A 71,388-nucleotide genomic window follows, 5' to 3' on the forward strand; every position below is an offset into this window, starting at 1 on the left:
TCAGGTATAAAACTGGCAAAAGAAAATGCTAATTAATGTGCTTTTTCATCCACTACAAATATGCAAATATTTGGAGTTGATTCTTCGAGATAAATATCAGATGCTGTACCAGTCAAACCTCAAATTATGATAATGTAGAATGGAAATACCGCTCCACACAGATCTGATGTTTTCCCCTCATCAGTGGAATACTGGTTATACGCTTCACATACATCTGTTGCACTTTGTCATATTTCGTTTTTAATCGATACACCGCCAAGGATACATTTTAGTACACAATACAAAATTAGGACACTGGTTGTTTGAAAAAATATTTTTCTCCTTTTAATCTGTGGGTCTGTAATCTTCCTGATTAGCAAACTTCCACTCTCTTGCTTTTCATCACGATTACTCGTTACTCCAGCCAGCGGCATGAAAACAATCAACTAGTCAAATGTTATCACCGGTCTGTGTTGACTTTTGAGTTCTTATGTAGAACAAAAGGTGTTTAAGGAGCCAGAAAATAAATGTGTGTGTGCCCCAGTGCATGTAGTACATGGAAAGTGTAGAGCACGGAAAGTGGAAACAGCCAATGTGTGTGTTTGTGTGTGTGTGTGTGTGTGGGTGTGTGTGTGTGTGTGTGTGTACTTACAACCACTTTACAAGGGTCCTGGGTATTTGTTCTTCCCCCCTCCTCGGGGGGAGGGGGGCGGGGCGGTCTTTTTTACTGACGAAGTAAAGAGAACAGACGATGTTCCTGTCCACCCGTCCATGCATCCATCTGTCACCGGTCAGTAGCGTTCCAGGTGGGACTGGGAAGAGCGAGGAGGAAAGCTGAAGGGAAACGCTGGTGTTTATGGGCTTTGTAAAGACTCACAAGGGAGGCTGAGTTTGTTTGGATTTTCCTAGCTATCAATCTGTCAAGATCAACATTTTTGGGAATCAATACAAGTAACACACAGCTGCTGTCTTGTTGTTGTTTTTTGCAGAAATTTCTGCAAAAAGAAACAAAATTTTAAAGTGGCATCCAAGTTTCGGTGGTGTATTGTTTCTTAGCCTAATTTATTGGAAAATTGGATCATCCAAAACCCTAACCAGAATAACTTACATCAGTATTAAAGGAAGAGTATGTAACTCTTGTAACTGGCACATTTCCCTTCATTTCCCAAGATGCTCTTCAGTCATCTGGTTCAAAGCTGCATTATGGGATTTTTTTTCGTTTGTTTTGTTTCGGTCAGTTGGGGTCAGCGGAACATGCTGAAAAAAACACAACATTGACATTTTACTCTAAAGCTGTCGTAGTGAATGTGTTAGCTAACAGTTTGCAGTTGGAGACAAGTCTGTAAGCCAGAGAACCAAAAGAATGAGGTTAAAAGGCGATGAAAAGCATTACAGTGCTAAATAATGACTGTGAAACTTGGCTAAATCCTGGAATAATGGTCAGCAGAGTAGCCAGGCGTTAGGCTGTGTCGTCACTGCCGAGATGGCGACGGGCGGAGCCACCCACTTTGAGCTTTATTTTGGCTGTTCAGAAACCTATGAGTGACACGGAGACTAGATGTTTTACACAGCCTATGGTCTGACAGGCCCCTCACACACGAAGAGACAACGGTTGCAAGACTCCATGAACCAGAGGACAGCAGAGCATCTCTGTGCTGTGTGTGTGTGATGAACTAAGAATCTAACATTCTCAAATATATATATAATAATATGATCAAATATAATCATGTATGCAGATCAGAATCGGCACGTGTATTTACTGCAGGTCAATCATGCATTCAATTTCCCCACTGAAAAAATGATAGCTCAGCAGAACAGTATAAAACAATATATTAAGAATTTCTTGATCGGAACAGCTTTTAAGCTGGTGTCCATATACTTAATTTACATTTGCATAAACATGAACAGCCTAGTTAGCTACTTCTTAACCACACATAAGGCAGATGATTATATAGCGATGGAGCAAATAAACACCAATTAAGTATTGATTGATTGATTCACACATATCTGAACCACAGTGGCAACCACCTCAATGAGTGAAAATGCAGCCTTAACGAGTCCACAAAGTGCTTTACTGGGGGAATAATTAACCATAATCTGTGTTTTACGGGTACTAGAAGTCCAAGAACAAACATAGTCCTTTTGCTTCTCCACCTGAAAGATGGTTAGTCTGCGCTCAGGACACGGGGGTGTGCATTACGTCAACACTGCGTGTGTCTCTTAACTGTCCTGTCCAACGTGGTCTCACAGAAATACATGGAAAGACCACTATCTCAAGCGCTTTACGTGGTAGTGGCACTCAATGTGTTAAAATTACATGAAAACAATGTTACGTTTTAGGCAACAAAATGAACGTTTAGGTTTAGGAAAGACATCACAAAAGCAACAACACTTTGGGACACAAACATTGGTCTCCTGGTTGAATGTCCTCCACAGCAGTCAGTATTCATACATGAGCAGTAGAACATAGACAGCATGGCCTGCACCAACTCAGTTCTCTCTCTTGAAGATGGAGTAGTAGAGGCAACAACTCTCAATACATCACAACAAAAGAAGGCACTACCTTGCAATGCGATTTGGCACTGCTATAATACCACAACGCAAGACTTGGAGTTGAGAGACAAGGTCTATGACTGGATTGTCGTTACCGGTTTATTTTTTAGGTAATAAAAAGCTAAATCGTCTTCAGACTATAGCCGATGGGTTCCCAGATTACATTGGTTTCAATGCGCTCCGCCTCTTTTGCTCTTTTCACTATTTACCGGCATTCAACAAAAGCCTGCTTTAACGTGATTGTCCAACACCACTCTGACTACAAAAAACAGAACAAATGGAAACCAGAACGCTTCTGATACCAAAATCTTGCCCCCTTGTCTACAGATTCTGCATCCATACTCAAATATCTGTTTATAGAGATTAAGGTTAGGGAGATATTGCAGTCAGTGGAGAGCATGGTCGTCCTTCAATCAGAGGATCGACGGTTCAATCCCTGGCTCCGCTAGTCCATGTCGATGTGTAAGACACTTAACCCCAAATTGCTCCTGTAGCTGTGCCTACGGTGTGTGAATGTTAGTTAGTCCTGATGGGCAGGTGGCATGGTAGCCCCTTCCATCAGTGTGTGATGGGTGAATGATGACATGTAGTGTTAAAGCGCTTAGAGTGGTCGGAAAGACTAAAAAAGCGCCATACAGGTACAGTCCATTTACCATTTATAGACAATCGTAAAGGTTTACTCACACACTCTTTTAACACACAATAACTTATTACAAATTGTAAGCGGGTTAAAAAACCTTCAACTTGATTTATACAAGAAAATCCAAGCCAGATATGTTCATGCAATCATTTCCTGTGTTCAGCTGAAAATGTCTTTCATAACCTCTGGTAGAGCTCCTGTTCCACAGCCAATAAACTCTATCAGTGTCAGTCAGACATAAACCAAGAATTGCATCCTGATAAGTTTCTGTGCCTTGTTTTACCATTTGGATGAGTAGTATGTTATTGAGGATTTCTTGACATACATAGTTTGAAACAGGTTTTCCCTTGTTTTCTATTTTGTTTTATTGTGGTTCATGAGCCACAATGTCAAGCAGGAATGAAAACAAAGAGGATGAAGTTGTAATATACTGTTGCTTGTTTAACCTGACGGCTTGTGATATCAGCCAGGAGTCCACGAGGGGGCATTTCCTGCCATTGAGGCGGTGGATCTACCTTTCCCCCCTCTGCGCCCCAACGCAGGACATGATTTACACTTCCAATATTTATCTGTGCGTCTCAGATGGTGAAACACAATATCCTCACAGCAAGTTCCTCGCAGGTCAGCGAGGCTCGAGGAGGGAAAGCAAGACACATCCCTGCCAGAGTTTCAAAACCATGACAGCTGAGATAGGTATTTTTGACAGGACTGTGAACATATTACTTTATGAACATCACGTTGTGGGTGTTGTTGAGATTACATCAGGTTTCAGTTACCTAAAATGAAGAACATTTTGTGATTTTAAGGCTTAAAAGAATTCTTCACCTACAAATTGACCTTTACATCAATAACTCACCCCTGTTCTTTGGAAGATTACTTCAAAATCAAAAAACAGAGAAAAGTCTTAATGAATTGAAGTGAATGTGGATGGCATTTAACAACAGCAAAACTAAATCAAATGATCATTATGAACGTAAACAACCAACATGGCTATTGCTAGTACTCACAGAAGTTAAGCTAGCAGCTTGTGGACAACTCCGGTGACGGACAATAAGTGCACGGTCAGAATATGTACACGCAGGCAAGCAGGTAACCCGTCCAATCATGACATTCGGGCCGAATGAGATGATTGATTACAGTCCTGTGACAGCCACAGAGCATTTTATGCATTGATTGCTGTCAGGATGTAATGAGAGTTATATCTAGAATATCAAAAATGTTTCTGAAAAAGATCACCAACCCTGGCTATCAAGGAAAGTTGCAAGGAAACTCATAAGTTGTACTTTTACTGATAAGGGTCCGCATATCCTTTCCATGTGTGTGTGTGTGTGTGTGCGTGTGTGTGTGTGTGTGTGTGTGTGTGTGTGTGTGTGTGTGTGTGTGTGTTTACATAATGACCAACCACTCCCTCCCTGGAGGGGATGTCCGCCATCGGAAAGGTCATGGTTGGGCATGTGCTCTGTCTGTCCACTGGTGCCACCCATGACATAGCAGCTGAGCTTAGTCAATTCGTCAGGGTGTGGGTGGCACAGGGCGAGTGATAAACTGAAGTGTCACTCACAGTTATGTGTGTGCGTGGGCGAGAGTGTGTATGTGTGTTTGAGAGAGTTCATCCACATGCACACACATGGAGCCTCCGTGCGCCTCTGCGTCTGTATGTGCAGATAGGATTATGTGCATGTAGGTGTGTGAGAGAAAGAGAGAGAGGCCACGGGTAAATTAACCTCAGCTCTCCTTCCCTTCATCCTCATCCAGGACATGGAAAACACCTCCCTTTTCCTCCTCGCCTGGTGACAGCTCTTGTACTTTAACGACAATAAAACTTTACGTTCGGTTAACTCCTTTGTGGAGCAGCCAATACTAAAGGTGGATGGTGCAACACGGCTAATAACCCAGTGTATCGAGTAAGCACAAATGACAACTTTCAGACTCATCATTCTCTGTAGCACACAGATGAAAGGAACTCTTTATGGTCTAGAACAGGGCTCTTCAAAATTTTTCAGGCCAAGGACCTGATATCAAATAGCTTTTGCGGCTCCAGACAAATTTTATTAGGTGAAAAATAGGGTAAAATGGCTCTTTGGATAGTAAAGGTTGCCGACCCCTGGTGTAGAAGAACTACGGTGTCAGAATTGAAAACGTGAAAACGTGAATGGCCCCAATCTAGAGCCTGTTGTAAGAGTAGCATTTGCGTGAGCGAACGAGTTGGCAGCGGGGCTGAAGAGAGTTAGCTTAGCTTTGAGGATTTCAAGTGAATGTACAGTGGAAGTCGCAGTTTGTGCAGAAATAAATGCTGCTGCTCGTCAAGACCAACAGAGGTTTCCCGTGTTTTGTTTTCCGGTCCAGGAGAGTAAAACAACAGTGCCCACTCTGTGTTTTCCGACCACAGTTGAGAAACGGGTTGGTTTGTCTGTTCTTTGCTACTGTAGAAACATGGCGGTGAAGAGGGCCCGCTCTGTATGTAGATATAAACGGCTCATTCTAAACTAATGAAAACACATCTCTGCCAATCCATCCCCCTAAATGTTCCACACTGTTACTTTAAATCTAGTACACGATGCAGTAACTACCTTGCCTCAGATATCCCTCATGTACGCACTTATTTTGGCACCACCAATTTCAGGTACTATGCACCTTTTAAAATGGAATGAACTGCAAACGGCCCTCGAGCTAGGGTGTTGCATTGACTTAGAGATTTCAAAGATTTACAACACACTTTCATTCCACCTTGTCACATCGTCAGACCCCTTGGCAACACTTTCTTATGCACTGGGTGGCCCAGCGCACAGTCGCAGAAAACACGGGGTTAACGTTGTGAAGTCAAACAAAAAAACCTAAACCTAAAAAAGTTTAGGCGACAAAACATCATAGGCTTAAAATAAGTGCGTAAACCGAGTAAAACGTAAACAACGAAACGTAAGTACAGGAAACACGTCCCAAACATCACTAACGTAACTTCAAAATAACTCCGGTCTCCTGGATGAAGTGTTTGTTAGACCCTTCAGCCCTGTGTGTTTTTTTCTTTGTTTTTTTTTACTACGTCATCACGCTCCCTGAGCGTTTTCTCTGAGCCTCTAATAATGACGTCGATGAGTTTACATTGTAGTTATTTGGAAGCCCGATGCGTCTCATACAGACGTTAAAGGGTGCCTTGTGTGTCGGTATCAGATGGGGAGGGGCTTGATAAAGCGTCAGTGGGAATGACAACGGGCTGAGCTTTATTTACTGGTGTTTTTTACGAGTCTTGTAACAATTTGTAATTCCATGTTACTGTCTGATTGTGTCCTTGTGAATGTTTCTTGTTCTTAACCTCAATGAGAATGAATGAATAACATTTTAAAAAGCTGCGATAGCTTCCCCTGTTTTGTATTCTCTGGCGCTCCAAATATCGATTTGAAACCAAGACTGTGCTGAGGATGTTGTCAGTGGCGCTGACACCAGACCTCGTCAAAGTAACTGCGCCCCGTGAAAACACCGTGAAAACACTGTGAACGTGATGAATGGAAAGAGCGAGGAGAATCTAAACAGACTTCAGGGCACATCTTGAACGCCCCCCCCCCCCCCCCCGGGTAAACTCAGCATGGGCACTGAAGCTAGATATCAGAGAAAATATTTACGGAGACCGACCGGTCTGGTTTTTGTCGCCAAGCTGACTTTGTGTTATGGTTAAACAGAAGCATGTGTCACTGTATTGGATCGTAACCGTGGCGCCCGCTGCTAGGCGTCCTAGCCAAGATCGGAATCTTAAAGTTGAACATTCAAGACTCAAATAAAAACACTGATTATTTTGTTTCTATAACGTGAACAAAGGGTTCCTATCCATGTATGCCTCTGTCACATCCCCTCCACCCCATTCCATCCCACACCACCACACCCCTTTAACGAGGGGACTGAAATAACATTGAGCCTCCCTACCTCTTTGAATTGTGGGTAGTTCTTCACTGTGGCATAAATGTCTTTAATCACAGTAATAAGTCCGTTTTTTACATCTCCGAATACAAATTTTGTTACAGCTGACAATCATTTACATAACAATGTTCTTATGGTTCTACACTCTACTGCACTGAAACATATGTTTCATCTCCCATTACAATCACTGAGTCACTCTGTGTCAATTTGGGAGGGAATCAGTCTGTCACATTCCTTCAAATCTACTCGACCAAAACTCCAGTTTACATAATGCACCTTTAGTCACGTTTTGTTTCTGCACCAAGGGGCTGTGGGAAGTATGTCCAGCCCTCTTGTTCCCACTTCCTCTTCCTGTCCAGTCACTTTCCCCCCTGGGGAAAGTGGAAGGCAGCTCTCTTTCTCCTTCGCCAGCCCCGCCAATCTGAGGGAAGATGTTGAATAGTTTCAGGGTGATGATTGATGAAGATTGAACATAAGTCAGACAATTGTGTCTCTGCCTCAACAGTTATTATTGTACCTTCAGGAAGTTTGAATCCATGCGTCAGTGTCTCTTCGGGAAGGAGTGCTTTTCTTAGTTAATGTTTCTATTATTAAGTTCATTGTAAATTGTGCTGTTACTGGTGACATGGTAATCAAGAGAAATGACATAGTTTTGGAGTACCCCTTTACCTACAGCAAGTGAGGCAAATGTTCTTTAAGGTTGCGTTAATTGGTTATTTTTTGGAGACTTTGGGGCAACGGTACTACCTCAAAACACAACATTGACACATTATCACCCTATAAAGTTGATATGGCTAATGTGCCAGCAATGTGTTACTTATTTACATGTTTAGCAGACACAGCAGTCTCTAGTCTTAGTTGCTAATCTGACTTTAAACAACAGCAGGGGATCTCCAGAAATATATCTCCTTGCCCCCAGAGTCGATGGGTTCTGAGATTGAGTCTCTATCTGTTATGAGTGCTGCAAAATCAATGACTTTATATTGTAGAGGCTATTGGTATAGTTTAAATTAAGACATAAATTAATTTTGTAATTCGATCAGCAGTTATTGTATGTGTAATCTTTATCTGTAAAGTAGGTAGAAAATACAAGTAGTGGATTAAAGAGTGCAACATTTCCCTCTGAAGAGAAGATCTAAAGCTGCACCGATCTGAAATATGTAGAGCCGTACACTCCCTCAAAGTCGGCCGACTCTTTTGTTACTTTGTGTGCAGAATGACATTTAAATCATCTTTTCCCCCAAAATTTCTATGAGATGTTGACTTTAATAACCAACATTATTTGACCACTCAACAGAAAAACTCCCTGTTCCCATCAACTTATTTTAATCGTCTCCCTTTTCTCTTGAAGCCCACTTAACCAGCCTTCCACTAGCCCAATAAAGAAATACAAGGGTCACGGTATGAAGTGATACTGATGATAAACTGGATTCTGCCTCTCAACACTGATTCATCTACAGCCGGAGTTTCTAAATATGAAATATGTCATGTCAAATTGTGACATTATGGAGCATATCACGATTAGTTCTTTGCTTAGCATATTTTTGACAGAGTATTAACTTAAATAAGGAATAGGTACAAAAAAAAACAATAGGAAAGATTCTACATGTGTGAGTGGAGAGATGTGTGTCTCTTCCCTGGAGGCTTTACTGGAATATCATCTAAATCTAGAAAACTCATGGGAGAGGATTATGGGATATTGTCGTCGTCCCCCCCCCTCTCTTATTAAAAGTTCACGTGCGTGCATGTGTGTGCGCTCTGTCGTTGAATGTGTGTGTGTGTGTGTGTGTGTGTGTGTGTGTGTGTGTGTGTGTGTGTGTGTGTGTGTGTGTGTGTGTGTGTGTGTGTGTGTGTGTGTGTGTGTGTGTGTGTGTGTTTTGATGGGACAGTCTCTTTGAGATAAGGCTTTTGGACAGCGGGGGAGGGAGGGTTGAGCAATCAGACCGGGGCTTAACTGTTGGCGGAACTTCCTTCCTCTCCTGGTCCGACATAAAAAAAATACAGTGTGAGGCTTTTATAAATGGGGGCTATGCTCAGCCTCCAGTCGCTGAATCCGCTTCAGATCGTCGAACACGGAGCTCTACACCACCGCAGGCCACCACTTTTCTAACATCGCCACCATGATTGATTCAACAAACGCGCTGCTCATTTGTGTGGTTGTCCTCTGCGCGCTGGAGGAAACGGTCCTGTCCCAACGCGGATATTGCGCCGCGAATCAGTGTTTCGCATTTTTCCTGGAGCCCAAGGACTTTACAGGCGCACGGAAAAGCTGCGACGACTCTGGCGGACAGTTGTACGCGTTAGGCTTGGACCACGTAGAGAAGATATTGACTGTCAGCGGTAGTTACTGGGTGGAGCTGCCCAGCACAGACACGGCAGCAGAGGAAGCTGCAGCAGGTCTACAAAGCTGCCCGTTCATCTCCGTGACGACCGGACGCACAAACGAGCTGCAGCGGGAGCCGTGCCGCGGCACCCGGAACGGATTCCTGTGCCAGTACAAGTTCCAGGAGCCGTGCAGTGTCTTACAGACAGACAGAGACGCGCAGGTGAACTACACCACGCCCATGCACTTTAGGGCGGACGAATCGGAAACGTTTCCACCAGGAACCACCGCGGTAACGGTTAAGGTTGGCGGTAATTATCCGGAATCGAAGCACTTGTGTTTCTCCAAGGGTTGGATTCAAGCTCCCTGGAGGTGTGAGGTGATGTTGGGGGGCTGTGAGCACAACTGCGGCGCCACGACACACACCTGCATCTGTCCCGCGGGGAAGGTCCTCCATCACAACAACATCTCTTGCACCACGGGTCCCTGCGAGAACAACCCGTGCACAGGCGAGGGTGAGGAGTGCGAGAACACCCGGGAAGGGTTCAAGTGCACGTGCAGTGATGGCTTCATCGAGGAGGATGGGGGGTGCGTAAATGTCACGATCTGCGAGACGTGCGAGCAGATGTGTGACAAGTTCGATGGGGTTTACCAGTGCATGTGCAAAAAGGGGTTCAGGGTGGCGGCCCACGACCCCACCAAGTGCGATATGATCTGCAACGAGAAGGACTGTCCGGCCAGGTGCGACAGGAACGACCGAGACTCGTGTTACTGCCCCGACGGTTACATCCGAGACTTCCAAGACGGGAAAAGCAGCGCACCCTTCTGCACCGACATCAACGAATGCGAGATGGGGCATTGCGACCACAAGTGTGAGAATTTGTTCGGGGGTTACCGATGTTTGTGCGACGAGGGGTTCAGGCTGGACCAGGACAGGAACACGTGCGTGCCCATCAAGGAGGACGACGATGGATCGGGCTCCACTCCTCCTCCGTACCCCACCCCAGCCGGCACACACCCGGCCCCGGTGCCCTCTTACGTCAAGACCGGCAGCGTCCTGGGCATCGGCATGTTCATGGTGCTGTGCGCGGGCCTGCTGTACTTCCTCATCCGAAACGCGGTCAAGCGTTGCGGCAGATTCAAGCTCTCCTCTATCAAACACTCGGACATCGATATTTTCTATCTGCAGCAGGTGACCTCGGAGGCGTACAAGAGGTTGTCTATGGACAAACACTTCAAAAGTGACTCTTAAATACTTTTAATCTCACCCGTAAATTAGTATGCCGCTTTTCAACCTTTTTTCTTTTTTTATTTCCTCAAGAGACGTCTTGAGAAGTTTTGAACTTTTTCACATTTTTTCACAGGAAGCTGGTTATTTATCTGTAAAGCTGCCCTCAACCACACTCTGTGAAGCAGTGATCTGTCCCGTGATAAGGTGACGGGTGGCCCGCCAACCATTGTCTAATTCACTATGAAAATAAATTGGTTCACAATGGGAAAATTCTTTCTTCAACTTTTAATGTAAATGCGGTGCCAGAGTTCACAAAAAAGCATAAAGATATACAATACTCATACAACAATGATATAATTATGAAAAATATCCAAAAAATAAAATTTATGTTTAATAAGTTATTAAGTCAGAGTAATTTTATCTGATAAAGTCCTAGATATTGGACTTGATTTCTGAATGTTTAGTAGATTTTTGTATTGCATTGTTGTTAATTTGTCTTATAAAAACAAACGAGAGGCTGTTACATGGTACTAATAAGTTAGTATGGTTGCTTTTTCTAATTACAAAGCAGTTTCCTCAAAAGCTCTACAAATCCAGCAATGTCAACCTTTAATTTTCAATGTATTTGAAAGACAAGGTTCTCTCACCAGAACCAGCTCTATGTCTGATGTCACTTTGTTGTTGTCTTATTACACTGTACTGAGCTGTAGTTAAGTTCTTTAAAAAAGGAAAACAAAACCTTTGCCCGACATCCTCGTTTTGCACACTTTTGCGAATCTCTTTGTCTGTAAAGTGACACTCTAAACCTTTAGTGTAAATAAAAGCAGCTTTTTTTGTCAAATGCACATTATTTTTCTAGTGTGTAATGCGTGTGACTGATGTTTTCTCATTTAATATGTTTTATATTTAGATTTATTACATTTGAGATGTCTGATGTCCTTGGCCACTATTTGTTTTGGGATGCATCGGTTGCTATGGAAACCGTGTCTGATAACTCACAGCAGTGTGTAGTCAGGTGTTACGGGCCATTTTTCACATGCGCTTCCCTGACGGAGATCATCCGAAATGACAAATCCACATTGTGGAATGTCCAAATGTGTATTGACTTAAATAGACGTGTATTTCTGGGGGCATCTCTGGGTTCTCTCTCCAGGTCCTGATTTGGTCACATGATTCCTTCTGTATAACACTGAGAACACTATAACTGTAACTGAATGACATGTTACCGTATTCTCTAATAATGCTGCGCTACCACTGACAGTCACATGAGGTTGAATGTTGTTGCCTTTACTGTATAACTGACGGCTCATGGAGCTTTTATCGGTCGGGGAACATTTCACAATTGAATGATAAATAAAGTTCTGAACACTAAATGTTGGTGTGTGATTCACAAAAGGTTCATTTTCATTAATATTTGTAGTACTTTAATCATTTAGCAAGGGGGACTTGGTGTCATTTAGCAATATTCATAACAGAATAATCATAATTATATTAATACGTGAGGTGAGAGGAAGAAATACTGGGGGAGAAAAACCCTTAAATAATAGACGTTCCTTTGCATTTTAGCTGTGTTAATCTTTTTCTCTTATTTTATTCAGTTTTACATTTCACTGCTGACCTCATGTCTCAGATGAAAATCAACACATTGCAAGATTTTTCATTGTCTCAACCTCTTCCAGAGTAACTGCCTCGTTATGAGCTATGATGACGTTCATGTTCACGTTAATGTCCCAAACAAGTCAAAATGTGTTGGAACTAAGTTCAAAACTGTCAAAGTTTTAACCTCAAGCTAAACTGTATTTAAAGTCTGACCACGAGACTAAATAAACGACTCGTTCACACTTAGTGAAGAGTGGTGTGGGGAGGGGCTATTGGACATTGGGGGCGTTGGGTAGATGCCCCTACCTCCACTTGCGTGCGCGCGGCTTCGCCGCGTACGTGCGTAAAAGCCGTGCGTAATTTGGGGATGTGGTCCGCCTTGCAGAGGAGAAAGTTTCTGAAGGAAGGGGGATGGGGAGGGGGGGGAGAGACAGTGAGCAGCGGAGAGGGCTGATTAAGAGCCACTTCCTTCCTCCGCCAGAGCACTAAACATGGAGTCGGAGGGCTATAAATACCAGCTTGACGTTTTCTCAAACAAACAAGCCTATACACTGCCGGGACGCGCGAGAACATAAACGGACAGCAGCGAGGTTCAAACATGAGGGACGTTACGGGACTATTTGTTTTCTTGTTGACTTTCCTGATGGGAAGAGCCGGCGGGATAGAGCCGAGTAACGGGTACTGCATCGGGACCCAGTGCTTCACTGTGTTCCATCACGCCAGCGATTTCACAGCCGCGCAGGACCGATGCAGAGACCGGGGAGGACATTTGATGACAGTGCAGTCGACTGTCTCCCACGATATTCTCTTCATCTTGTTGGGGAACTTGACGGGGCGGTACTGGATCGGCTTACATCTGACGACCGGCTGCCCGGACTCTGCTGCTGAGCTGAGGGGCTTCCAGTGGGCGACCGAGGACAGCGAAAGCGACTTCTTCAACTGGGCGCCGGGTTTGGACGACAGCTGTTCCTCTCAGCGCTGCGTCTCGGTTTCCCAAGAGGACGAGTTTCAATGGATCCCGGAACCGTGCGGGGAACACTTGGCCGGGTTCCTCTGCGAGTACAGCTTCAGTGACCCGTGCAAAGGTCTTACGGTCGCGCAGGGCGAGTCCGTCACCTACAGGACCCCCATGGGGTTTGTGGGCGAGGATGTGCTGTCTTTGCCCCCCGGGAGCACCGCCATCCGGATGCCGGCCGAGACCAAATACGTCTGCTTCACCGAGCAGTGGCTGCAGGCACCCTGGAGCTGCGAGATACACGAGGGCGGGTGTGAGTACAGGTGCGCGGTGAACCCCAAAGACAGGCCCGTCTGCTTCTGCCCGTCGGGCCAGACCGTCAACCCCACGAACAACGTCACCTGCGAGGTGATGGGCGCGGACCACCCGTGCGTGGCCCTGCACTGCGCGCAAGCCTGCTACAAAGACAGAGACTCCTACGCGTGCATGTGCGACCACGGCTTTAAGCTGGCGCAGGATGGCATGTCGTGCGTGGACTTTAACGACTGCCGGGACGAGCGGCAGTGTCCCGGGGAGAACTTCATGTGCGTCAACGTCATTGGCGGGTTCCAGTGCGTCTGCGAGGATGGATACGAGACGCGCGGAGGCCTGTGCGTCGACGTGGACGAGTGCGCGTCCGCTCCGTGTGAAAACATTTGCGGAAACACTCCCGGCAGCTACAAGTGTTCATGTTATGATGGATACAAAGAGGACCCGAAGGCACCGAATAAGTGTGTGCTCCACTGCGGGGAGGAGGAGTGCGCCGCGGTGTGCGACCCGAACGACCGGTTCCAGTGCTACTGCCCGGACGGGTACTTGGCGGAGGAGAGGGAGGCGAACACGTTCTGCATAGACATAGACGAGTGCTCTTTCTTGTATTGCGATCAGGATTGCGAAAACACGTTCGGCAGCTACGTGTGCACGTGCTCTCCGGGATACACGCTTGTTGGAGAATTCAAGTGCGTCAAAAACGAGGGTGGCACGGACACAGACGGAGGGTCGGAGGGCTCCGGAGAGGGCACGACCCCGGGCGTCCCCACGACATCCCCCGTGCCGCGTCCAGATCCGACGAGGCGGCCCTCGGCGGTGTCGGCGGGGGGCCTCGTGGGGATCATAGTGTGCACCGTGTTCTTTATCTTGCTGGTGGTGTTTCTGGCTCATCGCATCCTCAACGGCAGAGGGAAGATGGAGAGCGGCGGCGCGCTCAAAGCCGCGGAGAACGAAGCGCACGGTTTACATCGCGTGACGAGTGACGCTTAAAAATAAAAAGAACATATATATATATATAGACAGATAAAGCACGACATGTGAATGTACAGGTGAAGCCTCAAAAACAACCACAGCGACAATGAGGTGACTCAGCAAAAAACAATTAGGGAGACAGGAGTGATGCAACAGGAGACAATGCCACCATGAACTCACGAGACAACAGAAGTATTATACAAAACAAATATGTTTCACTGCCCTTGGAGTACTGGTCTTGTCTGACATTCAACTCAAATACACCAGACGCAATGTAATAAAATATGCCAAAGAACTTTGTTTCGTTATTTTTAAGTTTGTGCATTATTAGGTTATTAAAACAAATGTGAATTAATGCAGCGCTCTGTGCCAGTCTTGCCTCAGACACGGGCCGACTGCCCCCCCTTGTGGAGAAAGAGGAGACCTACAGGTCAACCATATGAATACGTGCACACAGCTCCCTGTTATAAGGAACCCCATTAATGTCCTACTCACACACGCACACTCATTAGGCACACTTTAGCCTGGATAACATGTTCAATTGATATACGTTGATGGACTGGAGAATAACTTCTAAAATGTTACACCTCCCCTGAAAATAATTATTGTGTTTGTACGGTAATAGTTGTTGCAGCAGTAGTAGTAGCAGTAATAGCAGTAGTTTAGCACCAGTAACAGTATAGAAGTGGTTGTAAAGTACATTTACATTTGAGTTACTTGTACTTTTCTCGAGCCTTTTCTTTTCATGCCACGTTGTACTTGTACTCCACCATATTTTAGAGAGAAATCTACCTAAATGCCGCTTTATTTACAGATTTTTACATCCAAAAGATAAATGTGATGTTTTGTGATGAATGAAACCCTGAAGTATACAAGTACAGCTGAAAGGGTGAGTTGATAAATCAGTTAGTTGATTGTCAGAGAAGTAATTGGCAACTATTTTGATTGTTTAAATTGTCTTTTGTGCAGAAATCATTTCATGGTTCCAGCTTGCTGCTTTTCCTTTGAACAATTCTTATGTTTTTTGTTTTTTTAAATGACGTTCTGGTTTGGACTATTGGTGGGACAAAACAAACAACGTCAAGGTTTAACTTTGGGCTTTGGGCAATCGTGACACCATTCTCACAAACCAAATAATCAATCAATTCATTCATGGAGAATCAGCAATTAATCCATAATGAAAGTTCAAAATGAGCTCCACCTCAACAAACAGTAAATATCCTGCTATTACATTTATGCATGAGGAATAATAGTCCGATATAATTTAGAATAGTACAAGAGTTGCAGGGGACATTTTTCTGCATTTAGTAGCCAACTTGTAATTAGTTAAGTATCCTACATTTTCCTACAACATTTTCATTGCATTACTTGTTACACAGTATTTTTAAAGTGGCATTAGTAACGTTACTTTTACTTAGGCCTAAGTAAAGAATTTGAACAGCCTATTCCTCTATCATTGGAAGTAGTATTAGCAGTAGCAGCCTAGTATTGTAGCAGTATTAGGATAGTAGTAGTAGTAGTGGTAGCCTTGTATTGTAGTAGTAGTAGGGCTAGTAGTAGTGGTAGCTTAGTATTGTAGCAGTAGTAGGTTGGTAGTAGTAGTAGTGGTAGCCTTGTATTGTAGCAGTAGTAGTGGTAGTAGTAGTGGTAGCTTAGTATTGTAGTAGTAGTAGCCTAGTAGTAGTAGTGGTAGCTTAGTATTGTAGCAGTAGTAGCCTAGTAGTAGTAGTGGTAGCTTAGTATTGTAGCAGTATGTAGCCTAGTAGTAGTAGTAGTAGTAGTAGTAGTAGTGGTAGCTTAGTATTGCAGCAGGAGTAGCCTAGTAGTAGTAGTAGTAGTAGTGGTAGCTTAGTATTGTACCAGTAGTCGCATAGTAGTAGTAGTAGTAGTAGTAGTGGTAGCTTAGTATTGTAGCAGTAGTAGCCTAGTAGTAGTAGTGGTAGCTTAGTATTGTAGCAGTAGTAGCCTAGTAGTAGTACTGGTAGCTTAGTATTGTAGCAGTAGTAGGCTAGTAGTAGTAGTAGTGGTAGCCTTGTATTATAGCAGTAGTTGTCTACTGCTGCTACAATACTAGGTTACTACTAGTATTGTAGCAGTAGTAGCCTAGTAGTAGTAGTAGTAGTAGTAGTAGTGGTAGTAGTGGTAGCCTTACTGCTACAATAATAGGTTACGACTAGTATTGTAGCAGTAGTAACCTAGTATTGTAGCAGTAGTATCCTAGTATTGTAGCAGCAGTAACCTAGTATTGTAGCAGTAGTATCCTAGTATTGTAGCAGCAGTAACCTAGTATTCTAGCAGCAGTAACCTAGTATTATAGCAGTAGTAGGCTAGTATTGTAGCAGTAGTAACCTAGTATTGTAGCAGTAGTAGACTAGTATTGTAGCAGTAGTAGAATAGTATTGCAGCAGTAGTAACCTAGCATTGTAGCAGTAGAAGGCTAGTATTGTAGCAGTAGAAGGCTAGTATTGTAGCAGTAGTAGACTAGTATTGCAGCAGTAGTAGACTAGTATTGTAGCAGTAGTAGACTAGTATTGCAGCAGAAGTAGCCTAGTATTGTACCAGTAGTAGACTAGTATTGTAGCAGTAGTAGACTAGTATTGCAGCAGTAGTAACCTAGTATTGTAGCAGTAGTAGACTAGTATTGTAGCAGTAGTAGACTAGTATTGTAGCAGTAGTAGACTAGTATTGCAGCAGTAGTAACCTAGTATTGTAGCAGTAGTAGGCTAGTAGTAGGCTAACAGCATTGGTGGTGAAGAGTTGTGAGTTAGATAGTTTAAAGATGTTACATGTTTCCAAAGACATTTTCTTTATCTTGCCCATGCTTGTTTCTTTTCCTGTTCAGTTGTTTTGATTTATGTATTGATTTTAAAGACAAGTCTTTTAAGACATGCATTGTCAATTAAATGTATATTTTCTGTATATCAGTCTCTATTTCCAGTTTATTGTGGGTCTATTATGGGTTTATTTGGCGATTTACACGTTTGCAATGTCATCCTCAGAGCTTTAACCTCGCTGAAAGGACGTAACAGACACGTCAATGCTGTCAATCCGTGATCCCTAGGTGCTCATGTTATGATGGATACAAAGAGGACCCGAAGGTACCGAATAAGTGTGTGCTCCACTGCGGGGAGGAGTGCGTCCCCGAGTGCGACCCGAACGACCGGTTCCAGTGGTACTGCCCGGATGAGTACTTGTTGGAGCTGAGAGAGGCGAACACGGTGTGCATAGGCATGGACGAGTGCTCTTTCTTGTATTGCATCATGATTGCGAAAACATGTTCGGCAATTACGTATGCACGTGCTCTCCGGGATACGCGCTTGTTGGAGAATTCAAGTGCGTCAAAAACGGGGGTGGCACGGACACAGACGGAGGGTCGGAGGGCTACTGTAACTCACTCTTCACTGGGATCACTGGCAAGAACATCCAGAAGCTGCAATACATCCAAAACAGCGCTGCCAGGATCCTGATGAGACTCCGGAAGTATGAGCACATAAACGGACAGCAGCGAGGTTCAAACATGAGGGACGTTACGGGACTATTCGTTTTCTTGTTGACTTTCCTGATGGGAAGAGCCGGCGGGATAGAGCCGAGTAACGGGTACTGCATCGGGACCCAGTGCTTCACTGTGTTCCATCACGCCAGCGATTTCACAGCCGCGCAGGACCGATGCAGAGACCGGGGAGGACATTTGATGACAGTGCAGTCGACTGTCTCCCACGATATTCTCTTCATCTTGTTGGGGAACTTGACGGGGCGGTACTGGATCGGCTTACATCTGACGACCGGCTGCCCGGACTCTGCTGCTGAGCTGAGGGGCTTCCAGTGGGCGACCGAGGACAGCGAAAGCGGCTTCTTCAACTGGGCGCCGGGTTTGGACGACAGCTGTTCCTCTCAGCGCTGCGTCTCGGTTTCCCAAGAGGACGAGTTTCAATGGATCCCGGAACCGTGCGGGGAACACTTGGCCGGGTTCCTCTGCGAGTACAGCTTCAGTGACCCGTGCAAAGGTCTTACGGTCGCGCAGGGCGAGTCCGTCACCTACAGGACCCCCATGGGGTTTGTGGGCGAGGATGTGCTGTCTTTGCCCCCCGGGAGCACCGCCATCCGTATGCCGGCCGAGACCAAATACGTCTGCTTCACCGAGCAGTGGCTGCAGGCACCCTGGAGCTGCGAGATACACGAGGGCGGGTGTGAGTACAGGTGCGCGGTGAACTCCAAAGACAGGCCCGTCTGCTTCTGCCCGTCGGGCCAGACCGTCAACCCCACGAACAACGTCACCTGCGAGGTGATGGGCGCGGACCACCCGTGCGTGGCCCTGCACTGCGCGCAAGCCTGCTACAAAGACAGAGACTCCTACGCGTGCATGTGCGACCACGGCTTTAAGCTGGCGCAGGATGGCATGTCGTGCGTGGACTTTAACGACTGCCGGGACGAGCGGCAGTGTCCCGGGGAGAACTTCATGTGCGTCAACGTCGTTGGCGGGTTCCAGTGCGTCTGCGAGGATGGATACGAGGCGCGCGGAGGCCTGTGCGTCGACATGGATGAGTGCGCGTCCGCTCCGTGCGAGCACATTTGCGGAAACACTCCCGGCAGCTACAAGTGCTCATGTTATGATGGATACAAAGTGGACCCGAAGGCACCGAATCAGTGTGTGCTCCACTGCGGGGAGGAGTGCGTCCCCGAGTGCGACCTGAATGACCGGCTCCAGTGCTACTGCCCGGACGGGTACATTTTTGACCTGAGGGAGGCGAACACGGTGTGCATAGACATAGACGAGTGCTCTTTATTGTATTGCGATCAGGATTGCGAAAACACGTTCGGCAGCTACGTGTGCACGTGCTCTCCGGGATACACGCTTGTTGGAGAATTCAAGTGCGTCAAAAACGGGGATGGGGACACAGACGGAGGGTCGGAGGGCTCCGGAGAGGGCACGACCCCCAGGCGTCCCCACGACATCCCCCGCGCCGCGTCCAGATCCGACGAGGCGGCCCTCGGCGGTGTCGGCGGGGGGCCTCGTGGGGATCATAGTGTGCACCGTGTTCTTTATCTTGCTGGTGGTGTTTCTGGCTCATCGCATCCTCAACGGCAGAGGGAAGATGGAGAGCGGTGGCGCGCTCAAAGCCACGGAGAACGAAGCGCACGGTTTACAGCGCATGACGAGTGACGCTTAAAAATAAAAACAACATATATATATATATAGACAGATAAAGCACGACATGTGAATGTACAGGTGAAGCCTCAAAAACAACCACAGCGACAATGAGGTGACTCAGCAAAAAACAATTAGGGAGACAGGAGTGATGCAACAGGAGACAATGCCACCATGAACTCACGAGACAACAGAAGTATTATACAAAACAAATATGTTTCACTGCCCTTGGAGTACTGGTCTTGTCTGACATTCAACTCAAATACACCAGACGCAATGTAATAAAATATGCCAAAGAACTTTGTTTCGTTATTTTTAAGTTTGTGCATTATTAGGTTATTAAAACAAATGTGAATTAATGCAGCGCTCTGTGCCAGTCTTGCCTCAGACACGGGCCGACTGCCCCCCCTTGTGGAGAAAGAGGAGACCTACAGGTCAACCATATGAATACGTGCACACAGCTCCCTGTTATAAGGAACCCCATTAATGTCCTACTCACACACGCACACTCATTAGGCACACTTTAGCCTGGATAACATGTTCAATTGATATACGTTGATGGACTGGAGAATAACTTCTAAAATGTTACACCTCCCCTGAAAATAATTATTGTGTTTGTACGGTAATAGTTGTTGCAGCAGTAGTAGTAGCAGTAATAGCAGTAGTTTAGCACCAGTAACAGTATAGAAGTGGTTGTAAAGTACATTTACATTTGAGTTACTTGTACTTTTCTCGAGCCTTTTCTTTTCATGCCACGTTGTACTTGTACTCCACCATATTTTAGAGAGAAATCTACCTAAATGCCGCTTTATTTACAGATTTTTACATCCAAAAGATAAATGTGATGTTTTGTGATGAATGAAACCCTGAAGTATACAAGTACAGCTGAAAGGGTGAGTTGATAAATCAGTTAGTTGATTGTCAGAGAAGTAATTGGCAACTATTTTGATTGTTTAAATTGTCTTTTGTGCAGAAATCATTTCATGGTTCCAGCTTGCTGCTTTTCCTTTGAACAATTCTTATGTTTTTTGTTTTTTTAAATGACGTTCTGGTTTGGACTATTGGTGGGACAAAACAAACAACGTCAAGGTTTAACTTTGGGCTTTGGGCAATCGTGACACCATTCTCACAAACCAAATAATCAATCAATTCATTCATGGAGAATCAGCAATTAATCCATAATGAAAGTTCAAAATGAGCTCCACCTCAACAAACAGTAAATATCCTGCTATTACATTTATGCATGAGGAATAATAGTCCGATATAATTTAGAATAGTACAAGAGTTGCAGGGGACATTTTTCTGCATTTAGTAGCCAACTTGTAATTAGTTAAGTATCCTACATTTTCCTACAACATTTTCATTGCATTACTTGTTACACAGTATTTTTAAAGTGGCATTAGTAACGTTACTTTTACTTAGGCCTAAGTAAAGAATTTGAACAGCCTATTCCTCTATCATTGGAAGTAGTATTAGCAGTAGCAGCCTAGTATTGTAGCAGTATTAGGATAGTAGTAGTAGTAGTGGTAGCCTTGTATTGTAGTAGTAGTAGGGCTAGTAGTAGTGGTAGCTTAGTATTGTAGCAGTAGTAGGTTGGTAGTAGTAGTAGTGGTAGCCTTGTATTGTAGCAGTAGTAGTGGTAGTAGTAGTGGTAGCTTAGTATTGTAGTAGTAGTAGCCTAGTAGTAGTAGTGGTAGCTTAGTATTGTAGCAGTAGTAGCCTAGTAGTAGTAGTGGTAGCTTAGTATTGTAGCAGTATGTAGCCTAGTAGTAGTAGTAGTAGTAGTAGTAGTAGTGGTAGCTTAGTATTGCAGCAGGAGTAGCCTAGTAGTAGTAGTAGTAGTAGTGGTAGCTTAGTATTGTACCAGTAGTCGCCTAGTAGTAGTAGTAGTAGTAGTAGTAGTGGTAGCTTAGTATTGTAGCAGTAGTAGCCTAGTAGTAGTAGTGGTAGCTTAGTATTGTAGCAGTAGTAGCCTAGTAGTAGTACTGGTAGCTTAGTATTGTAGCAGTAGTAGGCTAGTAGTAGTAGTAGTGGTAGCCTTGTATTATAGCAGTAGTTGTCTACTGCTGCTACAATACTAGGTTACTACTAGTATTGTAGCAGTAGTAGCCTAGTAGTAGTAGTAGTAGTAGTAGTAGTGGTAGTAGTGGTAGCCTTACTGCTACAATAATAGGTTACGACTAGTATTGTAGCAGTAGTAACCTAGTATTGTAGCAGTAGTATCCTAGTATTGTAGCAGCAGTAACCTAGTATTGTAGCAGTAGTATCCTAGTATTGTAGCAGCAGTAACCTAGTATTCTAGCAGCAGTAACCTAGTATTATAGCAGTAGTAGGCTAGTATTGTAGCAGTAGTAACCTAGTATTGTAGCAGTAGTAGACTAGTATTGTAGCAGTAGTAACCTAGTATTGTAGCAGTAGTAGACTAGTATTGTAGCAGTAGTAGAATAGTATTGCAGCAGTAGTAACCTAGCATTGTAGCAGTAGAAGGCTAGTATTGTAGCAGTAGAAGGCTAGTATTGTAGCAGTAGTAGACTAGTATTGCAGCAGTAGTAGACTAGTATTGTAGCAGTAGTAGACTAGTATTGCAGCAGAAGTAGCCTAGTATTGTACCAGTAGTAGACTAGTATTGTAGCAGTAGTAGACTAGTATTGCAGCAGTAGTAACCTAGTATTGTAGCAGTAGTAGACTAGTATTGTAGCAGTAGTAGACTAGTATTGCAGCAGTAGTAACCTAGTATTGTAGCAGTAGTAGGCTAGTAGTAGGCTAACAGCATTGGTGGTGAAGAGTTGTGAGTTAGATAGTTTAAAGATGTTACATGTTTCCAAAGACATTTTCTTTATCTTGCCCATGCTTGTTTCTTTTCCTGTTCAGTTGTTTTGATTTATGTATTGATTTTAAAGACAAGTCTTTTAAGACATGCATTGTCAATTAAATGTATATTTTCTGTATATCAGTCTCTATTTCCAGTTTATTGTGGGTCTATTATGGGTTTATTTGGCGATTTACACGTTTGCAATGTCATCCTCAGAGCTTTAACCTCGCTGAAAGGACGTAACAGACACGTCAATGCTGTCAATCCGTGATCCCTAGGTGCTCATGTTATGATGGATACAAAGAGGACCCGAAGGTACCGAATAAGTGTGTGCTCCACTGCGGGGAGGAGTGCGTCCCCGAGTGCGACCCGAACGACCGGTTCCAGTGGTACTGCCCGGATGAGTACTTGTTGGAGCTGAGAGAGGCGAACACGGTGTGCATAGGCATGGACGAGTGCTCTTTCTTGTATTGCATCATGATTGCGAAAACATGTTCGGCAATTACGTATGCACGTGCTCTCCGGGATACATGCTTGTTGGAGAATTCAAGTGCGTCAAAAACGGGGGTGGCACGGACACAGACGGAGGGTCGGAGGGCTACTGTAACTCACTCTTCACTGGGATCACTGGCAAGAACATCCAGAAGCTGCAATACATCCAAAACAGCGCTGCCAGGATCCTGATGAGAGTCCGGAAGTATGAGAACATAAACGGACAGCAGCGAGGTTCAAACATGAGGGACGTTACGGGACTATTCGTTTTCTTGTTGACTTTCCTGATGGGAAGAGCCGGCGGGATAGAGCCGAGTAACGGGTACTGCATCGGGACCCAGTGTTTCACTGTGTTCCATCACGCCAGCGATTTCACAGCCGCGCAGGACCGATGCAGAGACCGGGGAGGACATTTGATGACAGTGCAGTCGACTGTCTCCCACGATATTCTCTTCATCTTGTTGGGGAACTTGACGGGGCGGTACTGGATCGGCTTACATCTGGCGACCGGCTGCCCGGACTCTGCTGCTGAGCTGAGGGGCTTCCAGTGGGCGACCGAGGACAGCGAAAGCGACTTCTTCAACTGGGCGCCGGGTTTGGACGACAGCTGTTCCTCTCAGCGCTGCGTCTCGGTTTCCCAAGAGGACGAGTTTCAATGGATCCCGGAACCGTGCGGGGAACACTTGGCCGGGTTCCTCTGCGAGTACAGCTTCAGTGACCCGTGCAAAGGTCTTACGGCCGCGCAGGGCGAGTCCGTCACATACAGGACCCCCATGGGGTTTGTGGGCGAGGATGTGCTGTCTTTGCCCCCCGGGAGCACCGCCATCCGGATGCCGGCCGAGACCAAATACGTCTGCTTCACCGAGCAGTGGCTGCAGGCACCCTGGAGCTGCGAGGTATACGAGCTCAAAGCCGCGGAGAACGAAGCGCACGGTTTACAGCGCATGACAAGTGACGCTTAAAAATAAAAAGAACATATATATATATATATTAGTGCTGGGCAAGTTAACGCGTTATTATCGTGTTAACGCATTAATTAATTAACGCCGACAATTATTTTATAGCGCGTTAACGCATTTTTTTATTTTGAAAGTCCGTTGCTCACTGGCAGCTGTGGAGGAATGGAGACTACTGGACATTGCTGCGGTCAACTCAGCAGACACTTACATGTTAGTGCACCTATATGTTGAAATTCACCGTAAACGCATTCAAACGGCACAGATCGGGAGTGAGCAAAGGACTTTGAAAGTTAGCAGAAAGATTAACGTGAGACAACATCCGGTTTCTTCAGACGAACATCCGGTTTTCAGAATAAATGCCAACAAAGTATGAATTATATTCACATTAATAATGCACAAACTTAAAAAGAATGAAACAAAGTTCTTTGGCATATTTTATTACATTGCGTCTGGTGTATTTGAGTTGAATGGCAGACAAGACCAGTACTCCAAGGGCAGTGAAACATATTTGTTTTGTATAATACTTCTGTTGTCTCGTGAGTTCATGGTGGCATTGTCTCCTGTTGCATCACTCCTGTCTCCCTAATTGTTTTTGCTGACTCACCTAATTGTCTCTGTGGTTGTTTTTGAGGCTTCACCTGTGTCGTGCTTTATCTGTCTATATATATATATATTAGTGCTGGGCAACGATTCAAATTTTTAATCGTGATTAATCGCATTGTTATGGCAAAGTCCAATAATGAATTCAAAAGTAGTGTATTGTGCACTTTTATTTTAAAAGTACTGCTATATGAACAAAAGTGCAATAACATTTGGTTTGCAAACACTTTAAACACATGAGGTTCTTTTTAACAGCAGTATTCCCTTTACACAGTAGCAGTTCTATCTCTTCACTATCTGTGCTCAGTGTGCTGACTGTATGTGAAACGTTCCACTGCTGTGCAACAGGAATAAAATGTTTCAGCACGTTTCATCTAAATGTGTGTCTTGTGTCTTCATGACAGTCAGAGCATGTGAATGCAGCTCTACTGTTCTTCAATATAATGCTGTAACTCCGAGGTAATGATGGTTACCCAGCGATCAAAGAATAAAGACACTTTACGCACAATTTAAGTGTATTTTCCCTTTAACTCACGAGATGCAGGTAGCATGTTTTATACTTAAGTTATTAAAACAAATGGGAATTAATGCAGCGCTCTGTGCCAGTCTTGCCTCAGACACGGGCCGACTGCCCCCCCCCCCCCCCCCCCCCCTGTGGAGAAAGAGGAGACCTACAGGTCAACCATATGAATACGTGCACACAGCTCCCTGTTATAAGGAACCCCATTAATGTCCTACTCACACACGCACACTCATTAGGCACACTTTAGCCTGGATAACATGTTCAATTGATATACGTGGATGGACTGGAGAATAACTTCTAAAATGTCACACCTCCCCTGAAAATAATGGAATAAAAAAAGAATATTTAGAATGAAAAGGTCCAAATTATTAATCCATCATTTCATTCTTGTGTTTGTACGGTAATAGTTGTTGCAGCAGCAGTAGCAGTAATAACAGTAGTTTAGCACTAAGCCCCTCTGCAGCCATGTCATGTCTCACCGCCTGTCTTGGGGAGATAAAGGCGTGGACGAGAAACAACTTTCTCCAGTTAAACAGTAGCAAAACCGAAGCCCTCCTTGTTGGCACTCCACACCAGGTTCAGTCATCCTCCATAACTCATCTCACCTTTGATGGTCAGGTCATCCCCCTCTCCTCCACAGTCACTAATCTGGGATTTAGGTTTGACCCTTACCTGACTGTTAAAGAAGCCCAGTCGTGTGTCTGTAAGCTCCTGAGGTGCTCCTCCCTCGGAGTAGCCTGGTTGACGCGCTTGCGGTAGGCTATGCTAAACTATCTGTGAGGTGTGGTGCTTTTGACACATCACAGAGACCTTTGTTTGCTGATCGATAGCACATTTATTTTTGTCGTGGAACAATGTACAGAAAGCCACTCTTTCTCACGATGTGGTAAAATGTGTATAGTATCGCGGTCAAAACCTTTTGCCCTTCCGGGGTCAAACACCTGACAAACACAGTGATTTCAGGACCTATATACCCGAGCCCCGGACAGGAATACAGCGCCACCCAATGTACACACAAAGAAGTACAGTTGTATTTATAATACCATTTTTGGCTCTAACACTGACCTTTAATGACCATATAAAACACCTGTGCAAAACCTCCTTTTATCATCTCAAAAACATCTCCAAACTCCGCCCCACTTTAACGTCAGATGCAGAGAAGCTCGTCCACGCCTTTATCTCCTCAAGACTGGACTACTGTAACTCACTCTTCACTGGGATCACTGGCAAGAACATCCAGAAGCTGCAATACATCCAAAACAGCGCTGCCAGGATCCTGATGAGACTCCGGAAGTATGAGCACATAAACGGACAGCAGCGAGGTTCAAACATGAGGGACGTTACGGGACTATTCGTTTTCTTGTTGACTTTCCTGATGGGAAGAGCCGGCGGGATAGAGCCGAGTAACGGGTACTCCATCGGGACCCAGTGCTTCACTGTGTTCCATCACGCCAGCGATTTCACAGCCGCGCAGGACCGATGCAGAGACCGGGGAGGACATTTGATGACAGTGCAGTCGACTGTCTCCCACGATATTCTCTTCATCTTGTTGGGGAACTTGACGGGGCGGTACTGGATCGGCTTACATCTGACGACCGGCTGCCCGGACTCTGCTGCTGAGCTGAGGGGCTTCCAGTGGGCGACCGAGGACAGCGAAAGCGACTTCTTCAACTGGGCGCCGGGTTTGGACGACAGCTGTTCCTCTCAGCGCTGCGTCTCGGTTTCCCAAGAGGACGAGTTTCAATGGATCCCGGAACCGTGCGGGGAACACTTGGCCGGGTTCCTCTGCGAGTACAGCTTCAGTGACCCGTGCAAAGGTCTTACGGCCGCGCAGGGCGAGTCCGTCACCTACAGGACCCCCATGGGGTTTGTGGGCGAGGATGTGCTGTCTTTGCCCCCCGGGAGCACCGCCATCCGGATGCCGGCCGAGACCAAATACGTCTGCTTCACCGAGCAGTGGCTGCAGGCACCCTGGAGCTGCGAGATACACGAGGGCGGGTGTGAGTACAGGTGCGCGGTGAACTCCAAAGACAGGCCCGTCTGCTTCTGCCCGTCGGGCCAGACCGTCAACCCCACGAACAACGTCACCTGCGAGGTGATGGGCGCGGACCACCCGTGCGTGGCCCTGCACTGCGCGCAAGCCTGCTACAAAGACAGAGACTCCTACGCGTGCATGTGCGACCACGGCTTTAAGCTGGCGCAGGATGGCATGTCGTGCGTGGACTTTAACGACTGCCGGGACGAGCGGCAGTGTCCCGGGGAGAACTTCATGTGCGTCAACGTCGTTGGCGGGTTCCAGTGCGTCTGCGAGGATGGATACGAGGCGCGCGGAGGCCTGTGCGTCGACATGGACGAGTGCGCGTCCGCTCCGTGCGAGCACATTTGCGGAAACACTCCCGGCAGCTACAAGTGCTCATGTTATGATGGATACAAAGTGGACCCGAAGGCACCGAATCAGTGTGTGCTCCACTGCGGGGAGGAGTGCGTCCCCGAGTGCGACCTGAATGACCGGCTCCAGTGCTACTGCCCGGACGGGTACATTTTTGACCTGAGGGAGGCGAACACGGTGTGCATAGACATAGACGAGTGCTCTTTATTGTATTGCGATCAGGATTGCGAAAACACGTTCGGCAGCTACGTGTGCACGTGCTCTCCGGGATACACGCTTGTTGGAGAATTCAAGTGCGTCAAAAACGGGGATGGGGACACAGACGGAGGGTCGGAGGGCTCCGGAGAGGGCACGACCCCAGGCGTCCCCACGACATCCCCCACGCCGCGTCCAGATCCGACGAGGCGGCCCTCGGCGGTGTCGGCGGGGGGCCTCGTGGGGATCATAGTGTGCACCGTGTTCTTTATCTTGCTGGTGGTGTTTCTGGCTCATCGCATCCTCAACGGCAGAGGGAAGATGGAGAGCGGCGGCGCGCTCAAAGCCGCGGAGAACGAAGCGCACGGTTTACAGCGCGTGACGAGTGACGCTTAAAAATAAAAAGAACATATATATATATATATAGACAGATAAAGCACGACATGTGAATGTACAGGTGAAGCCTCAAAAACAACCACAGCGACAATGAGGTGACTCAGCAAAAAACAATTAGGGAGACAGGAGTGATGCAACAGGAGACAATGCCACCATGAACTCACGAGACAACAGAAGTATTATACAAAACAAATATGTTTCACTGCCCTTGGAGTACTGGTCTTGTCTGACATTCAACTCAAATACACCAGACGCAATGTAATAAAATATGCCAAAGAACTTTGTTTCGTTATTTTTAAGTTTGTGCATTATTAGGTTATTAAAACAAATGTGAATTAATGCAGCGCTCTGTGCCAGTCTTGCCTCAGACACGGGCCGACTGCCCCCCCTTGTGGAGAAAGAGGAGACCTACAGGTCAACCATATGAATACGTGCACACAGCTCCCTGTTATAAGGAACCCCATTAATGTCCTACTCACACACGCACACTCATTAGGCACACTTTAGCCTGGATAACATGTTCAATTGATATACGTTGATGGACTGGAGAATAACTTCTAAAATGTTACACCTCCCCTGAAAATAATTATTGTGTTTGTACGGTAATAGTTGTTGCAGCAGTAGTAGTAGCAGTAATAGCAGTAGTTTAGCACTAGTAACAGTATAGAAGTGGTTGTAAAGTACATTTACATTTGAGTTACTTGTACTTTTCTCGAGCCTTTTCTTTTCATGCCACGTTGTACTTGTACTCCACCATATTTTAGAGAGAAATCTACCTAAATGCCGCTTTATTTACAGATTTTTACATCCAAAAGATAAATGTGATGTTTTGTGATGAATGAAACCCTGAAGTATACAAGTACAGCTGAAAGGGTGAGTTGATAAATCAGTTAGTTGATTGTCAGAGAAGTAATTGGCAACTATTTTGATTGTTTAAATTGTCTTTTGTGCAGAAATCATTTCGTGGTTCCAGCTTGCTGCTTTTCCTTTGAACAATTCTTATGGTTTTTGTTTTTTTAAATGACGTTCTGGTTTGGACTATTGGTGGGACAAAACAAACAACGTCAAGGTTTAACTTTGGGCTTTGGGCAATCGTGACACCATTCTCACAAACCAAATAATCAATCAATTCATTCATGGAGAATCAGCAATTAATCCATAATGAAAGTTCAAAATGAGCTCCACCTCAACAAACAGTAAATATCCTGCTATTACATTTATGCATGAGGAATAATAGTCCGATATAATTTAGAATAGTACAAGAGTTGCAGGGGACATTTTTCTGCATTTAGTAGCCAACTTGTAATTAGTTAAGTATCCTACATTTTCCTACAACATTTTCATTGCATTACTTGTTACACAGTATTTTTACAGTGGCATTAGTAACGTTACTTTTACTTAGGCCTAAGTAAAGAATTTGAACAGCCTATTCCTCCATCATTGGAAGTAGTATTAGCAGTAGCAGCCTAGTATTGTAGCAGTAGTAGGATAGTAGTAGTAGTAGTAGTAGCTTAGTATTGTAGCAGTAGTAGCCTAGTAGTAGTAGTAGTAGTAGTAGTAGTAGCCTTACTGCTACAATAATAGGTTACGACTAGTATTGTAGCAGTAGTAACCTAGTATTGTAGCAGTAGTATCCTAGTATTGTAGCAGCAGTAACCTAGTATTGTAGCAGTAGTATCCTAGTATTGTAGCAGCAGTAACCCAGTATTGTAGCAGCATTAACCTAGTATTGTAGCAGTAGTAGGCTAGTAGTAGGCTAACAGCATTGGTGGTGAAGAGTTGTGAGTTAGATAGTTTAAAGATGTTACATGTTTCCAAAGACATTTTCTTTATCTTGCCCATGTTTGTTTCTTTTCCTGTTCGGTTGTTTTGATTTATGCATTGATTTTAAAGACAAGTCTTTTAAGACATGCATTGTCAATTAAATGTATATTTTCTGTATGTAGATTTTAAGTCTTGAATAAATTCAACATTTTATTATTAATAGAGTATTCACACTTTTATAGAGCATCTAGATGTTGGTCAGCTTGATTTGAGATATTTCTGTAGTTTTGAGTAATGGATCCGCTTTGGATCCGGGCCAAATGAGCCGCTTTATGAATGAGTCCAAATCGGATATGGGCGGATACCGGCCGGGTCTGGTCTGGATCTTTGACGGGTATCCGTTCCAGATCCGACCCGCTGTGCAAGTGGACCCCGATCCGGACCCGTTTTGCGGATGTGTTCCGGAGCCATGATATCCCCAGTGCGGATCCGGAGCCGAGTCAGTTTGCTGGGTTTGCCTCACTGACAGTTAATCACAACCACGCATGATAACGAGCCTCAGAGCAGATCGGGAAAAGGAGCAGTGTTGTGGTGGGCAGGTCTGCAGGGAGGAGGTTCCCACTGTACACAGGAGAGGCACTGAGAGGTTTGTCCCAGTTCACACAACACCGACACAGGTAAGATTCCCACTTCATTATCGCTGTAAACTATCATAAATACGATTTGTGGCCTGAAACGTGTGCGACAGACTCGCTTCATTTTCGTCGGTTTCTCCAACACATTCTCGAGAGTTGGTAAAACATTTGGGTTGTTTGAACGTGTCTCTGTTTTCGACTAACACCCGCTGTTAAAAACAGCCTACATTGTGCAATAAACGTCAGCTGCCTGTTCAGTAACGTTAATAAACCGAAAACTTTAAAAGTTACGTTTTAAAAGCTCTTAGCCTACAGATATTAAGGTGAAGCTGCTAACACCGTTCATAGCTGTAACATGATTGTGTATTGGTGTTGATGCGCAGGAGAAGCGCCGTTATGATACAAGTTATCAACTTATGTGTTCGTATTTATAAATACGGAACACATTCCGCAGTACAGCCCCGCCCCCTTATTCACTAAAAAGTATTATTTTGTGAAGTATTATTATTAGGGGTACACACCGTTTATTTTAACACTACTACACATAATAGTATTATGTCTGCTTTTTGTAACATATTTTAAAGTTAGTCGGAATTAGTAGTATTATCCAGTTGTAATTATTAAAGAGGTATTTAACCAATGTTTGCAGTTCCATAAAGTTGGAGGGTTAAAAAAGAGAATGGTCATAATTGAGCATATAGAGTCTGCCATCAATGATGTAGCAGAGGAGATATAGTGACTACAATGAGTCAACCTTGAATTACACCTGCAAAGCCTATATTTCCCATAGTGCAACTATCTAGGGTTTTTTCCCCAGACTTTTTAGAATTTTACAATAGGACACAGTTATTTGCTCAATGCAAACATGTCAGCTATTCGAATAGAGCTTTGTTATTAAAGCTCATATCAGGCATGAATGGTTGTGTCCTGAGCAGTGTGACGCTGAAGCTCCACCAGCGAACTATGAACCTGCTAAAGCAAATAATATTTGTTCTACAGACCTTACTAAATGCTCAAATATCTACCTGACCTCTGTTATATGTTCCCTGCTGAGCCAATGCAACAACATGGCGTTCTTTAAGCTTTTCACTTCCTCTTTGGACATCTTGTTAGGGCGAGGACAGAATGTGGACACTGGCTCTTCAGTCGCTTTTCATCGGATTTTACCTGCAGGTATGTGTGTCACATTTAGATTGTTTCATGATCATTGAAGTTGTATTTTGTCTGTTTTCTCAAACTGAACAGTAAGAAGATAGCAATCAGAAATATTATTTTTTTTATCCTAAGGCAATCTAATTCAGATTCATAAGTAAATAAAGAAAAAAGTTGGATATTTTGGGAAATATGCTTTTTCAAATTCAATACATGCTTATTCACTTTCTTGCTGAGAATCAGATGAGAGGATTGATACCACTCTCGTATCTGTATGATAAATATGAAGCTACTGCCACCTGTCGGTTAGCTTAGCTTAGCACGAAGACTTCAAACTGGGGAAACAGCTAGTCTGTCTCTGCCCGACAGAAATCAATTCTGCTAACCTAAAGCTCACTCAATATCATGTTTTGTATGGATTTTTAAAAATGCTTAATCAACGTCTATTTCAAGTCTTTATGCTAAACTGAGCGAACCGTTTACTGGTTCCAGCTCCATATTTACCGTTGATGAGACAGTGGTATCAATCTTCTCATTTAATTCTAAGCCAGAAAGCAAAAGGGAAAATTTCCCTAAAATGTTTCCTTTAACTTATAACGTTCGGTCCTTTTTCAATTTACAGAACTAATGCAACCCTCCTACCTGCAGGTACCCACATGCTACCCATCATGCACTTTGAACGGACTTGTGGCTGATTGTGCCTCACGGCGGCACTACAGTGTTCCTGCTCTGCCTCCCAACATCACCCACCTCTACCTGGAGATGAACTACATCAGTGAGATCAACAGCAGCTCGCTCAGAAGCTATGACCAGCTGCAGGAGTTAGATCTCGGAAAGCAGAGTGTGCAGCTCGTCATCAGGAACAACTCTTTCCTCAGGCAGAGGAGATTGAAAAAGCTGGTGCTAGGCTTCAATATTGGCCTTCAGATGGAGCCGAGGGCTTTCGAAGGACTGTCCAATTTACAACACCTCTTCTTGGATTACTGCAATTTGGCAGACTCCATACTAGCAGACAGCTATCTGCAGCCACTTTTGTCCCTGGAAACGCTCGACCTCTTTGCTAATAAAATAGTGAGAGTTCGACCGGGACTGTTCTTTTCAAGACTTTCAAAGTTCACACAGCTAAACCTCAAATTGAATCAGATTGAACGATTGTGTGAAGATGATCTTGTTGGTTTCCGGGGGAAATACTTCAAACTCCTGAACTTGCAATCCAATAAGTTCTATACCAGCTACAGTGAAGGCTTTGACTGGGAGAGCTGCGGTAACCCTTTCAGAGGGATGAGTTTTATAACCCTTGACTTATCCAGCAATGGGTTTAGCATGAACACGGCAAGGCGATTTTTCAAAGCAATAGAGGGTACTCCGATTGGTCACCTTTTATTCTCTGGATACGTAGGCAAAGGCTTCTCATATGACAACCTTCCCGACCCAGATAAAAGCACATTCCAAGGCCTCGTGAACAGTTCAGTTACCATTTTGGATCTGTCTAAAAACCGTATATTTGCTTTGCAGGAGGCTTTTTTAAGTCCTCTAAAGGATGCGATCATTATTGACATTTCCATGAACAAAATCAATCAGATTAACAGAAATGCCTTCGACGGTCTTCAAGGACATTTACGATTGCTCAACCTGTCATCCAACCTCCTGGGGGAAATATACTCTCACACGTTCACCAATCTGATGGACCTTCGGGTGTTGGATTTATCCAACAACCACATTGGTGCATTAGGAGACAAAGCATTCAGCGGTCTTCCAAAATTACGAGCGTTATATCTGACTGGAAATTCACTGCGAGACCTGGGTTCTCCGGCGCCATTACCAAATTTAGAGTATCTATTTTTGAGCGACAATAAACTGAAATCTTTAAGGAAAATCGTTGCATTGGGCAAAAACAGTATCCACGTAGATGTTGCAGACAACAGATTAACTAACTTGGAGGACGTTTATGATATTTTTACTAATTTCAATCATCTCAAGAATTTCTTCTATGGGGGCAACTCCATCAAGTGGTGCACACTGAGTCCCAAAGTTACTGTACCTCGTAGTAATAGTTTGCAAGTGCTGGATCTTCACGACAGTTCCCTGCATACCATTTGGGCGCAGGGGAAGTGCCTCGACCTTTTTGATAATCTAGAGAATCTGTTCGGTCTTAATTTAAGCCTGAACTCACTTGCGACTCTCCCACAAGGGATTTTCCGCGGCCTAGGCTCGATCATAGAGATCGACCTCTCGTCCAATGCTTTAACCTATCTGCAGCCGGACATCTTTCCGATCGGCCTGAAGAGACTCGACCTCTCAAACAACTTTTTAGCTTCCCCGGACCCGGCGATTTTAAGGTCTCTGAGCTTCCTCAGCCTGGCTGCGAATCGGTTCCACTGCGGTTGCAGTCTGGAGAGCTTCACGAAGTGGCTGAACACGACGAATGTAACCTTCCCGAGCCCAATTGAGGAGTACAGGTGTGAGTTCCCAGCCGCTCTCCAGAATCTTCCTCTGCTGGAATACTCCACGATCGTCAAACCGTGTGAGGAAGACGATGAAAAGGCCGTCCAAGATCTTAAATTTGCTCTCTTCATCTTGTCTGCTCTCCTCATACTCGCCGTGGTCCTCAGCGGGATCGTCTACGCCCGTCTCCGAGGGCGCATATTCATCATCTACAAAAAGATCGTGGGTAGGGTTCTCGAGGGCCCGAAGCCTCCCATGGACGAAGTGCAGCACGATGCCTTCCTCTGTTTTAGCGACAACGACTATGGCTGGGTGGAGGCTGCTCTGCTGAAGAAGCTGGATAACCAGTTTTCGGAGGAGAACCTCTTCCGCTGCTGTTTCGAGGCCAGAGACTTTCTGCCAGGCGAGGATCACCTTTCCAACATCAGAGATGCCATCTGGGGCAGCAGGAAGACCGTGTGCGTTGTCTCCAAAGAGTTTCTTAAGGGTACGGTTTGTCTGACTTTCATTTGTAGTAACAGGCACAAAGTTACATAAGTCTGCTTCATTTTCGACCATGAAATATTTTTTTTCCTTTCTTTCAAGGAACAGTTTGACATTTTAAAAGATGCACTAATTTCCTTTCTAGCCGAGAGTTGGATGAGAAGATCCATATTTTTCTCCTATATGTTTGTGTTTGCTGACCTCCAGTGGTTGTCACACTTTTTCACCTGGCTGCGTGACGGAACAAGAGATTTTCTTCGTCATGCATTCACTTGGAATCAATGGGCCATTGAGTGACACTCCCACACCATTGTTGTTGTGAATGTTTAATTATTTCACACGTTATTACTCCTCTATTACTCCTTTCAACCCTGACAAAGACGGAGGTTAAAGAAACTAACTGGGTGGCATCTCTCTCTAGATGGTTGGTGCCTGGAGGCGTTCACTTTGGCCCAGGGCCGGATGCTGGAGGAGCTGACCAACGTACTGATCATGTTGGTGGTGGGGAAGGTGTGTACAAGGCCGCCGAGTTACTGTCTTTACACCCAGGCCGTAACGTACAAGTAGTCATGTGATCCATTGTCACAAAAATATTGATCATGGATGATTTAAAAAAATAATCAAACATTAAATTTACATTTTTACACAAAGGGCAGAAAACTGGTGCTGTGCAATTTTTACTGAAAATAAAAAATAGACAGTTCTTGACTTTCACTAACGGCCTTTTTCTCCATTCTCATACAATACAACTGAAGGTGGCTCACTACCAGCTGATGAAGTACAAGGCAGTCAGAGTTTTTGTCCAGAGAAGAGAGTACCTCACCTGGCCGGAGGACCCTCAGGACCTGGAGTGGTTTTATGAGTGCCTCGTCTCACAGATACTCAGAGACACCAAGGTGAAAGAGTTGGCAGAGGAGAAACCTGAGCCCGACAACCGACCTCACAATGAGGACGCTATCCAGCTTGAGGACATCAGAGCGAACGCCGTGTGAACTCCTGACTGTGTGTGGAAGAAAAGCTTTAACCAAGATCACCTGTTGAATCAGCACCAACATCCAGCTCGCCGGAGTGTCCCCAGTGAGACGGCACTACGGGTATCACCAACCTTCAGAGGAAGTAAAGGCAAAGACTGAGTCGTGCAGAACTTGTTCGGTCCTGAACAGTTTTGCCTTTTAATTTTGATGTATTTAGGCGATCTGTGGTAAGATATTAAATATATATATATACAGCGGGGTAAAATAAGTATTGAACACGTCACCATTTTTCTCAGTAAATATATTTCTAAAGGTGCTATTGACATGAAATGTTCACCAGATGTCGGTACCAACCCAAGTAATTCATACATACAAAAAAATCCAAACGAATAAGTTCAGAAATTAAGTTATGTGGAATAAAATGGAATGACACAGGGAAAAAGTATTGAACACGCTTACTGAAATGTATTTAATACTTCGTACAAAAGCCTTTGCTGGTAATGACGGCTTCAAGACGCCTCCTGTATGGAGAAACTAGGCGCATGCATTGCTCAGGTGTGATTTTGGCCCATTCTTCCACACAAACAGATTTCAAATCTTGAAGGTTCCGTGGGCCTCTTCTATGAACTCTGATCTTTAGTTCTTTTCATAGATTTTCTGTTGGATTCAAGTCAGCTGATCGTCTGGGCCATTCTAGCAGCTTTATTTTATTTCTCTGAAACCAGTTGAGAGTTTCCTTGGCTGTGTGTTTGGGTTCATTGTCTTGCTGAAATGTCCACCCTCGTTTCATCTTCATCATCCTGGTAGATGGCAGCAGGTTTTTATCAAGAATGTCTTGGTACATTTTTCCATTCATCCTTCCTTCAATTATATGAAGTTTGCCAGTGCTGTTTGCTGACAAACCACACCCACGCCATGATGTTCCCACATCCAAACCTCACTGTTGGTATGGTGTTTTTGGGGTGATGTGCAGTGCCATTTCACCTCCAAACATGGTGTGTATTATGGCATCCGAAGAGTTCAATTTTGCTCTCATCTGACCAGACTCTATTCTCCCAGTATTTCACAGGCTTGTCTAAATGTTGTGCAGCAAACTTTAAACAAGCTTCAACATGCTTTTTCTTCAGCAGTGGAGTCTTGCGTGGTGAGCCTTGGCTCTTGCACAACTCTTCTGATGATTAATTTCACTCCTCTGTCGGAAATCTTTCGAGGAGAACCTGATTGTGGCCAGTTTGTGGTGAAATGATGTTCCTTCCACTTCCGGATTATGGCCCCAACAGTGCTCGCTGGAACATTCAGAAGTTTTGAAATCTTTCTGTATTGCCATCAGTATGTTTTGCAACAATAAGGTTGCGAAGGTCTTGAGACAGCTCTTTGCTTTTACCCATCATGAGGTGTTTCTTGTCAATACTTATTTTACCCGCTGTGTATATATATATATATTTTATATATATTTTATCATTGTCCACATTTACAGCCCTCCATGGCAATGAGAATAAATGATTAAGTTATTATGTTGTTGGAATTAATAACGTGTTAACTGAATGAAATGTTTCCGATGAATGAAGTGTAATAACAGTAAGCATCTGCTAGTCAGCTGTTCTCGCTAATATCTCTTTTTCTTTCTTTTTGTAATTACATTTTTTTTTGAATAGGCAATATGTTTACAAACACGCTTCAACAACTTTACAAAAATCCCTCTTACAGATTTTTATATGCATGTAAATATGCTTATGCACAGAAAACCAAACATATAAACGCGTCAGTATTTTGTGTGTCGTAACTCAGGAGAAGTCTCATTCCTTCACTTCCAGTAGTACACGTCCGTGTCAACTTATTCATTTTAAATATTGCCAAAATTGCTTTAATTAATGCTTCATTGCATTGCTCTTCCAGTGTAGGTGGTCTGTTCTCACTAATATCGAATGCGTTGTTCTCTCCAGCAGCCTGCAGGATGAAGCAGATCCCCAGAGACTGGCTGTGGTTGTTAATCACTGCAGCTCAATGCAGACCTGAACATGGCCGTGTTGAAAAAGTTATTGGCCAGTTTGGCTTGTCGACATGTGGAGAGCTGCTGTTGATCTTATGATCCCTATAGTGCATTTATTTTAAGTGTATTTGTCAAAAAATCCGAACTAGCACGCTACTTCTCTGAATTATGTGCAAAGTTCCCTTTTTTGTGTGCGTATAAAACAGCATGTTTTCCGGGAATGCCGCCTGACTTCAAGTGTATAACACTACAAATATACAAACATTGCAATACTTTCATCAGCGGGCCGTCGGACAAATCTCCATCGTGTTACGTCGTTCGGCGACAAACTGTGACTCAACAGACATGTATTTAAATGGAAAGCTCCACCATAGCAACTTAAACTGAAGACGCCTTTTGAAATTCATCTTCCAGCTGGTCCACGAGATTCCTGAGGCTTTAAGTGAAACCGTCCAATAACAGAATGCTTGAGTCGTGAAAAGAGTCTCTCAAAGTATAAGATTTGTTTTCATGGTTGCATCAGAACTCCTATAAAACTCTCTTTAAATCCATTCAATGGGATTTTCTTTTTTTGCTCCTAATCTCTGCCTTGGGTTTGGTTCACCCAACCTAAACCTCCATTTAAATGATTACATCATCATTACAATTGTCCCATTTTTTTTTGAAAATCCAATCGTCCCATTTTTCTTTTTTTATATCTCAGAAATAGAATCCCCAAAAATAAATCCAGAAAAAGGGAATGTGGTAACTGTTCAGGTGCCTGATTGGTTGAAAGGACCCCTTTTGTATTTGTATGTACTACTTTCACCACTAGATGGCGCGTGTCGTCTTTACTGGCTCTTCACGTCAAGTCTGGAGGGATCAGTGAAAACTAGTGCTAATTAGTGAGGGACCCCATGAAGACTGTTTCTAGTGACACCCATCCAACAAAGACTCCTTCTAATTGTTTCATTATAACATCGGCAGCAAAGGATTCCACCTCTCTGTCAGCACTGTGTTGGGTGTGTTGGACTCTGCGATGAGAGGGAATCTGGGGGTCAGCAGGTTCTTCTTTCATTTCAGCGGCGTGTCTGAAAACAGGAAGCCGCTGGGCAGAGGGAGCGCTTCCGTCCTGTTGGCCCCGGCCGCCTCCGTCCTCCCAGCCTTTATGAGGCAGCTGTTGGGAACATTACAGCCCCGTCCGCAGGCTGCTGCAGCTTATACACTGTGGACAGTCCATTAGTCTGAGCACGGCGCAACATTCACATCTGTCTGACCTCAGCTCATCATGCAGTTCTTTACATTTTCTGGGATTTGTACCAGTTTTAGACCTGGATGTCAGTATGCAAAATGTGGGGATCTAATAGCTATAAAGGCCCAGAAAGCCTTCTGTGAATGCAACGATAATAAATCATTTGGGATCAATTATTAAAATGAAAAAAAAAGAAAAGAAAACATTTTCTTTACTGCCACAGTTAAGTTATTTTCATCTTTCACAAGCTTATGCTATTTTTCACAGTCATCCCATTTTGTGTCTCAGCACTCCTAATCAGGTTAATATTCCTTTTTTTCCTCACGTCTCAGTGCAAAGCTAACCACTGGGGCACGCTCACATGCACTAAAAGCGTGCACTGCCGGCCCGGCTATTAGAACAACACACACTTTATTCTCTGCTCAGGTAGACATCCCTCCTCTACGTCTTTACACAGACAATAGCTGTTTGTGGCTTTATTAATGCTCTGAATATCGTACAGAGAACCTTTACAATCCCTTTAGGGTCTTATGCAGCTTTCTGAGACCAGGATCCCACCAAACATGCTCCTTTGGGGTCCGCGGTGGAAGCCCACCGTCGGGCTCCTTTAGCGCTGTGAAATGCGAGGCACGTGTTGGCCCCACACTAAGCAGTGGGGGCAAACTGTGGGCATTAAGGATTGATGGTGAGGAGAGTAGGCAGTAGATAAATGATTAAATATGTGCCAAGACCAAAGAACTAGTTCATTAGTAGGTAAGTAAAAGAAAAATTGAAGACATTTTTTATTTATTTATTTTAAATTTGAAAAAGCTTTTCCCTTACAATTTTTTAATTAAGAACCATATTCTTGTAACTTTCATTTAAATTGTTTTTGACAGTTTCAAGACTCCTTGGACAAAAAGATCAATGAAAATGAATAATTACAAAATCTGCTCCTCTGCTGATCAAACGAGAAAGAGAAACCACTGTTCCACTTCCGTATCTCTGGCTCCACCAACATCTCATTTGAAAAGTGGAAGCAAATGTTGACCTTGTAAACGAGCTCTCCAGCTCGCCGTCCTCTTCAGTTATTCCAGGTCGGCAGAATGTACTGAGAACAGACACGCAGGCCTCTGAGCTTCTCCCTGGCTGGGGGAAATGTAATAAACCCTGCCCCCATGGACGCAGCTAATATTTGACCTGTTTGAGCAAATATAATTACAGGGATGCTCAAGCACAAGCCTGAGGAGGGATCCTCTGAGGGAAGGGGACTCATCTTCACTGCAGTGAGGAGGAGGAGGGGGTCTGAGGCTGAAGGGGAACACAAACTGATCTCTGTGAGCCAAGAATAAAGTCTTTCCTTCGACTCGGGAGCATCAAGCGAGCCCCAGTGTGGGCGGTTTACTTACGTAATGTGTTTTATGGGGCTTGTTTGTGGAAGTTTGTTCTGGGGTTGAGGGGGATGAGAGGGAAAAGAACCAGCAGAAGCACAGCTGTACTTTTCCTCTGAGACACCGTCACATGCTGGAGCTCAATCTGAGACTCATCCCTCAATTCTTCCAGCTGCTGCTTGGAGCCAAGGTTGTGGTTGAAAGTAGTTGAAGCTAATGCTGATGATGAGTTAACACCCCGTAGCCACAACAAGTGAAAAGTGTCTGGGAAGCAGAAATAATAAAGCACTAAATTAGAGATGTCAGAGCAGCTCAGTGAGGAGAAGAAGAGAGGTGGGATCTCTGGAGTGAACCGCTTCCTGTGAACAGGACGATCAAAAAGAGATGACGAGCTTGAGTTTGGTGCTTCAGTCGCCTGTCCCTAAAACAGTCTTTGTGAATGACTGGGTCAGGACCCACAGGTGGGTCGCAGGACTATTTATTAAAATAAATTTGCAGAATTTCTTCCATAGACTTCCATTTAACATTTCTATCTGCAGTTCACTTTTGAGCCACATGAGGGAGCCTGAATGTTCGTATTGTTCTGATAATTGTAGCTACTAATAACACCGCTTCTAATGTAAAAGCCTAGCGTACATTCGGTTTAAAGAATGAGGTCATCCGTTATGTTTAGGTGGCTACATTTGGTCTCATTGAAGTATTTAACATGCATTTATGTTTTCAATAGTGTGTGTGCATGAAACAATGTGATTCATCAAACGTACATCTCTTCTAAATGTCTGGCACTAATTCCCTCTTCACACGATGTGCAGAGATCAGGCCTGCTGTGAACTGCACTCAGCCGGGATGGATTCAGTAGCGGAGGGAGGGAGAGAGAGAGAGATATATATATTAAGTTCTGTCCTGTTTAGATGGACTGCTCAATAAGGGACAGTTCAAGTCTGAGAGGAATCGGTCTCTTTTACAGTGTGTTTACCAGAGCTCTTCACTTTGATTCGGATGAATGTCTGCGTTCATCCCTACGAGACTCGTCTCTCTCTCTCGTTATTGTAAACATATCGATTGCAGCTGTTTTAAACGCTGAATGTGAACAATATTGGAGAAGGCTAATAAACGAACCGCAGTCATAAAACGGCTCCCGTTTCAAAGACGAAACGGGCGGAACAGTCAGCAGATTCTGTTCCAATGTTGCCCTGGAAATATTACATAAACAGTAATAATATACATTTGTTGAACTGCGGCTGGGTCGCTTCCTTGGTGCTTTCCATGCCAGAGCGTTGTCTCCCTGTAATGAAAGCAGTCTGCCTCAGCAGGTCCAACAGTTCAGAGAAGTCCTCGCTGCTGATGTGTAATGAATCTACACATCTATTGACTCCTAAAATCATTACGGTTATTTATTTTTATGCCATTCCCAAACTGAAAAAGTTGCTGCTCAGAAATGCTGCAGATGGACTCTGAGAAGAAGAGATCTGTGTCACCAGCAGCAATAGTCTGGTGTAAATCAAGTCTACATGAGCGTAAAGAGCAGGCCGGTTTAAATCCAGTCGCTGACCTCAGGTCAGGTGTAACCAATAGCACTGAAGCCGCCGGCGGTTACGAGACAATGAAACAGGTGTAGGCTGCTGTGATTAAAGATGCAGCTTCTTCTGTGAACGGGGCCTCCTCCCATTTTATGGTCCGTGCGTGCGTGCGTGTGTGTACAACAGACAGGAAGAGCGGACAATGGGGACATAGAGTGATAAAATAAAAAGACATTTTAATCATACAGTACATCTTTTATCTGAGGCGTGTGGAGACACAGGATTGAACACTCGGCTCCCACCAAGACTAAAAAAAAGTGTCTTTTTTTCACTGACTTGTAAAAATGTGGCACATTTTCGTTCCGGCTGATGTGATCATATCTGACGACAAGTACCGACAATTAATCACAATATCACAATATATACGATACCATTTTATGTCAGTGCAAACGGCGGCTGTATGAGTATATTAAACACTGTAGTTAGCAAAATTCCATGACGGTACTTTTGGGAAAAGACCGGTAATTTCCCATAATTATATAGCTTTAGCAACAGTGTAAAATGGAAGACATAATGTGGCACGTGAAGACCTGGTGAGTAGAAAAAAGACATGTAAACAGATTATAGTTAGTAGGGCTGTGCTGTTTGGTGGAACACATTGAGGCACTTGGTAAGCAAACGCGTCACAAACCTTGTTCGATTGCACAGACAGACATTATATGTGTCAGTCCTTTTTTTTTTTTTTTTGCTACTTGTTCTGGATATCGAGTGTTTATTAAAATATGAATTTGTCATCAACATAAGCTTTCAGAAGAGGGGTTGGTGGTGATCGCAATAGGAGGCACGCTGGTTTCAGTTCTTGGCACGCTGAACTCTGAAGCTGAATTGCACTTCACTTTCAACGTCCTGTTAAAACAGTAGAGCTTCTTTGGAGAGGCGGAGGACGCCCGCTGTCTTTTGGAGTTCCGCTTGCACTTTTTGACGCTTTCCTCCCGTGTGACGGGAATACTTTTGAGCTTCTCCTGGTTGCCAGGGATTCTACAACAAGCGTCAGTTTGTGGGGTTGGATCTGTAGTTGTGGACACGTGGTTATCGCTGCAACAAAGGTCGCTGTCCCTTCCCGTCTGTCTTTCATGTCTGCTTGTGTGTGGTGAGCACGGTGAGGGGGAGGAGGGGCACTGAGTCTGAGCTTGCGTCAGGGCTGGGGTGCTGATATTTTGGCTACTGTCGAGGCTTGAGGGCCCCGTTTCATTTCTGTGGTCGTCCTCGTGTCCCGCAGGCTCTGAGCCAGGAGCCGGGTCCGTGTCCTGGTTCAAAGCCGCGGTTGTGGGTCTCTGCTCTCTAGCTGAACCAGCCTGCAGGGTTGCCGTGTGGACGCAATACTTCCTGAAATGGCAGCTGTGGGCAGGTCCTTGCCTGGGGGCCACTACTCTTCCCTGGGAGCAGTGGTGGAAATGGGAGGGGGGGCAGTGGACATAGTGCATACGGCACTCTGTGTGTGTGTAGACCGGGTCCAGGTTTGTAGGGAACAGAGGTGGGTTTTGTGTGCCCGGGGTGTTTCCTGAGAGCGGGAGGAGCTGTGGGGTGGGGAGGCAGGAAGGAGAGTCCTGGGGAGGCTGAGCACAGGAGTGGGGGGTCCACTGCTGAGACGGGTGGTGAGCAGGGGAGGGGTCCCCGCAGGTGCAGTTAGCGTTTTGAGAGTACTGGCACCTGGATTTTGTGCTCTGTGCGGCCACGAGGCCGTTCTCAGGGCCGGTTCTGCCGGTCTCGGTTTTGCTCTTGTAATAGATGTGGGAGTAAGGGGCATTGTGGTGCTGAGGAGGGATTCCATTGTAGAGCTGACCACACACCTCCTGCTCCTCTCTGGGTATATCTTCAGTCTTCTGACCGGAGGCCAGGGGCTCCAACTCGTAATGCTCCACCTCCCCACCCCTGCTGTCCAGCTGGTACTTCCCCAGTCCGGAGCCTTTCCCTTGAGGTGAGGGGCTCATGGATGTGACCTCGGAGAACACCTGGCACTGCATCTTTTTGGGTAGGGGGATCTGGCCGCAGGTCCCCTGGGGTCCCAGACAGCGACACATGCACTGAAAGAAGAAGGTGGCAAAGGCCCAGCTGATGCACATGATCAGCATCATGAACGTGCCCAGCTGGGTGTAGGCCAAGACGGTCGAGGGCATCATCATGGCACCGGCAACAAAGGTGGTCAGTGCCGCCATGGCGATGGCGGAGCCCATGCGGCTGAGGGAAAAAATCACCTTTCCCTCGCGGTCGGGCTCAGGGGCGAGCCGGTAGGCCACGCCGTAGTGTACGGCGAAATCCACGGAGAGCCCAACCGCAACGGATATGGTGACGGACTCCAGCACGTTCAGTTCCCAGCCCAGGAGCACCAGGGAGCCGACCGTGACGAAGATGGTGCCGGCGATGGACAGGATGGCGTACAGACTGATGATGACATTCCAGGTGGTCAGCAGCATAACGCTGAAGGCCACAGCCACCGACAGCGCCATGGCAACCAGAGTGCCGTCCGACAGGCTGTCCTGGAGGTCGTAGAATTCCAGGTTGCTGATGAACCAGCCGTGGCTGAGGCCTGTTGGGGCATTCCGGAGCTCCTCAGCGATCCAGGCATCCACCTGGAACAGAACAACGGTCGTTAATGTCAGAAGAACCAAAGCAGATACAAAACGTATCCTTTACATAAAGTTACACCAAATAAACACCTAGGTACTACAACCTCAAGGTAGAACTGGTACATCTTCTCATAGGCCAGGGTGAAGAGGTAGGTGCTCTTGAACTCCAACACTATGGCTCTGATGGTGTCGTTGATGTCGAATCGAGGTCCGGGGGTCTTGCTGTCTAAATGGTAGTTCGTACTCCGATCCAGCTCCATGATGGCCCTCTTGATGCACAACTCAAAGACTTCCTGCTTGTAGGGGAAGGTGGACTGACTGCAGCAGGGGTAGACGGAAGCCTCCTCACAGTCCTGGTTCTCCATCCACTGTTGACAGAAGGAGGGGGTTAAAGTTCATTATATTCAGTGGAATTTTCAAAATGAAACCACAGTAATTATACCGGGTAGTGTCAGTAAGATGTCCTTCAATGTATACATGTATATACTTCGTACAAATTGAGCACCGACCTGTTTGAACGTCTCAATGAAGCAGCTGGTGAAGTCCTGCTCCTCGGACTGAAAGATAAAGCTCTGATTTCTCAGCTTCTGGCAGAAGTTGAGGATCCACAGCTGAGAGGCTGGACTGGCAATGTTAAAGCTGCTGTCCAGTATTAGCTTTCCCTTGTTCTTTGGGTTCAGGGGGTCACCATTATCCACGGGCATCACGCCCCAGATGATGGTGATAGGCATGTGGAGGTCCTCGCCGTGATGAACCCTCTCGAACATGAAGAGCTTCTTGTACTCGGCGTCGTAGCGCTCGAACGGGTGCGAGGAGCGGAACACCTGAAACTCCGCCAGCTCCAGAGACGGGAGCTTCATCTTTGGGTTGACGCAAACCACATAGGCCCCGCCCACCGTAATGGCGAGGAACCCGAAGAGCCAGAGGTAGCGCAGTTTGATGACGATGCAGGGCAGCACCTTCTCGAAGAAGATCCGGGACCCCTCTGAGGCGGTGAACAGGCAATTGTTGGCCTTCTGACAAAGACCTGCCCAGAAAGTCCGGGTGCAGTAACCCCTTTGTGGGTGCGGAGGCTTGGTGCAGGGGAACATGCTGGGCAGGTAGCGTTCATGTAGCACAACCACAGCCGGGAGCCACGTCACCATGAGAATATAGTTCACCAATATGGCGGTGCCTGCGTAGACACCAAAACAGCGTATGGCGGTGATGTTGCTGACGTAATTGGCATAAAAAGCGGCAGCGGTGGTGAAGCTGGTGACGAACATGGACAGCGCAGCGTGTTGTAGCGTCACACCGACCGTCTCGGCCAGCTCAGCGTGTGGTTTGTCGAACTTGGTGTAGTTCCACACATCGCAGAGCACGAAGGCGTCATCCGCGCCGATGCCGACCAGGATGATGAGGGCCGTGAGGTTCATGAAGGGGAAGAACTCAAAGTTGAAGACCAATCGGTAAAGAAAGTACGACACGATCAGCGAGCTGATGATGGCTATTATCGTCATCAGAGTGATGAAAACGGAGCGTGTGTACACGCACATGACCAGCAGGACGATCACTATGGCTATGGCGGGGTACACTGTGTCCGTCAGGAGGTAGTCCTGGAAGAGGTCGTGTTTGATGCCGAACTCGATCCCTGTGACTGTGGTGATGCCGTCTGAGGAGTTCCAATTCTCGAAATTGTCTAAGTAAATGTTCATCATCGACTCTCCTTTCTCTGTGGGCGAGAAGAGCATGCTGTGTTTGAGTACGGGCGGAGGGTACTCCAGGCTCTTGGTACTGAGGAAGTCTTTGTCCACCAGGAAGTGAAGAACTTGGTAGACGGCGTTGTACTTGGTGCACTTCCGGGGCACGGTGCCGCACTTGAGCTGGTCTTTCCTTCGCAGGGCTATGTCCCAGCAGTCGTGTACCAATGTGCCGTTGTGGTAGTACTTGGCGCACGAGCGCAGGATCTTGAGCGTATGCGATACGTCGCGCTCTGTGATCTTCTGGCAGGACGACCTGTTGGCGAGGGCGGCAATGTAGTTGCCGAGCGTCCAGCTCGGACAGCAGGAGGCGTCATTGGTGCGCTGACAGAGACTCCAGTAGTCACGATGGGAACGCACCTGGGAACGGAGAGAAAAAGTGAATTCACAGATAAATAGAAATCCTGTATCATCACCAGTCTGGAGGATTGTGCTGTCCTACGCACCCTTGTGTTGTCCAGATTGCACATAGATTTGATAGCCTGAATACTCCACAGGTTCTTCCCCTCAGCTGATGTGAACACCAGTCTAGAATAACGGTCACCTGCATAAGGAAAAGACCTTTGTTACTCAAATGGGAATACCATCTTTCTTGAGTTAATAAAATTTAGGACATATGAGACAATTCTACCATCTGACTGAAAAACCCCCATTACAAACAGATATGCAGCTATACTGTCAGCCTACTTGCGTAAACAGTACATTTTGTAGATTACTTCTTATTTTAATTCCACTCAAAATACATATTAATATATTTGTAATTTTTACATGTGTTGTACTGAGGTTCATGTGAGTTCACCCAGGATCCTTTGGGGGCTGTTTGGGACTTTCAGGGAGCCTTTTGGTTGTTCTTTATCATCTGGTCTAAATCGGATTGGTGTCACTTCCGTATTCTTACCTGGCACATCACAGAAGAACTCTTTACTGAAGTCCCACTCTGCTTGCCGTTTGTCTCTTTCAAAGTGGTCCTCGGGCCATCTGGGTTCTTGGTGACTAAAAAACAATAATAATAATTTAAAAAAGAAAGATTAGCACCATCCACATTACTTAGATGTTTGTTTTATTCAATCAGCCAGAAAGGCAACTTTAAAAAAACATGGCCATTCATTTTATGCTTGAAACTAGAATCACTGCCTCTCAGTCATGTGGCAGTTTACACGTGCGTCCCTGAGTGTGCACATCTGTGTCTGTCCACGGGTAGTCTCGCATTCTGCTGCAGCAAACTGTGTAATCATTTGGATGGCCAGTTATTGCTGCTTGCTCGAGGACTTCTCGTGGTCAATAACAGCTTTTATTGCTTGTTTTATACTGCCACTCACTCACTACTCTTAACCTGGCCGGTAGGGGGTCGCTAGTTACACAGCGGAGTGCATCTTGACCCCCAGCTGCTACTGTGCGGCCAGAGACTCAGTTACCTATTGTCAAAAAATAGACTTGGAGCATATAGAAACCATAGACTGTATATAAGAAGTGGATGCAGTCATCGTGATGTCACCCATTGGTTTGTGGACTGACGTTTTGAGGCCTTGACTTCGGTGTTTTCGCCGTCGCCATCTTGGATTACGGCCATTGCCATGTTGTTTTTTTTGCAACCCATGAACGGAAGTTACCATTTTTGGAATGCGGAGGAGTGACGCAGAGACGGCGTATACGTCTCTGGTAGCGGCAGCGACCTGTCAATCACAGTAAGCCCGCCCTAAAGCATACTCTGCTTTTTTTTTGCTGATGCCCTGCAGAGGCTCACAGTGCATTCTGAGAAAGAGCAAAGGAAGACTCGTCGCAGGATTATATACACAGTGGACCTGCTGTGTCCGAGGCTGCAAAGTCAACGTGATACAAAATGAAGGAAGCAGATCTGATGCTTAGTAATGAAATAACCAGCAGTAATTGCTGGTCCCCCCCCCACCGAAATCAGATGAATGACGCAATGCAGTAGTAGCATACTGGTGTCATTAAAATAATAATCATAATAGTGGCTCTGATTGAACAGGGGGCCCCCGAGAGAGAGGGGGGAAGGGGGGTGTGCAGACAAGTCTTTGGCGTACATGTTTGCATTGTGTTCTTTTTGCAAGAATGATGCGGCGGCGGAGTGCAGAGTAGTGAAGGTGCCTGCATGCCAGCAAACGAAGGAGGATTACGCTTCAGACAGGCCTTCTTTCAGTGTGTCTCCGGAGCCCCCCAAAGAAAAGCCTCCAAACAGGAAGGCAGAGTCATCAGGTGGCTGTCAGAGAGAGACCGAGGGGGTTGACAGACGGAGGGGGACGAGGCAGGGAAGCTCGCTGACAGCAGCAGAGGCCTCTGGTGGGCGCTCCGTACGCACACAATTACATCCGCGGACAGATGCGTGCAGCGAGACAGAGGGGGAGGACAAAGGGAGCCACAGACGCAGCAGAAAGGATCCATTTTCTAATCAGCACAGTGGAGATGCAGTTTTTTCTGGATGGATATATATACGTCAGCGTTGTGGTTATCATATATTGATTTTTTTTATCCAGTTTAAGCCACATTGTTACAATACATTTTTAGATCTCTGGGTTTTTACGGGATGAAGGACTTTCGACGTGAAGCCGTGAACCTTTGTACGCTGAACTTTTTTTTACGTGACACTGCTTTATTCAGTGTTCTTACCGGTTTTAATCACCAGGTCCGGGTGTTTCGGAGAGGAGATCTCTGCAGTAACAACCTCCTGAACTTTGAACACTGAAGGAATCCAAACCTCGAGAAGCTGACTGCAATGAAGCAATGAATGACTACTTCAGGACACGACCAAGCACCGTCGTTTGTTATACTCGAGTTTTGATTGAGAGCAGAACCTGACATATTGTGCGTTTAATTGGTAGTTAGGGAGACGCCTAAATTCAGGCTAAACTAAAGCAAATACAGCTCAAATATTAATAGAAGCAGGAAAAACAGATCTGACATTGAGCATTAATTTGACTTGAAGAGAGACTCCAGACAGAGAGAGAGAGAGAGACAGACTCCAGACAGAGAGAGAGAGAGACAGACTCACAGACAGACAGACAGAGAGAGAGAGAGACAGACAGACTCACAGAGAGACAGACAGACTCACAGACTCACAGAGAGACAGACAGACTCACAGACAGAGAGACTCACAGACAGAGAGACAGACAGACAGACTCACAGACAGAGAGACTCACAGACAGAGAGACTCACAGACAGAGAGACAGACAGACAGACTCACAGACAGAGAGACTCACAGACAGAGAGACAGACAGACAGACTCACAGACAGAGAGAGAGAGAGACACAGACCTGCTCTTGATCAGTGGACAGCCTCCCACTGACCTCGTGGATGGACAGATCTTATAGTTTGCTCCCCTTTCCTTTCAAGAAGGGATCAGACTTTTCAGCGCGACCCCCACCCCCCAGGTTGTGATCGTTTAATCACTCCCCCCCCAGTTAAAGGGGGGCGGTGGTGGGGTTCAGACAGTTTATATAACTTAGTTTAGTAAATAAATATACAAACAAAGAGAGAGAGAGAGAGAGAGAGAGAGAGTGAGAGAGAGAGAGAGAGAGATGAAAAGTACAGTATGAGGAAATATATTTCATAAAAAATATGCCAATAAGTAATTAATTAGATGATTTGAAGTCACTAAATTGCATTGCAAGTTATTACAATTCCTAAACAGCTTCTTGGTTAAAAAAAAGAGGAAAAGTGGGTGAAACTAGTGTGGATGGTGTTAGAGATGAGTGGGACGTTACTTTTTGGCCTGCTCATCAGCGTATTTGAAGGGGTAGTTGGCCAGCGTGGCTTTGTAGCCTGTGTTCTTCACCATGTTGTTCCATGTGACCAGTCGCTGCCCAATGGCTGTTCCCCGAGGCTCAAAACCCTTTTGGGGGAAGAAAGAAGGAGAAAGAGGTTTTGATAACGTGTGTTCACGGTGCTGATACAAAGTGAGGACCATGTCATACAGTAGCTATCCATTCAACTTGGGACTAACATGCTTACATTTTAAAATCACCTTGCAACATTGCAATGATAATGTAATAACCAGTACCAGCTGTGCATTCAGAAAATAAAAAGAAGAAGTGGGCGTTCTTGACCACACGATCCAATCAAAGCAGTGGCTGCAATCAGACGCCGTTTGAATCACACCTACTCAGCATTCAAGGAAAACCAAATGGAGCTGACCCTGATCTCACTCACCATCTATACTGAGATACAGCTGAGAAAGATAGACTAAACAGCAGGCAAATTTGTGAATATGATTTTATAAGTTGCTGAAACTGAAAGCTGTGTGAAAATATTAAGGGTACTAATGCAAACAGAAATCAAGTTTTATGAGGCAGATTTTCCTCTGCACGTATAAACAGCACGAGCACTTTCACACTAGTCTGTATAACGAAAGCACTTTTTAATTCATGTATCTGTTTGGCGTTTGTCATTTGTAAATGTCCCATATCTGAGCTCTGTGTCGCAGGAGAGCCTCCACAGAGGAGAGCATGGAGGCTCTGTACTCACCAGCAGTGGGTCAGAGAAGTCGGGCAGGTCGGGCACCAGGACGCCCACTAGGGCACACACCACGATGAGCACTGTGCACACCCCCAGCACCACCACCGGCCAATCAGCAATCAGCTCGGCATAGCTGGAAACAAGAAGGAAGTCAGTGAACACAGTGATGACATTCACAGGATGAGGTTTAATGAGGTTATTTTAAATTTAGACAGCAATGCTTACTAGTTCTAGACACATTTTAGTCATTTTTATCCTTAATAGTTTTAGTCAACAACAAAAAGTTGTTACATTTTCATCAACGTTTAGTCAGAATGTTTTCTTTCTAATTTAGTTTTAGTCCTGTGTCAGATGCCCTCTTTTAGTCATGAGGTTATATTCAACATGTTAGTTAGTTTAGTCCAGCCAAACCAATCATTTTGTCATTTTAGTCAAATTTATTTCACACAAGATTTTATTTTTTGTTAATGAGACCCTGGTGCGGACCGAACAACCGAACAGTCACCGCTTAAAATGGTGTGTCTGTCTGCTTCAAAGTGGACTCTAAACTACTAACACATCCATCTGCTGATTGTGGAATCGATTGATCTGTACTCAAGGCCATGGATATAAGAACGTCAGCCTGATTAATGGTTCAACAGCGGTTCTCCATTAAAAAGTGTGCGACAGCGATAACGCGCCTCACGACTCCCCGACATCCGCGCCATGCGTTCACATCTGCCAACGTGCAAAGGGGCTTTTGTACAGTCCCGTCTCTACCGTTATTCATGCGGTCTCCTTGCAGTCTAACAATGCTTATAATCAGTTAGAAATCAAAGTACATAAATATAAACATCAGAAGCATTAAAGTGCTGCATAAACTTGTCAGTCGCTGGAATCTGATTTCCCCACGTTGGTCCTGATGACGCAGGATGATAATCTCTAAAATGGTCTAATCTACTGATTCACCTTCCAGCCTGTATGACTTCATGTTTACTCCTCTTGGTTGACTTGTGAGGAGTCAGTGTTAACAGGAGAAACAGTGTTAGCAGCTGTCTCACATTTTGCTGCGTATACCGAGTCCCCATCCTGATTATTATTTTGCCCCTGAACCTTCCTGAAAGCCGTAATCCTCTATTAGACAGTGTGGATTGGTTTCGAGACAGCAGAGTTTACTGCAGCGATACAGAGAGAGGAGGAGATCCGAGCTGCTGGCTAACAGAGGAGGCCAGGTACAGAGAGAGAGAGAGAGACGTGACTCCCGCCGATAACTCTCATGACTCACTACTGAGGAATGGCGGCTCCGCGGGGCCGTGATGGATGGGTGACACAAATAAAATAAAAGGGAGGAGAGAGCTTTGCGATCCAGAACATCAACACGGAGAGAAAGGAAAGTTTTTGGCAGGTCTCACCTTTTGGGGAATCGAAAGGGCCTCGCAGGGCTGAAAAACAGAAAGAGGGAGATGAATCAGGCTCAATGTTTTCAAGTCAAAGCAACAGGTGATAAAAAACACATTGGCGGAGACTTCAATGAGCAAAAGTGGACATCTTGTCTTTTTAATCCTCTGCCGTCTTTCCAGCAGCGGACTCTCGGGGTCACGGGGTCACTGGACCACGGAAAGCATTCAAACTGACGTGGCTGTTAAAACCACTTCCCAGGAAACGTCTCACAATACTCGTTGCTCCTGTTTTCAACACCTTTCAGACATGATTACAGTACTCGCGTTTCTGACACACAGGTGCCACACACAGGAGGACAAGATGGATGCTACAGATTGACAAAGAGGTGAAAATTCTGCCAAGGGGTGGTTTACCGACACACACAGAGGCATACAGTGTGAAGCCTTCAGCTGCTCAGGATCCGTCAGCTCCTCCTGGGGGGCGGTGGGGAAGCGTCCGGTATGCCGTGAGCAGCGAGCACCCCGGGTGGAGGGGAAGAGGGAGAATCAGATACGGCCACTGGATCACAGCGGGGTTTGGAGATAAATGTTACATGGGCTAAAGGGGTCAGCGGGGGGATGAGGGAACTAGTGTATGTGGAAAGAATACAGGGGGGGGGGGGGGTCATACTTGTATCCTGGGGTTCTACTAGAAAATGTTTACATGCTTTATTGTAAAAAACAAAACGAACATTATTCTTCTTATACCGTTTGTCTGAATATGCCTGTATTCACCCTTCATCTGAAACACTCGCCCGTCTCCTTAAGAGCCCCCTACCAAAGTCTGCTCTGATTGGTCAGCGGTCCCCGGTCTTCCACATCTGCCTGTCTTCAGGCAGTGTGTGTCAACTACACTGAGTTCAGCATCACTTCTACAGGTGACTGTATCGTTGTGACGTCACATCCTTACTGAAGTCCGGACGACTCGTTTAAAGGCACAGTGCCTGAATACATGTGTGCATTGAGCGTCTCGATACTTTCACAAGATTTATATAGCACCTAGACCTGCTTTATAATAGAAAAAATAAATCTCTCTGGTGGAGGAGAGTAGACAAGAGTCTTCACTTCCCTGTGAGGACATTACTAACCACCAGGACCACTGATCCTTGGGTTTATATGCTGCCATAAAAGACTACACTGTACAGATAAATTGTCTGCTTTAATAGCTTTGACTAAAAGCTTCTCAGTGCATCACAGATTCACTTCCCCACTCTAGGAAAAGTGGCCTTAATTGAACCCCCCAAATGGCAAAGAGGAACAGGAAGTGAGTCCTGGGGTGGGCCTCTGCTGCAGCCAATCAGGTCACGAGCACTCAGGACATTGGTCCCGTCTGAGATTTAGGCGATCTGGCCAGAGGGCCCAAAGTGGTTGTTGTCGTATTTTTTGCCTGTTTTGCCGTCAAAGTTAAATTTGCGGAATGTTCTAATTAGTGGTAATGTGAGGCACAAATTAATTTGAGCTATCGGTGAGGAATTTTACTCAACGGGGGGTGGGCTGTGGGGAGGCCGTAAATCCCTTTAAACGTTTCACTGGACACATTAATATGACAGCCAGATGTAAAGTGGTCCAGGTTTAGAGAGACAGTCTCCAAAAGCAAACACACACAGACACAACATGCATCTCTGGACACTTCTGGAGATGCATATGTGATGCATGTGAAAAAGTGACTTGATCAAGTTTTTTTGTGTTCGAGGAGACTTCTTCATGCTCTCAAATATTGAATCATTTATTATAACAATATAAGTGACTACTTCCTTAGGGTGGACTTTCCCTTCATCAAGTGACCTTTAACCTGGTTTAAACCAACAATGCCTAATGAAAACCACATTTTCCCTCCGCTGCTTTCAACTAGCCGCCAAGGGAACATTCTGTATTGCTAATGTTATTCTTTTCACTGTGCTCTTGTCTGTCCATGTATGGCCTCTTGACTGCAGACCTGAGGACACAGATATGGCCCAAAAATGGAGGAGAGGACATAGCTGGAATGGATTCACGAGAGCGCTTTCAGGGCATATCTATCAGTCTGCTGAAGGTCTGTTTTGAATTTTGGTCTGCGGCGCTCCAATCTGAATCCATTTTCAGCCGATTGGAAGGACGCGCAGCATACCCGAGTAGGCCATTTGGCCCGAGGACTTTAAAACGGCAAAGATGAATAGATCGGGAATCCATCCAGTCAATGGCAATAATTCATCCCCCTCTCATAAAAGCAGAGACCTTTCATAGCAATGGAAGGAGATGAATTCAAGATCTGGCGAGTTGAGAAAGTCAGTCCCTGGGACTTATATTTTGGGCTCAATCTGTCGACTAAACAAAGGGACCAGACACCATCAGACCGATGCACATGGAAAGAAATGAAACGGTTAAATAAAAAACACCACGTGGGGCGGTTGGCGGGTGCCAACAGAGAGAGGTAGAGTTGACTGATGATCACAGAGGCTCTAGATTCAGTAGTTCACTCTCTCCCCTGGCCCTGACTAATCTTTCAGTGTTATTCTATTTACCAGAGGGAGAGTGTTTCAGGATCACCGGGCTAATTAATAAGGTAAACACAGACCTCGGGCCGCTCACTCAGCACCGTGCTGACAGAGGGGAGAAGCGGAGAAGCAGATGGGGACTGTGTGTGTGTGTGTGTGTGTGTGTGAGGGACCTACACACACTTTTTTAGGGTTTTCTGAGATGAAAGTTGACGAGCAAAAGAGAAATGCGGTGAGCTTTTTTGGTGGCGTGGGATTTCCCTGAGAGAGATGTACAGCGATGGCTCATTTAGAGCTTTAAGTGTGCTTGAAATGAGCGGATGTGTACCAAGTGTTGTGTGACCATATCTAAAGGCAGAGGGGCTGAGAACCTTTCTGAGTGGCTACAGCCTGGCGTCATAAAGAGGGCGAGACATGGTCAGAGAAACGGGACAGCCTCTCCTCTACGGCATCCATAATGTTCTCATTGTTGGAAGCAGACCTCCAATTTCAAAGTCAGAAAGGTGTGAGTGGCTTCCAGACTGCAATCTGACAGGCACTTCACTTGCAGCATACATGATGCCTTTAGCAATAAAAAAAAGTTAGTTTATGGGATGTGTGTATGGGCAAGAATACTACAGCATAACATATAGTACATCAGACGCTAAAATGTCAATCTCATTTCATATTTTTCTTCAAACGTGAGAAATTCTGCCAGGTTTTTGTTTTCAAAGGTCGAGGTGTTTGCACCAGGGAACATACAATATTGTGGGGAAATGCGTATTAACGTGCATGAGTCTGTATGTGTGTTATTGTAGAGGAGTGTATATGTGTGCCGGCAGGGTTCAGAGGCATAGGGGGGGGGGGGGTTGTCAACAGACGGCCGGGTAAATACTTTGTGAACGAGGCCTTCAAGTCGGAGCAAGAGCAATTGGTGTCAACCGTCGGGCTGCTGGGTCCGACTCGCCCCGATTTGTGCCTCGCTGGAACGCTGCACACACTTAGAGGTTGGACCAGGGCATGGAATAGACCCAGACTACCATTGCTACCATTGGAATGACATCATTAGACTAGTTAGGCAGAAGCAGAAAGCCACTGCACTGTGCCTGATAAGTAGGCTCGTGGGTGTATATTTACACAAAGACTCACGGCTACAGCAGCGCACTGAGAGGGATGTTAACAATCCCCCAAACGGAGCCCAGGGTGTATGACATTAATACGGCTGTAAATGGGAAACAGGGATAGTTAACAGTGTGTCAAGTAGAGACAGTTCAAGAAACAATTCTAATGTTTGAATATGAACTTTAAAGTTCTCCTATATTCATATGCTGACAGGAGAGTCTAAAGTGGGCCTTGTAAGTGGCATGTGATAAGTGGGTTGTCCAACAAAAGGCCTGAAAACTAATAAGGATGAAGTTAGTGGAGCCGTGTTTCTGTAAACAAGTAATAAAATCCATCAGTGCAAACTCTTCAAAACCTGTAACTCAATACATATGAGAAATACCTGAGTGTTAGAAGAAGAAGTGCTGTTAGGAGGACGCTTTGTGTATCTAAATGTATTCAATATGATCTTCAATACACTTCTTCTGGACCATTCTAACCTCAAGAAATGTGACAGACAACACTTGACAAAAGAAATCTGTCTATCCTGTGTTGCAATAAAAAAAAAAAGCAGAGATGTGTGTTTATAATAAGTGGGCTACGCTAGATGTTCCGTGGTACATTACCCTCAGCAGCAGTAACAGTGTGATTCACAGGGCATCACGTTTCCAACAGGCCTCCAATAAACAGTGGAACAGGCTCCGCGCTGTTTAAACACAAGGTCAGCTGGGGACACTGTCCTCTTATTATCGCCAGAGACATGGGACATTTCACGGCACGTGTAGTAAACGTTAAGTTCTGTTGTGCCTTTCCTCACATCTCTGTGTAGGTATGCATGTGGTATAATGTCGGCCATGTTACATGTCACTATGAGGACAACCATAAGCTTCTATTTGTTTTCATATTATCATGTGTGCCTGAATTTGTGAGCTGTGTCATCTATTAAAATATGTAAATGCTATGGGAATCAAAGCGAAAGAAATTCAATGTCCCCCCCCCCCCCCCACAACGTTTCAAAGTGGGATTATCCTACGTGTTGCAAACACAGGTGGATCGGATACAACACACTGAAGAAGGCAGTTTCCCGAATACGTGTTCTTTAATTAGAGTAAAAGGACAACAAATCATTGATGTTCGTTTTCTGCTAGTGTTAGCTAGCCTTAGCAACATGACTAAGGCTACACAAGCTAACGTAAGCAGCTCTTTGTTCCAGAAGTCACCGTAGATGCTCGTTTCTGGCTGCTCCTGGCTTGCTTGTAGCTAGCGGTAGCATGAGCAACATGTCTGAGCCTTATATCTATATTCTGAAGCAGAAGGAATGGAGGTAATGTGTTTTCATGTCTGCGAGTCCACTGGTGAGCACGGTCTTTTCTGGCTGCACCTGCCGTTCCCCCGAATTCTTGGAGGTGAAATACGGGCCGCACAAAAATTCCAGGCATACAGGACTTCAGCACTGTAGCCAATAGTTACAAGCTGTCAGTCAGCGTGACGTCTTTATTATGGCTGCTCCTCGCCTCATCTTTATGTCTTTAAGCTCACAAACCCAGAAGCAGAGCACATGCGAGAGCGTGGAGCAGCTGGTACAGAAACCTCCAAACAGATCTTCACATAACAAGAAGTGGTCCGGGGCATAAATAATGTAGGATCCTCTGCTATTAGAACCGCAGCCATTTATGTGATTAGTACACCTTGCTTCTACAAGGAGACATGTCGTCTATAACTGTTAGAGTGCCAGCAGGAATCTCTCTTACAGATGAATGAATGTGCCTGGCCAGAAAATCGGAATCCAGAAATCTTTCTTTCCCTGCCAACATTACGACGCATGGTTAGTGCAACTGTAAGCTAGCCAACTTTAAGAGGGCCTGGGTGGCCAGTGGGAACAAACAGCAGGGTCTCCTAGAGGACCTCCACAGGTGGAACCAATGGTTTTCACCTGCTGCAGCATCAGAGTTCCTTTCACCTCCTCCCACAGGCATCTGTTCATACTCCTGGCTAAAAAAAGAAGTCAGACAGATGCAGAGATGACAGCCCCGGAGCAGGAATCTATCGAAGAATATCGTTCACCATCTATTCAGTATGGTTGGCAACGATAACATTCCTCAAGTGTGCACAGAATGATATTCAGTTATGCAACGCCGGACATTCATTTTGCGCTTTATTCAGTCTCTCTCTTTCTTTCTCTATGCTTCATCACATTGTTGTCAACAAAAAGAGTCTGATTTTGTGTCATTGTGGTCATATAAATGTAATTCATGGTGCTGCTAGAGCGCCCCGTTAGAAGCAGGTACGTGCATGAGAGTAAACCGTTGATGTAGCTTCTAACTATTGGGTACAGCCAAAGTTCTTACCCATGTAGCCCTAACACCAGAGAGACAAACGTCAGCTCTCGTTAGCAAGAAGAATGCAAATGCCACGATTTGGATTCTTTGGTTTTGAACCAAACCTAAAAGAGCCAGAGAACTTATTTATGTGAGTCTCTCTTCTGCTTTTTTTAGACGATCATTTCATATATCGCTGGTTTCCTTAAATCAATACCATCAGTCGGGGAATTTCAATATCGTCTCCAAGTGCCCCTCTAGTTTCCTTTGGCTTTGGAGAAGCGCTCTGGTGATATAAAGACACCTTGTTGCCGACAGTCGCTGCAGTCTCAATTATCAATCGTTACTTAGAGGGAGATCAAACGTATCTCAAAGAATGGAACTATGATATCTGATGCTATTTTGACCAAGATCATTTTACCGTGCCCCAGGCCCTAAGGCTAGGAGCCTTAATGATGATGGCTGAGTCAAAGCCTGTCCTCCCTATTCCCTTAGAGAGACACTGTGTGTGTGTGTGTGTGTGTGTGTGTGTGTGTGTGTGAGATAGGAAGGGAGAGTGCTTGGGGTGGAGGGGTCTGGAAAATTCCAAGTGGAGGTTCGCAAAGTGCAGGAGAGGAAATAGAAACACAGAACCTGGCTGTTTATCTGAAAAAGGTGTGCCGCTTTTTCCCGTTAGTTTTAAACAAACATTAATGTGAAGAAATAAAACCCATTAAATACATGCATGTACTCTAGAAATCCTAATGATGTCTTAACTAAATATTGAGAGTGAAACTATTTCATAGTGAACATAAACTACACTTTAGCTGAACTTTAGTTTCCCTTTAAAGCAATATTTCACTTTGGACCCCTTTAGGTGTTCTGCAGGCCCAACATCGAGCACCTCTGTTTTAAATGTCTAACATTGGGGAAAAACATGAAGTAGAAGTGAATTGCTAAATTTAATGTAAGTCAAGTGACAGAAAATGTGTTGACAATTTTGATAAATAAAATTTCACTGGTTCCAGCTTCTTTAAAGCAGATATTTGTTGGTTCTCCCAAACGTTATTTCTGGAGAACCACTGCGACCCACATCACAAGAGGCCTTTTCTATAAATCGTGAGCAGAGCTAATGTGTGCGTCAATGAACGTTCCCGACCCGGTTGAGATATATGTTGAATAAATCACAACCTTGTTTTTTGCATGTGTTATTAAACACATATACACACGTCAGATACTTTATAAATCAGACTTGATAAATGCATTCAGCTACCTAAACTTATTATATGATGATCTCACTCCTTGAAGAGATTGTACTCTTTCATGCTAGATTTAATGTTGTCAGTAGCTACAATTATCAGATCAATACGAACATTCAGGCTCCCTCACGTGGCTCAAAAGTGAACTGCAGATATGAATGTTAAATAAAAGACATTCTGCTAATTTATTCGACGACCCTAATGAAATCTCCTGCCACCTGTGGGTCTTTGGATTGATCTGTGCTTTCAAACACACCATCTTTGAGCTTTAGACCGTCGTTTGAATATGTCATCTAGGAAATTGTAACGGTAATGTTTTGTAATGGTTAATTTTTTCTGACATTTTATGGACTAAATGACTGATTGAGAATATAATCAACACATTCCACAGTTATAAAAAATAAACGTTTGTTGCAAATGTAATGACAAGCAAAAAAAGCCAAATATACTGCTTTAATCTTTAGGTTTACATCTTTGAGAGCAAGTACTGACTATGCACACTATATCATTGTGTTTCCCGTGTATTCTGTATATATTCATACCATAGCTAATTAAACAAATGGATAAATCATTTTCTGACACCCTCCAACTCTTACAAACATCTGGGGATTTCCACACCTGCATTTAGAGAACCGCTGATTCACTGGCTGACTGTACTGCTGTCGCACTCACTAATTGACTTACATGTGGTAGAGCTGGTTGGGTTATTTTAGTCTGGTGACGATGTTTTTGGTCCGTTCATTTGGAACAAGATAAAGGCTTGTTCGCACCACTCCATGTTTTTTGTTTTTTTTCAAATAGCCACTGCTCGTTTCATCTGTGAGCCTGCTGCAGCTGCAACGACAAACAGCTCCTGTTTTGGCCAAAAGTACCGAGCCTCACCTCGCTTAAAGCAGCAGCAGACGTGAGCTCAGGTTTTTTGTATTTATTGCAAAGTTATTAAGGTTTAAGTTTAGTTATTGTTTCAGCTTCCTGCAGCATGTCCACTGCCTGAAAATGTCATGTTTGAGTTACAAATTAACAAATGACTATCACTTATTGAAACCTAGTACATCCAGTGAGTAAAACATTTATTTAGCTGGTCTGTAAAGTACACCCCGAACAGATCAAAGACAACAAAGCCCTAAAAAACCCAAATACATTTGGCCACAGTCTGGACACATGTAGTAGTTTATCTCTTTCAAAGTGCTGGGAAAATCTCAACCAGCCATCTTTATCCAGCTGAGGCCTGGCTAGCTGCTCAGCCAGCTTATGAGAAGTTATGACAATGTCCTGCTCCCATCAGGCTTTGATCCTGCTTCATGGGACAGCGCTGGGCCTTTGATCTGGGATGGCCATCTTTATGGGCTTTGCTTCAAACCCAGGAACTATACTTTTAAACCTGGGGCAGGGGGGGGGGGGGTGTACAGAGAGAAATTAAGATGGCTTCAAGACAGAAAGAAAGCAGGGAAACAGTTATCACGGGGGGAGGGGCAAATAACAGGAAACTAGCTTACTCCTTGAACCGGCCCTGTCCACTTTCAGCTCTTGACCCAAACGATGGGACTGGAGACATTTCCTAGCCAGGATATTCTTAGTAGACTAACACTCGTTCAACTCAGTAAACTATCAGTTTGTCGATTTAATCTGTAAACCAAGAATCACACAAAAGCACCACTTTAAATCTTGTGTTTAACAGAGATGTGCTCATAAGGTTCTTCAAAATAAGACATTCAGCATGAAAAAGCATAAACAAATGACTAATCCATTAAAGAAATCTTAGTGACCAAATGACCGATTGGTGGGCTAACCGACCGAGAGGGTGCAGCCCTACCCCTCACCCACGTTACCTCTTGAACCCACATAGACCGGCAGGTCTGTCCTCTCCCATACGTGCTTCAGCCTTCCCTTCATCCAGAGCGAGTACTCTACCATGTCTCCACTTTTCTACTTCCGTGGATATATTCATTTTCATAGCAACCAGACGCAATCACTAACCAGTGCACGACATGTGAAAAAGGAAAAGCAACCGCATGCTTCTCCTAAACCAATATACAATGATATGTATACAATCATATGTTTCCTAAAAAACACCAGCAGTTGTTTTGTATTCAAAATGTCAGCATGCATCACACGTTTATCCTGGGCTAACCTCGCAGCTGCTACAGTGCAGAGGATTAGACGGCAGTAGATCTCCTCCATCCATCACCCAGCTTCTTCACACAAGCCCCAGGAGCCACAAAATATACACATACATATCAACACGCTTCTTCTCAGTGGAGGTTAACACCATGTAACTGGGGCTGTTAACTGAATTCTTTCTGTGTATAGAGAAGATGGAGCCTGCAGGCTTTTAAAAAGACCCTGATTGCTAGTTTGTCTCCCTGCAAATGAACTGTGAAGGTAAAGTGGCCCAGAGGATCACATATCACCACCAATGTGGATACATCACAAAGCTATGCAGTATTATGTTTCCTGTGCCTTAGCTAACTACAGTAACTTGCTAACAGGCAACGTGTCCCATCATTTAGTCGTCCTGGTAGACGTACGGTGCTAAAATAATACTTTGTCATGCTGAGACCTGATCATTTTTAGCTAGCTACAGGTATTTTGTTAGCGGTTGGTTGCATTTTCTACGCCAATTGTTTTCTTCTCTGGTGTGCATGTTTTTTTTTTTAGATCATAATGCGTTGTGCTCTGCCTCTATTCCAAGCTTCTTCTTAAATCCCTCAAAGGAAATAAAGAAATGGCTCTGGTAGCAGTGGCGGCCTGCCAATCACAAGGTAGCCCCGCCCTAAAGCATACCCTGCTTTATGGTCTATTTAACTCTAAATGGACCATAATTTACTAAATGAACATCATGCTGTATTGAAGAAGACTTGAAACTAGAGATTGAGACCATAAACTCATGTTTACAATGTTTACTGAGGTAATAAATCAAGAGAGAAGTAGAGTCATTTTCTCATAGACTTCTATACAATCAGAGGAGTCGCCCCCTGCTGGTCAGTAGAGAGAAGACTCTTTCGCATTGGCTTTAATTTTCAAAACCGGAGGTTGCTACCTGGGTATATTCTTAAAGTCATCTTTGAAAAGTACTGAAATGGAATTTTTTTCCGAATATAGTTCCTTTGCATCAGAAATGTTCTACACATATATTGAAACAAGAAAGAAAAGGGCAGATTTCTACACTTGAATAAAAGCATGACACTTCTAAAAGGATGGTTGTAAACTACTGAACTGTGTTTATATGTATACAGTATATATATATACTATATACTTACAGGTTCAGAAGAGTGCGAGGCCTTTGGGTCGGCCACATTGGCTGGTTTCTCAAACACTTATTATTTATAATGTGCTAAGCCTCGTCGAGCTGACACCCTGAAATACAGAGCATATGGATCACTTTCAGACAAAGCCTTGCTGGTTGAGGCTTGCAGCTGTCTGACAAGAGAGCGAGAGGTGGAGGGAGACCAGAGACAAAAACAAAGTAGTAAGGGCAAACATAGAGCAGAAACTACAACTAAGGCTTCTGATGAAGCTCAGACAGGTCAACACTATGCAGACATGCATGGTCCACCCAAAAAATAATAATAGTTCGGACCCATCCATCTGATAAAAAGTTGCTCAATTACGCATGATGAACCGCTCCTCACTTTGGAGTCGTCATGTTTTTATACAGCTTCATAGCAACCAAACCAGCTGGCGCCTACAAAGACAACGCGATTCAAACTCGCTCAAGATAATAACAGCTGACCTTCTCTGAGACGCCGTCGGAGGCAGTGAGACTGGAATTCTTGCTATCTGACAAGGCGTGAATCTAAACCAAACTCGTGGTTGCCGTAAACAAAGGGAGCTGTTGCGAGAGAGGCATCGGTGAAGAGGGCAGAAACATTGAGCTCCAGGAGAGCAGAGCTTGGGCGGGGGGGTTAAATACTCGACGTGACCCCCGGATGGTTGAGTGTCAGTGAAGTGTTTGGTGGCTGTGTGTGTGCAGGCTCCAGGTAGGAGCAGCTTACCCCGGAGCTAGACTTAATCTGTGTTGTCTCATTCTGGGCTGCATCTGCCACAAGTGTGCACTCAGAGCCCTGCAACTGGAGCTGTGATCCAAGTGTGCATACTTAACTGCAGGATAACCATTTAGGACTGCACGCTCTGGGCTTTTGCCTCAACAGCAGGGATTGGTCATCTTTCAAAAGCAAAAATAAAACAAAGAAATTCAAGCGCAGAGAGAGAGAACTTAACACCTCTATTTGTGGATAGATATGAGACGATATAAAAATGTCATGTCATGATTATACTGGCTAAAATAATTCTGAAACACGAAAATCACTTTGCCTTACATTTAATTAAGAATACGGACGCCTCCCGAAACTCGCTTCCAAACAGGAACCGGTTCTAAATGAGTAAAATACCCACGGTATGATAAGGTCCAGAGTTAACGGTTCTGCTATCGGTACTTTAGAAGTTCTGGAGTGAGACGTCCTCGTCTTAAACGTCCTCTCTCTGTCTCTTTGTGCTTTACTCTGACACACACTGACACACACACACACACACACACACACACCGACTCCGGCTCAGTACAACAAGAGACACACATGGCAGAGAGAAGAAAAAGATCCAACGTGTGGCTACATTTTACTCCAGTAGATGCTGAGAACTAGTAAAGGAGGAAACAGCAGCAGTTTATCACAACATGTGACCAACAAGCAGAACATCAATCTGTGTGTGGATAAATACAATTATAATATATATATATATATATATATATTATAATAATTCCTGTTTTTAAATTGTATTTTTCACCTCTACCATGATAGCGAGCTAAAGAGCGATTTCAAGTCACTGGTGACGATTCTTACAATTATCCCGTTAATGGAAATTCATCACAATCAACTTATTGAGAGTGTTTAAAAAAAAAAAAAAAAAGTAAAAAAGTAAAACAGAAAGACTGGAACCTGCATTCTTTGGCCCAACGTCCCAAACAAGCAGCCGCAGCACAGAGGAACTGGGATCCAGTGCTGCGTCTTAAAGGCTCTCACCTGGAGAACCTTTAAACCTGCTGGCACACACTGAGCTGACCCGGCCCAAACAGCTGACATCCCAAGGACACGCCGTTTCCGTCCGATCCTAAATAATACACATAAAACGGCTCCGACAGATAATCTTACAGCGGAGACGCAGACGAGCTCTTAACACTTTTAACAGACCCAGAGTGAAAAAAAGACAAAGACCAAGGGCTCAATGTGCTTCTTTTTCTTTTCAGCGCACTCTCCAGAAACCGCTGAGCTGTGCCCCGCCTTCTCCAAAAGGTTTGCCTCATTTCATTCGTGGGTAAGACCCCGAAGGCTTTTGATCGCTCTCAAAAATAGAAACATTAGGAAACAAAGTACGGGCTAATCTTGCTAAATGGATTAATGCTCGGTGAAGCCGAGAACAGGGGCATGAAAAATCCCCTGTTGTGAAACGGACGTATAAAAGGAGATAAAGTTACGATTTATCAGTGTGTGTGCGCGCTGTGATCACAGATGTAATCCCTCGGCTAATCTGGCAAATTGCGGCTCCGAGGCAGATAAAACCGATATCTGACACCATCTTGTCTGACTGCATACCCTCAAATTATGGAGGAGATTAGGGATCTGTTGTCTCTTGGTTTATGTCCATGTGACTACCGCCGAACTCCAGCCAGCACACAGCCCTGAAATAAAAAGAGAGGCGAGGGCAAAACTACACAAGTGAGACAGGTATATAGTTTCCTTACGTCTAATCTCACCATCTGACACACACAACTGTACAGGAAAGTGGGGGGGGGGGGGGGGGGGGGGTGCAGTCTTGGAGTGAACCCCGGGGCCCGTAATTCAAACCTGTCATCGCTGAACAAGAGGGACCTGTTTGGTAAATAAACCTGGCAGACGTCAACGTCCCGCACCACATCTGCTCCCCATTCTGATGTGGAACGGGAGACAAGAGAGAAGGAGGGAGGGATGGAGGGAAGACAGAGAGAGGGAGGGAGGAGAAGAGAGGGAGAGACTTAATAAAGTGAGAGAAGAAAGGACAAAATTGAAAGTAAACTGAGAGCGGGGAGGAGAAATAATCGGGGGGGGGGGGGGGGGTTGTGCGTCTCTCTGCCCACCCATCGGGTCTGGTGCGCAGTGGCTACACCAAAAACCTCAGCTTTCAGCGCCACCCACAGCGTTCTTTCCTTCTAATGAAAATGATGAGGGGAGATCCGACTTCATCTCAGTGAGGGAAATTCCACGTGGAGCAGCGAAGAAGATGTAAAAAAGTCTCATGTAAATCAGATTCCCCACAACGAGCCGCTATCATAGGAAAAATGAGCTGACATGAGTAAATAATCACTTCTGTGGAGACGGTAAATATAGGATTATGCAAATGATTATGCAAAGGCTTTAAATGGCTCCAGCTTCACGTGCGGTGGAGGGCCTGTGGTTTTGGTGTAAAAGGGGAAAAAAAACAACTCACTGAATGTGTATCGCTCGAGGAAAGAAAGAAGAAGTTTGCCAACGAATGAGTTCAATGCTAACATTCTGCTTCTGACTGGAGAAGGCATGGTGGCCATGAGCGTGCTGGCATGCAGGTTTCATTTATTTAAATTTTTGTAACTTGCTAGATTCCTCTCTCGTGTTGTGGATAAACTTTGCTTTGCCTGTTTGTATCCCAACAGCCAGGAGGGTCGAGCAAACTAGAAAACTGTAGACTAGAATGGTTGTATGCCTCCGCCCACTAGTCATGTGTCACTTCAACATTTTATCCTGTTAGACGTTTGTGTAAAGTCCTTCGATAGATCCTGAGACATTACGTTCACGAGAATGGACCGGACGGACGGACGGACGCACAACCTGAAAACAGACATTTCTCCCGGCGCGGAGGCATCAAAACACGACACAAAGCCGTACACAGATAAGAGCCGATACAACCACGAGCCGACCGAGGACGTCAACTATAGGCATAGAGTGTCTGTACAAATAAAATGTATTTTTATTATTGTTATTAAAGCTGATCAGATCCCCACATTTTCAGAAGCCTGTGTTCAAGGTGACGGATGTATCTTCACTGTGACTGCAGTTTATAAAAGGTTAAGACAAAGAGATCCGCTGACCCTTGAAGGCTAGAGACACAACTAGGGATGTTAGAAAATGTAACCGTTTAACTGTTTATCGACAATATGAATTTTGAATGATTAATGTTATAAGATAAACAGTTAAAAAAACTCAGAGGATCAGCTTGCCACTAAAATGATGATGGATGCTGGTCAGCCCCCCTTGAGTGAGCCTATGGCCCTGTTCACTGTTCATTATCAGCATCTAATAATGCTATAGTGCACAAAATATATTGGTATTAGGATGACTATTCAGGCCTGGAACTAAATGTCTGAAGTAAGGTTTCCAACTGGTACAAGGATGATCCAACATGTTTAGAGTTGTACCTTCACTCTGAAGGACTCCAGTCTCTTAAATGCTGTACTCTGAGTTCTTTGTTTTATTGGATTTGGCAACAAGTTAGGGAACCAGCGGTGTCCTGCGTGCTCTTTTTGCACTACATCTGTTTACACCTGTCTGGAACAGCAAAGACTAAATCTACAGTGAAATCATGAAGTGAGTTTAACTCACACATCGCAGCTTTGTGCCACGACAACTCACAAAAAACCTCAAAAGGGCAAAAGGCTCATCATTGACTTCCATCAGTCAGTGTACAAACTCTCATCTGCCGTCATGGTGGTGTGACCCTGACCATTACCAAACCGTGACTGCCTCTATTTGGAGAAAACTGCTGGTAAAAACAACCAAAATCCTGCCCGTATGTATCACAGTCCCTTAACCGCCACTCACGCTGCATTCCAGGCCCAACATGATCCTGAACATGGATGTGGCATGTTGTTAAGCATGGGGGCTCAGGCAGGTAGTGATGGGGGCTATGAGAGGCCCCCTGTTACCCAAACTGGGGATATGTTTGGGGTCAATGAATACATAATCATCCACACACATACAAGCAAACACACAGCGGAGCTTGGTGCAGAGAGATATACGCTCTCTGCAACTGGACCAAGCATGTCCGAACTGACTTATGACACAATCCGGACGTAGGTCTCCACGGCTGAGTTCTGATCCTGTGCATCCGATCACACACTGAAAAAGCAGCGGCCAAAAACAACAACAAAACTTACAAGACACACACACACACACTAAAGGTGTCTCCGGCTATTAGAGAGATGAATTAGTTCAACATTTATAGCAGAATGCTTAGAACAAATCACTGTTTGTTGAATAAACCGAGGTGTAATCTATTAGAGAACAGGACAAAGCCCCTCCCTCCCCCGTACCTGATTCCAGGCGTCTGGTTCTGGAGGTGCTCCTGCCAGCGCTGCTGGTGGTGGTGGTGTTGGAGACAGAGCGGGGAGGACGGGTGAGGAGGATGGGGGTGAGAGTACGTGCAGGCGGAGAGGCAGCACGGGCAGGATGGAGCGGTCCCGGGGTGGGGGGCGGAGCCGGGCCCCGGAGCTGGATTCTGAAAGAGCGGGCACTCCTGCTGTCCGCAGGGGCAGCACGGGGCGGAGTGGAAGGGACAGTGCTGGCAGCAGAGCGGCGGGGGCTGGAGAGAAGGGGAGGATGAGGACGAGGAGAGGGTGGAGGACAGGTGGCGCTTGGCCGGACTTTGGGAGTCTGTGAGCGCCGGGGAGGAGGGGGGAGGTTTCCTCAGGGAGCCGTTCTGTTTGACCACCACGCCGCCGTTCTGGCTCGGCCTGTTCGCTCTCTGGACGACGTGCGACCTCTGCTGAACTTTAGGCGCTGCTTCCTGCGCGGCGGCGTCTTCGTCTCCGTCTGCCGCGGGGGCGGCTGTAAGGGGGTCCTGGCCGCCGCTGACCGGTGTGCTGGCGCTTGAGGGGGCGTTTCCATTGGCGCTGAGAGGATGGTGCCCCCCGTTGCTGAGGGCCAGAGGGTCGCCACAGGCGTCGCTCAGGGCCATGGTCCTCTCCCAGCGGGCCGGGCAAGGACGCTGTCACTCCTCTGAAGGAAACAGGAAGAGAGCTCAGGTTAACAGCAGGAAACGGAGTAAAAAGTGAGAGATTGGATTTGCCTCCTGGAGGCAGGGGGAAACCATTAAATAAATACAGAATCCCTCTTGTTGTTAGTTTATTCCATACAGAACCACAATGTTAAAATGACAAGTTACATGGAGCTATGAACTGGATCATTTCTTTCTGGTGACTTTCTACTCCAGGACAGAACTGCTGGGCCAATAGGCCACAAATAAGAAACACAAATAGTTGTTTTTCTTTGGCGTGGATTTCATTACCGCTGAACCCGTTTCCGTATTTATGCCGGGCTAAGTTAACTGTCTTTTGAAATCCATGTTCATGTTTATCGGACGAGATACTGAGCATATTTCCCAAACTGCTGCAAAGTTTCCTTAAACACATTGTTGCAAATTTGATAACAGGGTCTATTTCTTCATCTCTGTATGCGTTAGCCGTCAGCAAGAAACTCTTACATGAGAATGGCAGGGACAAATGGTTGTTCCTCAAAATGCCAAACACAAAAAGATGAAATAGATGAGATGCATGAGTGATCTGTTTATCTGGTATTTAAGTCTGACACCAATACAAATAACTCAAGATCAATTTACTCGAACAGAGATCTCTTTTCTTTTAGACTGGATGATCTCTTAAAAGGGCAGACAACAAGTCCTCGGGAACTGAGCAGGAGAGCCGTTTCCATTCAGAGCGTTTGAAGAGAGGGACAGAGACAGGAGGAAGTGACAGGGCTCCAGTGGTAGCATAAAAAAATATAATTCACTTATTTTGCAAACTGAGGAAACACACTAATTACATTACAGATGCAAAAACATTTATACAAAAAGCCGCATTTTCGACTACAATTTGTCGACAAAAGAACAAGCACTTGATATTCGATGTGCAGGGGGGCCACTCTGCCAATGAACTGACACACATGTAATGATCACAGGGACCTTCACCTTTTCTCATCGGCTTTTAATCCACATTTTTTACCTACTGCAATGGAATTGATCAAATACCGCAAGAGGTGAGGTAATGATTACAGTGTAATGAAAACTCATGCAGATACTGTCTGCAGACGCCTGCCCACTAGAGTTAGACAGGGAGGAGTTCTTTTAAATGATTTACTGAATCACCACTGGAACGTTTGGCAAACTGAACTGGTTCTCTGTCTCCTCATCGGAGTCACAACAGTCACATCAAATAGGGCCGCTTCAGACCAATATGATTTACCGAGCATGAAGGCGACCCGGCATGAATCTTGGGTGTTTGTATGGATTACAGAGCGTGAGACACCCTGCATTAGGGGGACTGCAGAAATGGTTCCAACAGACTGAGAAATAACAGGAGGTTCACGTTATGCTACAGTTTCAGCCCCTATATGCGCTTTCGGCTTCAGTTACCAAATACTCACAGGAGACTGGGACGTGGATATGGGATGGGGCTATTTCAGCAAAGTAAGAGGAAAGGGTGAGGAGAGAAAAAAGAAAAGAAAAGATGTGCGTCTCTCCGGCTTGAAAATTTCAGAAGTGGTTGAGTTGTGTTTCACAGGTAACGGTAGTTCGAGGTGGGCCGATGTCGTTGGAACAGAGCCCAAACTACAGCGCCACGGTGGAAAGAACCCGGACACGAGCCTGGACGACAGAATCGAACTATAAGGCTTTAGAGAGAGAAGTGAACGTAGTGTCGTCGTCAAACCACTGGTTTGTGGACTGCTGTTATGAAGCCTCCAGGTTAGCATTTTGGCCATCGCCATCTTGGTTTTTTGGCCGTCTCCACCCCGTTTTTTGGCCGTCTCCACCTCGTTTTTTGGCCGTCGCCATCTTGGTTTTTGCCCGTTGCCGTGGTTTTGCAACCACGGGTGACACAAGAAGGTGGAGCTAATTACAACAGAACGCTAAAAGACATATTTTCAGGCAACCAAAATGTTCCAATTAACTTTCATGAAGTGAAAACACTGTGAAAAGGTTAAAGTTGTAAAACAAAAACCACGGACAACTCCCAGACCAGACAACATTGTGGTAGCGACCTGTCAATCACAAGGTAGCCCCGCCTTAAAACATTCCCTGCTTTATGGTCTATTTGACTCTAAATGGACCATCAGTTTAGATTTGTTTTCACAGGGCAACAATGCAGGAAACAGAAACACCATGAATATCGCAGCTTCTACAATTTTATGAAACCGTGGCTCTATGTAACCACGGTTTTAGCAAAATACATTAAACCCGAAATCCCTGTCACTTTCAATAAAGTGTAAAAATGGCCAAAAAATAATCAGCGTTAATAAATAAAGAGACGACAACTTTTGAGAGGGAGAGGGGGAACATGGTCTCTGTGACATTACACAATTGCCATTAAACCTGTGTCAAACAATAGTTTCTGTGTTCTAAAAAAATCTAAAAGTCAATAAAATGGTGTGAAGAACAAGACAGCATTGTTCGTCTTTAATAACGGAAACACATCTCTACTCTGGGCAGGACGAGGAAGTATTCAGTAAGAACTAAGTATTTAAATCTGCCCAGGGCCAAATACCTGCCCTGACATCCCTGGCTGACATGCAACGTGCCTCAGAGTTCGAGGCCACGGAGCACGTATATAAGCCAGGGTCATTACAGCGATTTGGGTTGGCTCACATTTTTGACAATGATTACAATCTCCTGGTCTGATCATCCGCAAACACAAATAATCTGTTGGTCACAGCTGAAACAACTGGCGTCTGACATTCTGAATATGTATAATAGTTAGAGCATTTTTATTTCCACTGCGTAGAACTTTCAAATGTCACACATTTGAGTTTTTTTCAACACGTATAATGAAAAACTCCTTCTTGCCCAGACTATCTGTGATGTCATCAAGAGATAAACCCTCGACATGAGACTGGTGACGTGGAGAATGTTTCAGATGCTGCCGACCTAAAGCAACTACGGCGGCATTTTAAACATGCTCCAATATATCCTGTAAAAAAGGATTCCTTCGTATTGTCCCATTGCCCACTCAGCCATTAATATTGACTCCATTTTTAAAGAACCTGTATTGTCTTCTTCTGTTTGAATCATGTAAAAAGCAAAAGTACACACCTTGAGTTTTATCTTAGCTACTCACTTTACGCTTGAAGTTTTTCATTTCACCCAAACCATGACCCCAGAAGAATATTTCATCACAAACTGCTTGCATTTGAGCGGCAAACAATGCGTCACGCAAGCCTGTTTTTCCCATCCGACGCCGAGCGCTGAGACGCGGCGTGTGCGACCAACGCGCCGAGACACCTCGACATGAGCGAGCGGTGAAACCTGAGCATGACAGCCCCGTCGGGTGGGGTGGGGGGGTGGGGGGGGCAAGGGTAAACTCCGGAGCCCACGAAAAGAGCTCGGAATAGCAGAGCACAGAGGGAAACCCAGATGAAGTCATTAGTCTGGCTCCCACAGCTGTCAGGAGCCTGTCAGAGCGTGGATGGAAACACGCAGG

General features: G+C 45.2%; 4 protein-coding genes and 1 pseudogene across 5 annotated transcripts in view; 4 read left to right on the top strand and 1 right to left on the bottom strand.

Annotated features, from left to right (window-relative positions):
- The first annotated feature begins 9,201 nt into the window (after nt 1-9,201).
- Nucleotides 9,202-10,930, top strand: LOC142942493 (thrombomodulin-like). The gene has a single exon (XM_076084858.1). The coding sequence runs from the start codon at nt 9,202-9,204 to the stop codon at nt 10,654-10,656; it is 1,455 nt and encodes a 484-aa protein (XP_075940973.1). The 3' UTR covers nt 10,657-10,930.
- Nucleotides 10,931-12,720: 1,790 nt separating this feature from the next.
- Nucleotides 12,721-15,002, top strand: LOC142942414 (thrombomodulin-like). Its single transcript, XM_076084718.1, has one exon. The coding sequence runs from the start codon at nt 12,833-12,835 to the stop codon at nt 14,486-14,488; it is 1,656 nt and encodes a 551-aa protein (XP_075940833.1). The 5' UTR covers nt 12,721-12,832; the 3' UTR covers nt 14,489-15,002.
- A 2,858-nt stretch (nt 15,003-17,860) lies between these two features.
- On the top strand, nt 17,861-19,638 carry LOC142942114 (thrombomodulin-like; annotated as a pseudogene).
- A 3,112-nt stretch (nt 19,639-22,750) lies between these two features.
- Nucleotides 22,751-35,962, top strand: LOC142942184 (toll-like receptor 5). The gene is made up of 5 exons (XM_076084410.1): nt 22,751-23,702; nt 26,882-27,957; nt 32,172-34,465; nt 34,883-34,971; nt 35,217-35,962. Exons 1-5 carry the CDS (start codon nt 22,920-22,922, stop codon nt 35,451-35,453), a joined length of 4,479 nt encoding a protein of 1,492 aa, XP_075940525.1. The 5' UTR covers nt 22,751-22,919; the 3' UTR covers nt 35,454-35,962.
- Nucleotides 35,963-41,757: 5,795 nt separating this feature from the next.
- Nucleotides 41,758-71,388, bottom strand: part of disp1 (dispatched homolog 1 (Drosophila)) — an 88,680-nt gene continuing 59,049 nt past the window's right edge. For both annotated transcript variants that reach the window (XM_076084614.1, XM_076084615.1), the window contains 9 exons: nt 67,231-67,915; nt 51,777-51,806; nt 50,395-50,518; nt 49,635-49,762; nt 46,811-46,905; nt 46,359-46,456; nt 44,683-46,272; nt 44,278-44,541; nt 41,758-44,176 (listed from right to left, as the gene is read on the bottom strand). In XM_076084614.1, the coding sequence (XP_075940729.1) occupies nt 42,341-44,176; nt 44,278-44,541; nt 44,683-46,272; nt 46,359-46,456; nt 46,811-46,905; nt 49,635-49,762; nt 50,395-50,518; nt 51,777-51,806; nt 67,231-67,874 (4,809 nt within the window). In that variant the 5' untranslated portion in view covers nt 67,875-67,915 and the 3' untranslated portion in view covers nt 41,758-42,340. The remainder of the gene's footprint in view (nt 44,177-44,277; nt 44,542-44,682; nt 46,273-46,358; nt 46,457-46,810; nt 46,906-49,634; nt 49,763-50,394; nt 50,519-51,776; nt 51,807-67,230; nt 67,916-71,388) is intronic.

The sequence above is a fragment of the Anarhichas minor genome, unplaced genomic scaffold (assembly GCF_050575085.1).
Source record: "Anarhichas minor isolate MPS153535 unplaced genomic scaffold, ASM5057508v1 ptg000136l, whole genome shotgun sequence".
Classification (NCBI taxonomy): Eukaryota; Metazoa; Chordata; class Actinopteri; order Perciformes; family Anarhichadidae; genus Anarhichas; species Anarhichas minor.

Bases quoted from the DNA above. Each gene is read 5' to 3' on its own strand.
- LOC142942493 (XM_076084858.1), top strand. From the start codon at position 9,202: ATGATTGATTCAACAAACGCGCTGCTCATTTGTGTGGTTGTCCTCTGC.
- LOC142942414 (XM_076084718.1), top strand. From the start codon at position 12,833: ATGAGGGACGTTACGGGACTATTTGTTTTCTTGTTGACTTTCCTGATG.
- LOC142942184 (XM_076084410.1), top strand. From the start codon at position 22,920: ATGTTCGGCAATTACGTATGCACGTGCTCTCCGGGATACATGCTTGTT. The intron at 23,703-26,881 runs GTGGGCGAGGAT...TTTGTGGGCGAG, and splicing joins ACAGGACCCCCATGGGGTTT to GATGTGCTGTCTTTGCCCCC. The intron at 34,466-34,882 runs GTACGGTTTGTC...ATCTCTCTCTAG, and splicing joins CTCCAAAGAGTTTCTTAAGG to ATGGTTGGTGCCTGGAGGCG.